General features: G+C 53.4%; 4 protein-coding genes across 21 annotated transcripts; 2 read left to right on the top strand and 2 right to left on the bottom strand.

Moving 5' to 3' along the window:
- The first annotated feature begins 2744 nt into the window (after positions 1-2744).
- On the top strand, positions 2745-29978 carry MYH6 (myosin heavy chain 6). Of its 3 annotated transcripts, XM_065548646.2 has the most exons (40): positions 2745-2870; positions 3117-3229; positions 4757-4827; positions 5167-5379; positions 6637-6780; positions 7028-7184; positions 7280-7307; positions 7573-7684; positions 7992-8084; positions 8580-8643; positions 8906-9004; positions 9550-9653; positions 9748-9886; positions 11404-11672; positions 11963-12133; positions 13338-13647; positions 14685-14755; positions 15041-15128; positions 15218-15335; positions 15482-15605; positions 15892-16028; positions 17663-17918; positions 18078-18320; positions 18468-18644; positions 18929-19074; positions 19334-19424; positions 21546-21935; positions 22267-22393; positions 22481-22599; positions 22935-23131; positions 23652-23835; positions 24072-24237; positions 24341-24465; positions 25370-25678; positions 25869-26072; positions 26957-27082; positions 27287-27562; positions 28670-28765; positions 29403-29537; positions 29902-29978. In XM_065548646.2, the coding sequence occupies exons 4-40, from the start codon at positions 5179-5181 to the stop codon at positions 29923-29925; spliced, it is 5820 nt and encodes a 1939-aa protein (XP_065404718.1). In that variant the 5' UTR covers positions 2745-2870; positions 3117-3229; positions 4757-4827; positions 5167-5178; the 3' UTR covers positions 29926-29978. The 3 variants fall into 3 exon arrangements, with proteins under 3 accessions (XP_065404718.1, XP_045252133.2, XP_005560927.3); XM_045396198.3 differs by lacking the exon at positions 3117-3229; XM_005560870.5 differs by lacking the exons at positions 2745-2870; positions 3117-3229 and adding an exon at positions 4131-4156.
- Positions 29979-32194: 2216 nt separating this feature from the next.
- CMTM5 (CKLF like MARVEL transmembrane domain containing 5) lies at positions 32195-34891 on the bottom strand. Of its 4 annotated transcripts, XM_045396202.2 has the most exons (5): positions 34558-34891; positions 33464-33616; positions 32843-32935; positions 32585-32669; positions 32195-32493 (listed from the first exon to the last, which is right to left on the bottom strand). In XM_045396202.2, exons 1-5 carry the CDS (start codon positions 34687-34689, stop codon positions 32480-32482), a joined length of 477 nt encoding a protein of 158 aa, XP_045252137.1. In that variant the 5' UTR covers positions 34690-34891; the 3' UTR covers positions 32195-32479. The 4 variants fall into 4 exon arrangements, with proteins under 4 accessions (XP_045252137.1, XP_045252138.1, XP_045252140.1 ...); XM_045396203.2 differs by lacking the exon at positions 32843-32935; XM_045396205.2 differs by lacking the exon at positions 33464-33616.
- A 638-nt stretch (positions 34892-35529) lies between these two features.
- On the bottom strand, positions 35530-40692 carry IL25 (interleukin 25). Of its 2 annotated transcripts, XM_005560862.5 has the most exons (3): positions 38949-40692; positions 38531-38748; positions 35530-36310 (listed from the first exon to the last, which is right to left on the bottom strand). In XM_005560862.5, exons 1-3 carry the CDS (start codon positions 38955-38957, stop codon positions 36055-36057), a joined length of 483 nt encoding a protein of 160 aa, XP_005560919.1. In that variant the 5' UTR covers positions 38958-40692; the 3' UTR covers positions 35530-36054. The 2 variants fall into 2 exon arrangements, with proteins under 2 accessions (XP_005560919.1, XP_005560918.1); XM_005560861.4 differs by lacking the exon at positions 38949-40692 and having other exon boundaries at positions 38531-38904.
- Positions 40693-45635: 4943 nt separating this feature from the next.
- Positions 45636-55217, top strand: EFS (embryonal Fyn-associated substrate). 12 transcript variants are annotated; one of them, XM_073996996.1, is made up of 8 exons: positions 45636-46914; positions 50772-51050; positions 51324-51464; positions 51566-51860; positions 52107-52288; positions 52651-52740; positions 53963-54220; positions 54686-55217. In XM_073996996.1, the coding sequence occupies exons 1-8, from the start codon at positions 46897-46899 to the stop codon at positions 54758-54760; spliced, it is 1338 nt and encodes a 445-aa protein (XP_073853097.1). In that variant the 5' UTR covers positions 45636-46896; the 3' UTR covers positions 54761-55217. The 12 variants fall into 12 exon arrangements, with proteins under 12 accessions (XP_073853097.1, XP_073853098.1, XP_073853100.1 ...); XM_073996997.1 differs by having other exon boundaries at positions 54634-55217; XM_073996999.1 differs by lacking the exon at positions 51324-51464.
- The last annotated feature ends 281 nt before the right edge of the window (positions 55218-55498 follow it).

The raw sequence follows: 55498 nt of genomic DNA, 5'->3' as shown, positions 1-55498 counted from the left end.
GGGGCTGGGCAAGGGGTGGCAGTTCGGGGTGTGGGTGCTGGCCAGTGCCCTTTCTGAGCCCGCAGAAGTGTGAACCACTGGGCCAGGTGAGGCAATGTTGCCTAAATGCCAGTCCCAGGTGAGTCTCTGAGAGTACACAAGGACTCACAGCTGTAGCCCACATCCCCTTACAAATAGAGCCACCACCCTCTGCAGCCACCTCCAGAGGCCAGCGCACCCCCTCCCCCACCACAGCTGGTAGAAACACACTCTCAGCCCACCTGCAGTCCTCCTCAGCTCCTCCCAGGGCCGAGTCCCCTTGGCCCAGGGTGCTCCCTTCTTCCCACTCATTTCTTCCCATTGTAATTCCCATTACCAAGCCCTTTGTCCTCTGGGCTTGTGGGAAGATGGGGTTCTCTCGGCCCATTTATGGCAAGTCTTCTTGAGAGGAGGCAGACAGATGAGGGACTGGGGAAGGTTATGTGTGAGCAGGACTCCAGGGAGACGGAGGGAAGGGATGGCTCCCCAGAAGGTCGGGAGGTGGAGGAAGGGATAAGTCTCCTCCAACTAAACAAGTTCAGCCCCTTTGGAGTTCCTGCCACAGCTGGGTTGCTTAGGTGGGCCTGGGACTGTGGTCCACAGAGGGCAGGGGCTTGGGAGGCACTGGGGCTGTCGGCCCCACTGGGAACCTGGGAAGCCATGGTTCAGCCCTGGACTGGATCTCCCCCAACCCACCAACTCAGAGCCCACTCCTGCTCTGTACCCGGCTCTGAACTCTGAGCTCTGACTGTGGCAGTCAGGGCAAGGGCCCTATGCTGGAGAAGGAGAAATCAGTACTGGACAATAGCAGGCGATAGCAGAGGAGAAAAAGGGGGTAGGGAGGGGACAAGAAAAGATCTGAGAGGGTGGCAGTGGACAAAGAGATTGAGCAACCAGGGGACAAGGTAGCCACAGGAAACAGAGACAAGGAAAAAAGATACAGGAAATGAGGAGGCTCCAGAAAGATCCACAGGCGCCACCACCTTTCTCCTCCTAGCCGCCTCCATTCTCCCTCCCTAGGCCAACCCAGACAGAGCACCCTCAAACCAGGATGCTTCCTTTTCATTTATCCCACTCAATTGAACCACACAGCCCCAGAGGCCAAAGTAATTCAGTTCTCTGTGACTTCCAGGATTCTTTTCCAGCTCTAACTTTTTTTTTTTTTTTTGAGACGGAGACTCACTCTGCCGCCCAGGCTGGAGTGTAGTGGCACGACCTCGGCTTGGACCGAGATACCTAGGGCCATTCCTCTGGCTAGGAACAGACTTCAACAGCAATGAAGAAACAACTAGAAACAAAGGAGAGGACCCTTGAAAAGGGAGCTATGCAGAGAGACCCAGGGCACCTAAGCAACCAGAGCAAGAGAGACTGCAAAAGATACAGATCCTTCGAGAATGGCCAGGGGCTGGACGCAGGCCGCAGGGTTGAGAGAGGACTGAGAGCCAAGCCAGGGAGAAGGAGGGGTGCTGAGGGGGATGGGGAGAGAGGAAAGGAGAGGGAGCCTTGGAGGGAGAAGCTTGAAGAGCTGAGGGCATTGATCCCGAGTAAAAGAAAGAATCCTGGGTCACTTGCAAATGCAAGGAGAGTCAGGAAGGTGCAAGGAGATTGGAGAGAGGAGGAGGAAGAGCCTGGAGCAAGATGTGGAGGCCCAGAGCGAGAGAAGAGGCCAGCCTGGAGAAGGCAGAGCCTCATGTTAGACCCTGAGCTGGGCAGAGATATGGGTCAGGGAGAATCGGAGGCAGGCCCCACTCTGAGATGGGGAAGCAGGCAGAGGGAATGAAGGTGAGACATAGAGACAGATGCAATGGGGAGCCAGGCAGAAGAGAGGCAACCTGTGCCAGGGAGGCCAGCCCTGCCTCCTTGGCACCCTCACCTGTGGCCAAAGCCTCCATCCCTGTCCTCATACGCCAGGACTCCCAGCAGAATGAGGAGCTCTTTCATGGCAGCTGAGGGAGGACAGAGAGCAGTATGTGAGAGCCAGGGAGAGAAGTAGCCTGGGGAAGGGAGAGGACAGTACAGCAGAGCAGACAGGGGCAGGGCCTGGGGCTGAGCGAACACCTTCCTTCCTCCTCCTTCCATAAAGCGGGGGACTAACCCCCCCCCATCTCCACTACCCGCTGCCCTGCCACCACCACCTATACCAAGTGAGGCCTGCTCAGAGCACAGGGTTCCCTGAGGACAAAGCCTGGTCTTTGTCACCTGGACCCGACCCAGACTGACCTGGTGTTCTCAGCTCCTTATCATGTCCCCAGAGCTATGGGAACCAAGCAGTGACGCACTGGGCCATGGGCTAACCCCCTGGCTCGAATTCTGGGGCCTCGAGTAACCTAGAGCTGGGGACAGGTGGCCTGCATCCCCTGGGGGTAATGATTTGGCATAAGCACCTGCAGGAGATGGGGATGTGGGGTCAACTCAGGTCCCTCCAAGGACACTGAGAAAAGGTCCAAATGCCCTGGGGAGAGAGGTGTGTTCCTGAGCCCAGGAATGGGGCAGCTGCGTCCTAGGGAGCTAGGGAGCTTGGGGAGAGGCCACATCTTAATGGAAAGTGCTCCTGCCCAGAGAAGCTGACCCCTGTCTCCCTACCCACCTCCACACCCTAGAGCTATATTGAGAGGTGACAGTAAACTGGTGGGAGGGGGGCTGGGAGAGTGTTCCTGGGTGTGAGGGTGGGGGGAAGCCAGAGCAGGGGAGTCTGGCTTTGTTTCCTGAACACAATGTCCACTCTTAGTCATAACAGGAACAGCCTGCTGAAGACCTGACACCTACAGCCTCTGAGAGGTGGCAGCATTGGAGGATGGGGAGCAAAGCCTTGAGGACCTGGGGTGCTTGAGGACACCCACAAAGAAGGGCATGTGAGTATTAGCCCTGGAGGGCTTGGAAGGGGGCACCAAAGTTCTGCCTGGGGAGGGGGCAGGCAACAGAGCCCCACCCCCATGGAATGCGGAGCCTGGGGACTAGCTGGTGTAAATCCCCAGGCCTGCCAGGCACCTGCACCCTCTGGCAGCCCGGAGAGGCAGAAGGGGGCAGCCCCCCACCCACCCCCCTCCTCCCTCAGGCCCTGGGATTAACACCATCTGCTTCTGCCCACCCCACCCCAGGAGCAGAGAGTGGCAGGGGAGGGCAAAAGCCTATGTGTGCAAATGTGGACGTGCAAATGCGTGCATCCGTGTACACAAAAGAAAGTAGAAAAGAAATCTGCAAGCTTGAGTGGGTAAGTGTGAAAAATCTGCATATGTGGCTGAAGGTGGGCACAGACGCGCTCAAGTCTACATGTGAGAGAGCCGAACTGGGGCTCTGTGTGAAAATCTGCCTGAGGCGGCAGGGGAGAATCCCTTCCATTGTTTGAGCAGGTTGGATGATGGCCACTTTATCAGGGGCATCAGGGAAGGGGTGGGGACTCCAGATGTGTCCCCAAACCAGGGTGGCCTCAAGACCTCGGGAGGACACTTGTCTGGAGACTTGGGGAATAGAAGGAGACCAGGCATGGCACTTGTGCAGACTGAGGCCAGGACAGAAGTTCCTGACAAAAGAAAACTGAGCCATGGAAGTGGACAGCAGATCCCTTCCCTGGGCACCATACTCCAGCTTTTAGTCCCTAGCACTGGGGACTCCAGTTCCAAGAGCAGGAAGATGCTCCCAGCCTGGGGCTGTGTGAGGGCAGGTCAGAGCGGGAAGGAGAGGCTGGGGAACAGGGGAGGAAAGCCCATGGTTGGGAGGGAGAGGACAGGCATTTGGCCTGCAGGAGAAGGTGACCCTCACCCATGTGTTCAATTCACCCTTCAGGTTAAAAATAACTGAGGTAAGGGCCATGGTGGGGTGGGAGAGGCGGTGCGAGAAGGTCCTGTCTTCCCACTATCTGCTCATCAGCCCTTTGGAGGGGAGGAATGTGCCCAAGGACTAAAAAAAGGCCATGGAGCCAGAGAGGCTGAGGCAGCAGACCTTTCATGGGCAAATCTGGGGGCCCTGCTGTCCTCCTGTCACCTCCAGAGCCAAAGGATCAAAGGAGGAGGAGCCAGGAGGGAAGAGTGGTGGGAGGGAGGGTCCCTCCGGAAGGACTCCAAATTTAGACAGGGGGTGGGGGAAATGAGATATAAAGGAACTGGAGCTTTGAGGACAGACAGAGACTCCTCCAGCCCAGGTAAGAGGAGGTTTGGGGTGGGATGCCCTGTAGCCCGTCCATAGATCCCCCACCGTGAGGGACCTCCTTCACCAGGAGTGGGGTGCAGATCAGTTGGAGGCCTAAGGGCTCTGTTAAAACTGCCTATCTCCAGGCCCAGGGAAGTTCCCCCTGACACAAGGGGGTTCCACAGGAAACCCAGAAACCTCTTTTCTTCTCTGACTCTCCATTTCTTTCTCTGCATCATTCTGTGTCTCCTACATGTTGTTCCCATCTTTCCATCTTCCTTCCTCCTTTGGATGGCTTCCTTCCCTTGATCCTGGTTTTATCTTGCCTCTTGGTCTTCATCGACACTTGCCACAATCGTGCTTCTTTGTCTCTCTCCCTTGCCCTTCCTTCTTGGCATGTGTTCTCACATCCCTGCCTCTCTGCTTCTAACCCTGTTTCCACACCCGGTCCCTCACACTAGTACTGACTCGGTGCCCTTTCTTTTCTGCCTCTGCGTCTTTCTCTTTCTGACTCCCTGGTCTGTCCTGCCTGTCTGTGCTCTGGGGCTGCCTCCATCCCCGGTTGGCCTGCCTCTGTTGTTCTTCAGTCTCCTCATCTGTTCTTTCTGCCCAGCTCTACCTCTGTGGTTCCTCGCTCCACCCACGGTTCAGATTCTTCAGGATTCTCTGTGAAGGGATAACCAGGTGAGAACTGCCCCCATTTTCTCTGCAGAGAGCAGGGCACGCTTCTCCTGAGAGCCAGATTGCTGCACCAGGGTTTTGCTGTCCCAAGCACTCAGCGTCACCCCTCAGCAAACTCCAGCCAGTGCCACCCCAGGCAAACCCCTTACAGAGATTGTCCTTCAGCGTCACCTCAGAGAGCAAGAGAAGCAGAGCCCTGAGTCGGGGAGGGTGCAACAGCAGGTGCCTCTCCCAGGGTGGAGGAGAGGAGCGGGTGCAGGGAGGGGGGCTGCAGAGCACAAAGTCACTCGCTGGAGCCTGGGCCCCCTCAGGAGTAACACAGCCCTCCTGTCTCTGACCCAGAGGAGCACCAAGATGACTGATGCCCAGATGGCTGACTTTGGGGCAGCGGCCCAGTACCTCCGCAAGTCAGAGAAGGAGCGTCTAGAGGCCCAGACCCGGCCCTTTGACATTCGCACTGAGTGCTTCGTGCCGGACGACAAGGAAGAGTTTGTCAAAGCCAAGATTGTGTCCCGGGAAGGGGGCAAGGTCACTGCTGAAACCGAGAATGGGAAGGTGAGTGGGGCATGGCGCCAGGGCGGAAGGGAAGGAGGTCTGGGGAAGAAGATGCAGAGGTGGAGCCACTTGCAGTGGGAGCTGAGAGAGCTGGAGAAAAACCAAGGCCAGTGGGGATGCCAGGACATGCTTCTTTGAGGAGCCCAGAATCTGATCTCTCTCAAATTGACCTAAGCAGGTGCAACAGGTGCCACCCAGGGCCATGTGCCCCTTGCCAGAGAGGATGCTGAGGGAGAAGGACCTCAGTATTCATCTCAAAGGTGTCTTGTACATAAAGAGGACACAAACACAGCATTAAATGATGCCCCCTTCTTGCACTTGTATCCCTCTTCCCTGTGCCTCAGTTTCCTCTGTGGGTCCACTTTCTCAAATTCTGTTCACCCAAATCAAGAGTAAATTCTTAGACCCAGATGAACACAAAGATCAGAAACTTTTGAGCTGAGCACTCCATCCTTGACTGGCACTCAGAAGCTGCTGGTCCCTGGTTTGTTCATGCCAGCCAAGAGAATCACCCCTGGTTACCAGCTGTGGCTCAGGGCTGTGTGTCTCATGAACTTGTTGACTGAATGTTACAACCCATTAAAGTGTAGAATAACAGGCCACAATCCCCTGGGGCTTTTGACTCTGATCCCAGCTCTGCCACCCGCTAGTCACTGTGCAGGCAAATCATTTAGTCATTTAGAGCCATGGATTTCTCCACTATAAAAAACGCTGGAATACCTATTGGCAGGATCTAGTGACATCAGAGCATGGCAAACTGCTGCCAATCAAACCACACCAACAGTGATGGATGGGGAGTGTGGAGTAGATGGGTGAACTGCTTTTCCAGCAGGGGTGAAGGTTTGCCCTGAGCAACAGATACTCTAGAGCACTGCCCGTGGGAGACAGCCTTGGGGTCAGCATAAGGTGTGCACACATCTGAGAGCTGCCAGTCTCCAGGTTTGCCCCAAGATCCTTGGAACATAGGGACTGAAGAGTGATGGTCATGGGCACAGGGTATCCCCAGAATGGTCTGGGCATCTGGCAAGAGAAAGGTATCCTAGGACAGTCTCTAGGATGGGCGATACAGTGGGAAGGGACATTATCTGGGGAAAGTGTCCCAGGGGACATAGAGGGTAGGGGCTGGGGCACTGGTCAGAGCAAGGGGAGCAAGGCTAAGTCATGGCCTGTGTCCTGGGAGGAGGTCAGTGGGCAATGCCAGCAAGGGTCCCGGAGGGAGTGTGATCACCCATCCTCCTGCCTATGTGCCCCCTCCAGACGGTGACTGTGAAGGAGGACCAGGTGTTGCAGCAGAACCCACCCAAGTTCGACAAGATCGAGGACATGGCCATGCTGACCTTCCTGCACGAGCCCGCGGTGCTTTTCAACCTCAAGGAGCGCTACGCAGCCTGGATGATCTATGTGAGTGGCTCCTGCACACTGCAGACACTTCCTGTCCTGCATGGAGGCCAAATAAGCCAGGGAGGCTCTCCCAAGGAAAGGGGGAGGACTCTCCCAAGGGACCCAAGTCCCCTTCCCCACTCCACCCCTAGTCAGTCACAGGAGGAGCAGAGCCAGCTGAAGTGAACAGGGACTTGCCTGGCTGCCACCACCACCTGTCCCAGGTTATCCCTACCAACCTCATGACCAGCCTTGTCTCCTGCTCCAGACCTACTCGGGCCTCTTCTGTGTCACCGTCAACCCCTACAAGTGGCTGCCGGTGTACAATGCTGAGGTGGTGGCCGCCTACCGGGGCAAGAAGAGGAGTGAGGCCCCGCCCCACATCTTCTCCATCTCCGACAACGCCTATCAGTACATGCTGACGGGTGAGCCTGGTGGCCCCTGGCCTCTGCCCCTCCTCCCGGACACCCACCCAGACCCTCAGCCTTCACCCCATTGCTTCTCCTCTTTTTTCTTCCAGATCGGGAGAACCAGTCCATCCTCATCACGTGAGCAAGTGCCATCCTCCCACAGAAGGGACTCAGCTGGGGGCATACAGGCTGATGCCTGCAGTGTAGCTGGGAGGAGAGGTTTAAGGCTGGGATTGCAGGGAGCATGGGGCACTGAGCTCTCATTAGAGGGGTGCCAGAGCAATGAACCATGACAGGCATATCCTGCTGAGTGCTGGGCTCTGATGGCCAGGCTGGGAAGGGAAGCATGCTGTATGGAGAACAGTAGGAATTCTGAGTTTTGATTGGTTCCTGTGGCCCCCAGGGGAGAATCCGGGGCGGGGAAGACTGTGAACACCAAGCGTGTCATCCAGTACTTTGCCAGCATTGCAGCCATAGGTGACCGTGGCAAGAAGGACAATGCCAATGCGAACAAGGTGCCATGGGGGCCACAGGCTCAGCAGAACAGGGGTTGGGGGGGGCAGGCTGACCCAAGTTACCTGTGACGTGGTGGGGACAGCCACACTGAACTGGGCTTCTGATGGTCAGCCCAGTGTGGAAGACCTTCCTGACAGGAGACACTCACCCTGAGGTCTGGGTAGGATCCTACGGAGTTGCAGACCCACCAGAGGTTCACCCAGCCCCCAACATCCATTCCTCAGGGCCAAGGCAGCCTCCCTGCCTTCTCACCACTGCCTGGAGGTGGATGGAGGATGAACCCTTGTAGTTCTGTTCCTTTCATAGGGCACCCTGGAGGACCAGATCATCCAGGCCAACCCCGCTCTGGAGGCCTTCGGCAACGCCAAGACTGTCCGGAACGACAACTCCTCCCGCTTCGTGAGTGCCTTTGACCACTCCCAATGGCCTCATCCATCCTTGACAAGAAAAAAGGGGTGCTGTTTTGCCACACCCAGTTGATTGTACTGTATCTGCCTTTGGGATATCAACATGCACATGTTGGTGGGAAGAGAGCTTAGGCTTTGAAGCCAAAGGCCTGACTTTCCACTTGCTCAGCAAGTCCTCACACCTCTCTGAGCCCTAGTTCCTTCACCTGTGAAACCTAATACTGGGAGGATTAGGTGAGATCATATGAGGGGTACGAGCAGGTGGCATTCCATGTGCATTCCCCTCTGGGCCGAGGTTCCACTAGGAGGTCCCTGCACATTGTGTGAGGGTGGCATCCTCTGCCCGGCTTCACTTATACTCAACTGAGACACCAAAGAGGTTGTTTACATTTCCAGAACCATCCAGGACTTCTGGGCTGAATAGAGGTCCAGGATTTCATTCTGTCCTTCCCACCAGTTCCCTTACTCTGTCCCATTCGTCCCCCAGGGGAAATTCATTAGGATCCACTTTGGGGCCACTGGAAAGCTGGCTTCTGCGGACATAGAGACCTGTGAGTACCAACAGGGAGGCTGCCACCCTCCAGGTCCCCCTCTGCCTTCTCTCCCTGCCTGGTGGCCAGTCTCATAATTCCTGCCATCTCCTGTCTTTGTCTGCATTTGCCTCTGGGCTTTAGAATCCTTTTTGTTTAAGCCACATCTTCTCGCCGGGCCCTCTTCATCATACTGTGGGTAACCCCTGCCCCCATGGCCACCTTCTTCTGGCTCTACTCTGTTTCTTTCCTCACCTGCCTTCTTCCCCTCCGCCCACCTCAGACCTGCTGGAGAAGTCCCGGGTGATCTTCCAGCTGAAAGCTGAGAGAAACTACCACATCTTCTACCAGATTCTGTCCAACAAGAAGCCGGAGTTGCTGGGTGAGCCTGCCTGCCACCCCCCACCCACTGCTGTCCCTGCTGCCCTCCCCAAAGCCAGCTGTGTGCAGGGCAGGGCCCTCCTGCTCCCCACTGTGCCCCCATCTTGCTGCTCACTTCCCTCCTCCCTCTGCTCACTCCGCCAGTTCTGTCTCCCTTCCCGCCCAAGATCACCTGCATCTCCTCTCGCCTCCCTGTGCAGTCACACACCTCACTCCTTCTCCACCCTTCTCTCCACTCCTCCCTCGGCTTGTCTTTGCCTTCTCTTTATTTGCCTCCCCATCTCCTATGTGTCACTCCCCTGCCACCCTCCCTCCTCCTTGTTATTGGAGCCCCTGCCAGGGCCCCTCTTCTACCCTTTCACTTCCTCTGGGTTCACTCTCGGTCCTTGCTGACTTCTCTTCTCTCACTGCTCCCTGTCCTCCCCTCCTCCATTCTCCCCATCCCTTACCCCTCCTTGCCCCCTCCCTCCCTTTCCCAACTCTCCCTGCCTCTTCCCTGCCCTCCGCCTGCCCCCTTGCCCCTGCCCCGCTCCTTGCCTGGTGCAGACATGCTGCTGGTCACCAACAACCCCTACGACTACGCCTTCGTGTCTCAGGGAGAGGTGTCCGTGGCCTCCATTGATGACTCCGAGGAGCTCATGGCCACCGATGTGAGTGAGGGGGCTGCTGCAGCCGTTCAAGGGGCTCTAGGAGCTCCTGGGGCCACCGCTCCAACCCCTCTCTTTGCTTTTCGCTCTGTCCCAGAGCGCCTTTGACGTGCTGGGCTTCACTTCAGAGGAGAAAGCTGGCGTCTACAAGCTGACGGGAGCCATCATGCACTACGGGAACATGAAGTTCAAGCAGAAGCAGCGGGAGGAGCAGGCGGAGCCAGATGGCACTGAAGGTGGGAGGGGCAGGCAGGCAGCACTGGGAAGGCCGGAGGTGCTGACCAGGCTCTCCGAGGGACTCAGATCCTAGAGAATCTGAGGCTTGTGGGGCAGCGGGGTGTGTTGAGGGATGGTGAGGGACAGGGACGTGGGAGAGGTGGGCAGACAGAAAGTCCACCACAATCCCACCAATTCCTCAACCTCCTGCACTCACCAGAACTGAGGTGGGGATTTTTCCTCCGTGCCCAAGACTCGCCCAGCCCCAGGAAGCACAGCCCCTGAGCTCTCCACATCACCATCACTAATGCAGGGCCTTTGCTCCTCAGCCCTTGGGTAAGCCCCTGGTGGGCTCATACCATGTTCTATTTGGGAAGCAGTGGGCCAGGGGTCAGGACACAGCCTAGGGCATTCGTGCATCAGTTTCCTCCTCAGTGAAATGGATCAACGATCTTTACTTACTCCTCTGGTGGCTACTGTGAGGTCCTTTGAGAAAATGTGAAGGTGCAAACAGTGTTAGACAGGTGCCCAAGAACATTCCTTCCTACCTTCAGGGACCCGTCTCCAAGTCTGCCCAGATCAAAATGTCAACCTGAGGTTCATGATAACATACCAACAGTTATTACAACATTCTTGAAATTACACCAAATAACTCCTCTAAATAGAGAAATCCCCATGTTAGGTGGCACATTTGGAAGGCTGGGAGTGGGAGTGTGGTGCAGTCTGATATACTCTTGGGGGTCTTGATCTCCCAGCCAGTCAGATTCGGTAACATGTGGATGGAGAGGACAGCATGGCCAGTCCAGGGCTAAACATTGGGGTAGAGAACGAACGAGACAGGGAGCAGAGGACATCTAGCCCTTCAGCCACATCCCTGCCCTGGAGAGGTGAGGGACACAGTGAAGGTGGGGATATGCCCACAGCAGTGCTTGCGAAAGACCTGGCCCAGAGATGCCAGAGATGTAGAGAGAGAGCTGAGAAGAGCCAGTTGTGGCAAGAGACCATGGGCTGGATAAGGGGGCCTGGGCTCCAGCCTGACTCAGGCACACATTGGTTGAGCAGCCACGGCAAGCTCTGTGCTCTTCCAGGCCTTGATTTCTTCCTCTTTAAGGAGAAGAAATTGGACCTGATGCTTCCTAAAGTCTTGGCCCCAGGACAGAGAAGGAGGCTCACTCATTGAAAATGCTCATTCAGGCCAGGTGCAGTGGCTCATGCCTGTAATCCCAGCACTTTTCGAGGCCAAGGTGGGCAGATCACTTGAGGTCAGGAGTTTGAGACCAGCCTGGGCAACATGGTGAAACTCTGTCTCTACTACCAATACAAAAATTAGCCTGGCGTGGTGGCTCACGTCTGTAGTCCCAGCTGCTCGGGAGGCTGAGGCAGGAGAATTGCTTGAACCCAGGAGGTGGAGGCTGTAGTGAGCCAAGATCGTGCCACTGCACTCCAGCCTGGGTGACAGAGCAAGACTCTATCCTAAAAAAGAAAAAAAAGAAAGAAAGAAAGAAAGTGCTCACTTACTCCTTTCCCTCTCATCAAGATGCTGACAAGTCGGCCTACCTCATGGGGCTGAACTCAGCTGACCTGCTCAAAGGGCTGTGCCACCCTCGGGTGAAAGTGGGCAACGAGTACGTCACCAAGGGGCAGAGCGTGCAGCAGGTGTACTACTCCATCGGGGCACTGGCCAAGGCAGTGTACGAGAAGATGTTCAACTGGATGGTGACACGCATCAACGCCACCCTGGAGACCAAGCAGCCACGCCAGTACTTCATAGGAGTCCTGGACATCGCTGGCTTCGAGATCTTTGATGTGAGTTGGGACCCCTGGGAGGGGGAGAACAATCACTTGCTCACTCCCACATTCAATAGTCATTTGCTGAGAGCCAGCTGTGGACCAGACATGAGAAGTCCCCAGACATGGGGACTGTGTGGTGACAGAGGCAGTCATTGTCCCTGTCTTCAGGGGAAGCCCTCCTCCACTGCCCTGACATGGAGGGGACCAGCCACGCCCTGCTGGGCTCAAGCACAGTGCACGAGCACAGCCCCAATGGCCACTCATACCCACTTCCTGACTGCTCCCACCCCTCACGCCCCCTGCAGTTCAACAGCTTTGAGCAGCTCTGCATCAACTTCACCAACGAGAAGCTGCAGCAGTTCTTCAACCACCACATGTTCGTGCTGGAGCAGGAGGAGTACAAGAAGGAGGGCATCGAGTGGACATTCATTGACTTTGGCATGGACCTGCAGGCCTGCATCGACCTCATCGAGAAGGTGCCTTCTTGGCCTCACCACCTATGTTCCCTCCTCTGCCATCCAAAGTGGCGGCCGAGTCACTTCTACACACAAGAAACTAGAGTCCCAAGAATCCCAGGCCTTTCTCCAGGCCCAGCTTCTCCCCACTGTGAAGTCATGGGCATGAACAGGATGATCCCCGCTCCGTTATTCCTTTTCCAGGAGCTTGCACTTTATGTCCCTGTGTGGTGGTCCCCTCAGTGTCTTAAGAGTGAGATGTGGTGAAGGAGAGGCCCCTGGCCCCTCTGACTGCCCATGACAAGCGTCATTCATGGAAAGACCCTAGGCTGAAATTAGAGATGTTTGCCTCCCACCACCTTCCTGTTGGTTGAGAAATAAGCTAGTCTCCAGCTCTCTTGCCTATGGGCATTCCTGAGAAGAGACAAGGCCACAGGCGGAAGGCCCTGTGGCCCAGGTCTGACTTGATCTCAGGAAACCTCTGCTCTTTGTCAGCACAGGCCAGAGCCAGAAGCGTCTGATCCACACCCAGCCCAGCCACAGCCTTCAGAAAATGGGAGCTTCCCCACATATTTTGAGTCATTATCCAGATTCTTAACCAGAGTTCTCATCTTTCAGAGCCCTCAGAATCCCATAAAACTGTGTGTGACAAAGGCATGTGTACATTCATACGTGTGTGCATGTGTGTGTGTATGTGTATTTGTGTGTACATGTGTTTTTCTGGAGAGACAGTTTTTAGTTTTAACAAATTCTTAAAAGGATTCCTGCCCCCAAGAAAAGTCAAGAACCACCACATTTTCGGAAGTGCAGAGTGTGGTGAAGAACCTGGATCCTTCTATCTAACCCTTGAAGAATTGCTACTGGTGTCATATAGACAGAGCCTGGCCCAGTGCCTTTGACACACATCTGTCCCTGCCCTCCTGCCTCTGGGGCAGTGAGCCATCAGAGAGAAGAGGCTGTGCTGTGAGGCACTGTGGGCCTTGCGGAGGGTGATTAGGAGTGCATGGCTCTTTGTTGTATCCACTGGGCAGAAAGAGGGAGGAAGGGGCTCTTTTAATTCCAGGAATATTGGATTCCTATTTTGGGGTAAGAGGTACCAGCACAGCCCCCCTTCAGCAGGCCAGTGCTACTGGCTCTAGAGTCCTTTTCCTGTCAGGGTGTGGGACTGTGGAAGCCTGGGAGCGTGCTCAGTGATTTTCTCTCTGCCTCTTCACCCTGCCCTCAGCCCATGGGCATCATGTCCATCCTGGAGGAGGAGTGCATGTTCCCCAAGGCCACCGACATGACCTTCAAGGCCAAGCTGTACGACAACCACTTAGGCAAGTCCAACAATTTCCAGAAGCCACGCAACATCAAGGGGAAGCAGGAAGCCCATTTCTCCCTGATCCATTATGCCGGCACTGTGGACTATAACATCCTGGGCTGGCTGGAAAAAAACAAGGATCCTCTCAACGAGACTGTTGTGGCCCTGTACCAGAAGTCCTCCCTCAAGCTCATGGCCACTCTCTTCTCCTCCTATGCATCTGCCGATATTGGTAAGTGGGCAGCCCTTGCGCTGAGCCAGGGGACTTATGAAGGCACAAAGGGCCAGGGTCCTGATGCTTCAAAGCACATGACTCCAGAGGCAGGCACAGGGGAGCCCATGAGTCAAGCCACCTCCTGGCTCACCTCACCACCGTCCATCTGGGCTTCTGTAGCACTTGCCGTTCTCTGCTTTGTGTTATGGGTGTTGATATAGCTGTCTCATGTTTCATCAAGATTGGGAGTAACTGGAAGTCAGTGAGGGTGGCGCATGCATCCCTGTACCGTGCCCAGCAGGGAGCGATGCATGTGGGAGTTCTCAACAAACATTGAGAGGACACTGAACAAAGGAGCCTCCAGTTCAGAAAAGGAAGAGAAAGGACGTGGCTTGAAATGAAGAAGATAAAGTGTAAGAAGAAAAGTAGAGGCTAGGCGCAGTGGCTCATGCCTGTAATCCTAGCACTTTGGGAGGCCGAGGCAGGTGGATCACAAGGTCAGGAGTTCGAGACCAGTCTGGTCAACATGGTGAAAACCCCTATCTCCTAAAAATACAAAAATTAGCCTGGTGTGGTGGTGCATGTCTGTAGTCCCAGTCACTCGGGAGGCTGAGGCAGGAGAGCTACTTGAACCCGGGCAGCAGAGGTTGCAGTGAGCCAAGATTGTGCCACTGTACTCCAGTGTGGGCAACAGAGTGAGACTCTGTCTCAAAAAAAAAAAAAAAAGAAGAAGAAGAAGAAGAAGAAGAAGAAAAGTAGAATGTGGAAAGATATAAGAAGGAAGGGCAAGTCTAGAAGAGGGAGGGCTAAGGGCACTGATGTATGTCAGTGCCTACTATGGGCAAGCACCAGTGAGCTGCCCCAGAGGCGTGGTCTTATCTAATCCTCTTTACAACTTTGGGAAGTTGTTACTGTTATCCTCATGGTAAACTGAATCTTGGAGAATTCCTTACCCAAAGTCTCAGAGCTACCAAGCTAGCAGCAGAGCTCTGCCTCTGCTCAAGGGCTCCTCTATTTTCCAGCTCCTGTTCATTATTCCTCCTCTTGTTATTTAGGGGAGAGTGGTAAAAGCAAAGGAGGCAAGAAAAAGGGCTCATCCTTCCAGACGGTGTCAGCTCTCCACCGGGTAAGAAGGGCCGAGGGGTGCCAGGACACTTGGTGGAATGGCCCAGCCCAGAGTCTTCTGGCTGCATCACCTATTCTGATGCTTGAGTTTAATGAGGAAAGAAGCTAGAGTTACGTAGTCATTTTTTGGTGTGTAGGTTCCACACAAGCCTAAACTCACGTCATAAATTATGTGCCAGCCCCTGTCCCTTTGATGATTCTGGTGAAGAGTGTCTGGGAACCAGGGTTTAAGGGCCTAAGAGATGGTCCTTGTGACTCCTAACTCCCCACCTTCATCTGCCTCCAGGAAAATCTGAACAAGCTGATGACTAACCTGAGGACCACCCATCCTCACTTTGTGCGTTGCATCATCCCCAATGAGCGGAAGGCTCCAGGTGAGCCAGGAGAAGGCCTTAGTCTGGGGAGGACAGCTGCCATCCACTTTACCCTAAGGCTGACCCTTTTCCCTTCCCTCCTGCCACAGGGGTGATGGACAATCCTTTGGTTATGCACCAGCTGCGCTGCAATGGCGTGCTGGAGGGCATTCGCATCTGCAGGAAGGGCTTCCCCAACCGCATCCTCTACGGGGATTTCCGGCAGAGGTGGGTATGAGGGCGCCCCAGAGCTCAGAGAACAGGGAAGCCAGGGCTACTCTGGTGGGAATGGGAGGCTGCAGGTGGCCCTGGAATTCTGTGGGCAGAGCAGATCACTGCAGAGCATGGGTGACTCTGGGCACTTCCTTCCTCAGGTATCGCATCCTGAACCCAGCGGCCATCCCTGAGGGACAGTTCATTGACAGCAGGAAGGGATCAGAGAAGCTGCTCAGCTCCCTGGACATTGACCACAACCAGTACAAGTTTGGCCACACCAAGGTGAGTCTAGAGCCCCACTGGGTGGTTGCAGGGCAGGTGGCCATGTTGAGTGGAGCAGAGAGGAGTTTAGGAGGCAGAACCCTAATTCTGGCTTCCCTATCAACCTTATCAAGGGCTGAAACCCAGGCTTCACTCCAGTCTTGTTTGTCTAATTTTTACTCTCACTTCTAGAAGGCATGGGGTGATGGGTCACCTGGGAGCTCATGCAGGGTCTTTCACCCTATTCTTTCACCCTGGATACTACCCTCTGAGGCTGTGGCCTGTTGCATCTACCCCTTGCCTGCAGGTGTTCTTCAAGGCAGGGCTGCTGGGGCTGCTGGAGGAGATGCGGGATGAGAGACTGAGCCGCATCATCACATGTATGCAGGCCCAAGCCCGGGGCCAGCTCATGCGCATTGAGTTCAAGAAGATAGTGGAACGCAGGTGAGACAGCAGGAAAAGGGAGGCATGCACTAGAGATATAGAGGCATATCTGCAATGTCAACTAGGTGTGGGTCAGGAGACCTGGGTTCAGACCTACCATCTGGCCTGGGAAAGTTACTTTACCACTTCGAATCTCATTGCAAATTCCTCTTCTTCTTTTTTTAAGAAAATTCTCTATAGTAAAATGCAAATTAAGACACCAATGAAATACCATTTTAAAACACTAGACTTTGCTTGCTCAGATGGTCTACAAATTTTAAAAAATGAAAGAAACAAGTAGATAATAATAAAATGAAAGAAAAAATAATTTTAAAAAGTTTTAAAAATCACTAGACTGACAAAAATTAAGAAGCCTGATCCACTGCTTACAGATGTATAAATCAGTGCAACTTCCTAGGAAAACTGTTTATCACTATCTTTTAAAGTTGAACAGCTGCATACTTCTCCATTCCACTCCTGAGTACATTCCTAAAGAGAAACTCTTATACATGTACACCATGACATGAAAAATAATCTTTTTAGCAGCATTGGTCATAATAGCAAAGATCTTAAAACAACTTGAATTTCCATCCACAGGGGAATGGGTAAATAGTATTACAGTCATTCAGCGGAACATTATAAAACAGTGAAAAGAAGTGAACTCCAACTACATGGTACAATATGTTTGAACATTAAAGCATATTGTTAGTAAACAAAGGCAAATCTTGGAAGGATACACACAGTATGATGTAATTTTTATAAAGCTCATAAATAATCAAAACCAGCCATTCACTGTTTAAAGATACATACATACGGCTCGACACAGTGGCTTATGCCTGTAACCCCAGCACTTTGGGAGGCTAAGGCAGGCGGATCACCTGAGGTCAAGAGTTAGAGACCAGCCTGGCCAACGTGGTGAAACCCCGTCTCTACTAAAATTACAAAAATTAGCTGGGCATGGTGGCAGACACCTGTAATTCCAGCTATTGAGGAGCTGAGGCAGGAGAATTGCTTGAACCTAGATGGCGGAGGTTGCAGTGAGCCAAGATTGTGCCATTGCACTCCAGCCTGGGCGACAAGAGTGAAACTCCATCCCAAAATAAATTAAATTAAATTAAAATAAAGATACATACATATGCGGTTAAAACCATTTTCGAAAAAGCAAGGAAAGGAAGAATAAGATTCAAAGCAGCGGCTGCTCCTGGTGGGGTAGCAGGGGTGTAGGAAGGAATGCACAGGTAGATTAATGGTTGGTAACATTTCACCTCTTGGTTGGGTGGTAGGTTCATGGATAGTCATTTTGCTTTCATGCTTCATAATTTACATACTTATTATAGACATTCTTATACGTAAACCCCTACATAATTTTTAACATATTTGAAGTTCTTATGAGAATCGAAAAACTGAACAGAGTAGACATTCTATAAGTGGTAGTTTCCATTACCACTAATATCCTAGCTGGGAGGATATAAACTGCCCTTTCATCAAATTGATTAATAAATATTTATCAGGCAACTCCATGTTCAGTGTAGTGATGTTGGAGGTGGGTGTGCACAGGAAGGAAGTCTACATGCCTACGAACTTGCTTAGTAGGGCCCATGATTGGGAAGCTCTCTTTCATAGTGCCCCACCCTGCCTCCACATTTCCTTGTCAGGGATGCCCTGCTGGTAATCCAGTGGAACATTCGGGCCTTCATGGGTGTCAAGAATTGGCCCTGGATGAAGCTCTACTTCAAGATCAAGCCGCTGCTGAAGAGCGCAGAGACAGAGAAAGAGATGGCCACCATGAAGGAAGAGTTCGGGCGCATCAAAGAGACGCTGGAGAAGTCCGAGGCTCGCCGCAAGGAGCTGGAGGAGAAGATGGTGTCCCTGCTGCAGGAGAAGAACGACCTGCAGCTCCAAGTGCAGGCGGTGAGGCCACATGATTATCTCTTCAGCCCTCGCCTCCCCCCCCCTAGATTATAGCCCATCTCACAACGAGGTACTGGGAGTCTAGGAGTGCCAGCTCTTTTTAAGACCCTAGGTCTCCTCTCTTTAACCATCAGCTTCCTCCCTGTTCTCTTCTCCCAGGAACAAGACAACCTCAATGATGCTGAGGAGCGCTGCGACCAGCTGATCAAAAACAAGATTCAGCTGGAGGCCAAAGTGAAGGAGATGAATGAGAGACTGGAGGACGAGGAGGAGATGAACGCGGAGCTTACTGCTAAGAAGCGCAAGCTGGAAGATGAGTGCTCGGAACTCAAGAAGGACATTGATGACCTGGAGCTGACACTGGCCAAGGTGGAGAAGGAGAAGCATGCAACAGAGAACAAGGTGAGGGCAGCTCCCTCTGGCTTCAGCCCCGGTCTCCTCAAGACTCCCAGACTAGAGTGTAGTCCTGGTCCTTGGCGTGGAAGTCCCCATAGATGTCTCCAGGCTGGTGATCTTTGACCCTAAAGGGGATGGGTTTTTGGTCGGCAGGTGAAGAACCTAACCGAGGAGATGGCTGGGCTAGATGAGATCATTGCTAAGCTGACCAAGGAGAAGAAAGCTCTACAAGAGGCCCATCAGCAGGCCCTGGATGACCTTCAGGTTGAGGAGGACAAGGTCAACAGCCTGTCCAAGTCTAAGGTCAAGCTGGAGCAGCAGGTGGATGACGTGAGTAGTAATAACCATGCTCCTGCTCTCAGAGCAAGATTTTGCAGGCAACACCAATGGCCCAGAAAGTCCTGATCCCTAGAATTGACTTCTATGGCCCTTGGAGCTTTTTTACTCTCTGTAGTTCCTCACTAGAGTAGGTCTCTGAATCCTTTGTGTTTGCAGGATTTCTCTACTGGTTTGACTTCCAATCCCACTGGACTTCAAGTTTAGAAGGAGGCAAAAGAACATACACTGTGGATGTCATGTTTTCCAAACTTTGCTTATTTTCTTCTCTTCATCAGTTGGAGGGATCCCTGGAGCAAGAGAAGAAGGTGCGCATGGACCTGGAGCGAGCGAAGCGGAAACTGGAGGGCGACCTGAAGCTGACACAGGAGAGCATCATGGACCTGGAAAATGATAAACTGCAGCTGGAAGAAAAGCTCAAGAAGTAGGACACTATGGTGGCCAGGAGGGGCTAATGGAGGTGTCTGACCTGGTAGATAGAATGCAGGGTGCTGCACCTCCATTGCCCACTGTTGCCTTGGGCACAATGGGAATGAGGTCAATCACAGCCCTCTTCCTCCACTCTCTGGGCTGGCCTGGGGAGGGGGAGGTGCTGATTTTGGTGTACTACGGCCAAGAAGACAATGAGTGCCAGAGGAAGAAAGGTTATTTGTCACTCTTCCACCCCCACCCTTCTCCTGCAGGAAGGAGTTCGACATTAATCAGCAGAACAGTAAGATTGAGGATGAGCAGGCACTGGCCCTTCAGCTACAGAAGAAACTGAAGGAAAATCAGGTGACTTTTTTTCCCCAATGCAGGAAAGTGGGAGCTCAATAGCCCTGAGGTGACTGAGGCTGCAGCAGCTGCTTAGGGTTCTACACAATATCTGGAACTCCAGGCAGCCTCATAGATCCAACCATCCCTGACTTACAGGCACTCAGGAACACTAGCCTTCCTCTGTAGAGCAAGAATACATTGTGTTAGCAAAACTGTTTGAGAAGGGAGACTCATACCTACTAAAGGGCTTCTCCTTTTGAGATCTGCTCTGCCTCAGGAACTTTCTACTCTAAGACAAATGATAGAGCTCTATTCTCCTCTAACCCTTCCTCTGGTAGTTCTGCCCTCTGAATGTGAGGTGAAAAAACAAAAACAAAAAAAGCTTCAAGGAGCACCTTCCTGTGAGCTGCTCTGTTCATATTCTTCCTGATACTAACCCAGTCACTAACCCAGGCTGAGTCCCCATAGGGCACTCATGATAAGAGCCAATTCCTACAACCTTGAGCAAGTCACTTACCCTCCCTGATCCTCAGATTCTCTTCTCACCTGTAAAATGACACTGATAATACCTACCACACAGGACCAGAGGGGATAATGTATTTGAAACCACTTTGTCAACTAGGAAATTCTATACAGGTATCATATTAATATAGCCCAATTTAGAGAAGCCAGCCAACCACTAGCCTAAGAAGGTATTGTTTTGTCTTCTCCATAGCCTTCTCATTCCTCTGCAGGTCAAGATTAAGTGAACAGCCATAGTCTCCCTTAGCTTTAATGAACCTCAAACCTCAATATGCTTTTAGTATCGGGTTTGTCAGAAGAGCCTTGAAGTCCACTGTCATCCCCATTTTAGAGCTACAGAAGCTACATGGCCAGGACTTGACATAGTGACCCCAAGGGCAACAGGAACTCAATTACTGGGGCAGGACCTTGTCCTCTCACTTTGGGGCAGACTGTGGCTGGTAGAAAGAGGTAGTCTCCCCTCTGCACTTGAGGCCCATGGCCCAGGCTGCAAGTAATGTATGAACACAATTCCACTCCTCTGGGGCTGCATAGGGATTGGCCCACCTTCATTAGTAATTTGCCCTCCCATCTTCTTGGATGCCCCTTCTGGGTTTTAGCTAGAATGTCGGGCCATCCTCAAGTTCTTCTACCCTAGGTCTGGGCAACTTCTTTGGCCTCTTGGACTCAGAATAACAGTCCTGTTAATCTCATCAGGTCTTGGCAATAGGCTACGGCTCCTCCTTCATCCCCAAGATCTTGCTCAGAAGTCTCACCTTCTCCATCCTGGGAGCAGAGGCACGGTGGTCCTCTCTGCTGCTCCTAGGACTCATCCATGGACAGTCCTTTAAAGCTGTCCATAACCCCAGGTGAAGGGATTCCCACTGAACCCCCATTTTGCTCCTGGCTAACCAGACAACAGATCAAAATGGTGGATAGGATATTCTCCCAATTTAGCCAGGACCAAGGCTAAGGTCAGAAAAGTGAGGTAAGGGCATTTAAAGAGGATGAGGAGATGAGGTGAAGAGGAGAGTACCCTGCTAGCACTTTCCTGGCCTGGAAGGGAGCAATCGTCTTGAAACCCAGCCCTGGGCATAAACACAGCAAGCCTGGGAGAGCAAGGAATATGGTTGATTGGACTTTGTGGTTAACTTGGAGAATTGCAAAGGTATTTGATTGTTTTGAGGCATAGTGTCACAAATATTTGTAAAATACAAGCACTCACTTTCCTGCCTTATGGATAGCGGAACAGAGCCTAGTGAATCTGGGGACTCTGAACTTCTTGATCTCACAGGATCCTAGGATTCCCCTTCAAACACAGATTCTCAGGATTCGGGGCTGCAGATGCTCAGACTGGGTCTAAGATGCCCTCGGGAGCTTCAACCAAATTGCTATTGATGGCCTATGCATTATAGGATGTTCAGCAGCATCCCTGGCCTCTCCCCTCTAGATGCCAGTAGCAAGCCCTACCAAGTCATGACAATCAGACATTACCAACCATTCCCTGGGGCACAAAATTGCCCCTGGTTGAGAACCACTGCTTGAGAGGGACGTGAGTTCCTGGTAGCCTTTTAGAGCCGGGGGGATTCCAGTGGAGGGGTCCAGGCAGTGGGTCTGAGCCCTTTGTGTCTGACCCAGGCGCGCATCGAGGAGCTGGAAGAGGAGCTGGAGGCGGAGCGCACCGCCAGGGCTAAGGTGGAGAAGCTGCGCTCAGACCTGTCCCGGGAGCTGGAGGAGATCAGCGAGCGACTGGAAGAGGCCGGCGGGGCCACGTCCGTGCAGATCGAGATGAACAAGAAGCGCGAAGCCGAGTTCCAGAAGATGCGGCGGGACCTGGAGGAGGCCACGCTGCAGCACGAGGCCACGGCCGCCGCCCTGCGCAAGAAGCACGCTGACAGCGTGGCAGAGCTGGGCGAGCAGATCGACAACCTGCAGCGGGTGAAGCAGAAGCTGGAGAAGGAGAAGAGCGAGTTCAAGCTGGAACTGGACGACGTCACCTCCAACATGGAGCAGATCATCAAGGCCAAGGCAGGCTCTGCTCAGCCTCCCCTCTCCCTCTCCCCTGCACAGGGGCACCTCCCCCACGCCTTCTCTCTGTCCAACATCTCCCTTGTCATTCTCATTCCCTTCATCACCCTTTAGTCTCTCTTCCTCTCTCTCCTGCCCCTCTCTGGCTCTCCTCTCCCTATCTCTTCATGTTCCTCCTTTCTTTAATTCTAGTACCTCTTCAGACTGCACCCTCCCACACCTTCTGTGTCTCCTTCCTGCCCTCTGGCATTCCCCATCTCTGACCCTCTCTTCCTTCCTCTGGTCAACTCAGCCCCTCCCACACTCACCTTTCCTGTCTTGCTTCCTGAAGGCAAACCTGGAGAAAGTTTCTCGGACGCTGGAGGACCAGGCCAATGAGTACCGCATGAAGCTAGAAGAGGCCCAACGCTCCCTGAACGACTTCACTACCCAGCGAGCCAAGCTGCAGACTGAGAATGGTGGGTGCCTCTAACCAGCCCTGCACCTGCCTACAGCAGGACATAACTTGTGGAATGGCCCACAAGCCCCTCTCATTTCACCTCCAGGAGAGTTGGCCCGGCAGCTAGAGGAAAAGGAGGCGCTAATCTCGCAGCTGACCCGGGGGAAGCTCTCCTATACCCAACAAATGGAGGACCTCAAAAGGCAGCTGGAGGAGGAGGGCAAGGTGAGGCCCAGTGGGGAGGGTGGGCAGGCTTGACGGCAGCCCTGGAGCAATTCACCTCAATGCCAGAAATGGAGCCTGGAGCTGGAGAGAGTCCTCTGCAAGGGAAAGACTCTCCAGTCTAGGTTCTGCCCTGCAGCTAAACGTCATTGAATGCATCTTTCCTTATTCTTAAGCGAATGGGGTGAGCAGACTGGAAAACTCCTCAGACAGTGAGGTTTAATATCAGCCCACATGGTGCATAAGGCTGGGCTTGGTTGAAGTACTAGACAAGAAGAGAATCTAGAGAATGGGGCACAGGGAGTCTCTCCCACCTCCTGGTGCCCACCCCTCCCCAGGCGAAGAACGCCCTGGCCCATGCACTGCAGTCGGCACGGCATGACTGCGACCTGCTGCGGGAGCAATACGAGGAGGAGACGGAGGCCAAGGCTGAGCTGCAGCGCGTCCTGTCCAAGGCCAACTCAGAGGTGGCCCAGTGGAGGACCAAGTATGAGACGGACGCCATTCAGCGGACCGAGGAGCTCGAGGAAGCCAAGTGAGCTCCAGATACCCCCTTAACCTGACTCTCAGAGAGGAAGGGGTGAGAGGACCTGGGGTGGGGACCGGCAGAGTGGTCATGGGAAGGAAGTGGAAGAGACAGGAGGATCTCAGAGGGCAACAGAAGTGCTTGGAAGAAAGCCTGAACTCTATACTCTGTGAACTCTGGCTGGCCCTGACCCGCTTCCTGTGACAGGCGAGCTTTTGGCCCGGGTTATACCTGATGCTCACGTATAAGACGAGCAAAAAGCTTGTTGGTCAGAGGAGCTACCGTCGATCAGCCTGTGTGGGGGGCGAGGGCAGGGGGCACTGACGCCCACATGCCACTGCAGGTAGGGAGGATGCCTGGGCAGCACAGGCTGGCGGACTCTGTTCTAGGCATGAGCAGGCTCAGCTCCTGCTAGGCTGGACTTACGGCGTCTCAAGGAGATACAGGGAGGGGGTGGGAGGAGGTCCACCCAAGGCTCCACTGTTGCCCAGTAGAGTCACACACACACCCTCCACCCTCACCTGGGCAGAAAGAAGCTGGCCCAGCGGCTGCAGGATGCCGAGGAGGCCGTGGAGGCTGTTAATGCCAAGTGCTCCTCGCTAGAGAAGACCAAGCACCGGCTACAGAATGAGATTGAGGACCTGATGGTGGACGTGGAGCGCTCCAATGCTGCTGCTGCAGCCCTGGACAAGAAGCAGAGGAACTTCGACAAGGTGGGCCCTGGGTGAGGGCTGCAGCCAGCATGCAGGGCAAGGGGGTGTGAGGGGTTCAGTGCGAGGCCAGAGCCGTCCTCCTTGGAGGCTGGGGAGGAGGGCAGGGCTGAGCCCAGGCTCGGGGCCAGGGACAGATCTTGGACATGGGGCTGAGGCTGGGGGCTGGGGCACTGGGAAGCAGGAGGGCTGGGGGGCTAAGGCTGGGGGGCTGAAGAGTGAGCCTTGTCTCCGGGCAGATTCTGGCTGAGTGGAAGCAGAAGTATGAGGAGTCGCAGTCGGAGCTGGAGTCCTCGCAGAAGGAGGCTCGCTCCCTCAGCACAGAGCTCTTTAAGCTCAAGAACGCCTATGAGGAGTCCCTGGAGCACCTGGAGACCTTCAAGAGGGAGAACAAGAACCTTCAGGGTGTGCTGGGGGTCCAAGAGGCCAGAGATGAGCTGGTGGGAGGGAGGGCATGAGGGGGCAGGGGGAACACAGGCTTTGAGCTTTCTGGCCCTCTGGTCCCCAGAGGAAATCTCGGACCTTACTGAGCAGCTAGGAGAAGGAGGAAAGAATGTGCATGAGCTGGAGAAGGTCCGCAAACAGCTGGAGGTCGAGAAGCTGGAGCTGCAGTCAGCCCTGGAGGAGGCGGAGGTGAGGGCCGAGAGCTCCCAGCACCCCAACCCTGGTCTGCCACTGTCTCCCACATCTCCCTCACCTGCAGGTGACCCTGAACCCAAGACAAAATCTATTCATTCCATATTCTTTGTTCAACGTTATCTACCCACCATTCACTAACCATTACTACCTCCAAAGCCAAGGTCTGCACAAAGGAAAATGTCAGTCTGATTAGACGCCAAAGGTTTTGTTTCTTACCAGGTTTTAAAAGTTGGAATCTGGCCATGATAATAACCACTTAAACAGTGGGTAGGAGTGTGGGCTCCAGAGTCAAACAGGCCTGAGTTGGAACACAGCTTGAGGACTTTCACTGTGTCATTGGGCAAAATCTTTAATCACTCTCTGCCTCAGTTTTCTCATCTGTAAAATGGAATTAATTGCACATACCTCATACAGTTTTACACATGATTATTATAAAGATTAAGTGAGGTAACACATTTAAGCACTTAATATATATTAGCTATTGTTACTCTTCATTTTTATGCACCTGGGAATAGCCCTGAGTTTTCTGGGCTTCTAACTTTTCTCAGGAAAGGGTGAGGGACCTGGAAAACAAAGATAAAATTTTGAATTTGTGGTTATAAAAATTCCTCTCTTTTCTATAATACTTTAGACAGGTCAGGAATTTACGCAGTGTTAGTGCCGGAGGGTCTGGCAATTGTGAAGTCCAGACCCTTTCCTTGACAGAGGAAGCCCAGGGAGTCCAGCACTTTCTCCCCAATAGCACCATGGGGGGCATGAATGCAGATCCCACCTCCCCATCTCTTCTCAGCTCTTCTTCTCTGGGCCATAGTCCTGGCTGACACCCTGTATCTTCTCATCCTCTCTCCCAACCCTGCCCTGTGCCCTGTCTGCCCACCCTCACCCCACCCCTTCCCAGGCCTCCCTGGAGCACGAGGAGGGCAAGATCCTCCGGGCCCAGCTAGAGTTCAACCAGATCAAGGCAGAGATCGAGCGGAAGCTGGCAGAGAAGGACGAGGAGATGGAACAGGCCAAGCGCAATCACCAGCGGGTGGTGGACTCGCTGCAGACTTCCCTGGACGCAGAGACACGCAGCCGCAACGAGGCCCTGAGGGTGAAGAAGAAGATGGAAGGAGACCTCAATGAGATGGAGATCCAGCTCAGCCATGCCAACCGCATGGCCGTCGAGGCCCAGAAGCAAGTCAAGAGCTTGCAGAGCTTGCTGAAGGTACACGGGGACAGGACATCCCCTCACCCAGAGGGGACTGGCCTCCACGTGGCCCGAAGAAGCAGTGGTGTCTCAACACAGGCACCAGATTCCTCCTGCCCCTAGGTTACTGCAGGGACCTCTGACAAGTGCCCTCGATGAAGGGCACCAAGGCTGGCTCCCCGCTCATGCCCACTCTCGTGATTCTCAGGACACCCAGATTCAGCTGGACGACGCTGTCCGCGCCAACGACGACCTGAAGGAGAACATCGCCATTGTGGAGCGGCGCAACAACCTGCTGCAGGCTGAGCTGGAGGAGCTGCGTGCCGTGGTGGAGCAGACAGAGCGGTCTCGGAAGCTGGCAGAGCAGGAGCTGATTGAGACCAGCGAGCGGGTGCAGCTGCTGCATTCCCAGGTGAGAGGGTCAGGAGCCACCTTGTGGAAACCTGCCGAGTGCAGAGCCCAGGACATCTAGAAAAGCCAGATGTTCTAAGTGAGCACATCTAGCCAGGGTCAGAAATCATTTCCTCTCTTAGGCCAACTCTCATCTGTGGTGGCTGCAGAACCATTGTATTGAGAAAGCCATCTCTGCTTAGAAGCTAAGAGTGTTGTGATTGATTGCTGATACCTGCCAAAGTCACAAATCTGGGAGTAGTGGAACATATCCTGTTATTTGATATTCTTGAACTAAAGGACAGCCTCCAGCTTGTTCTGTAAAGATGAGAGTTTGGGAGTTTAAAGAAGCATAACTGCATCTCTTGCAAACCAAGCTGGATAGAACACCATTTTTCTGCAGTCCCACCCACCCACACTGTTTTCAGTTATACTCTGCAATGAGACTTTGTGCCCACCTTTTACAGTGCCCTGTGGAGTCTTGTTCTTTAGTATATGTGAGAACGACATCATTCGCTTACCTCATCCCCTCTTCCTTACCCCACTACATTCTTGGTATAGCTGTAAACGTCTCTGGAATATTGTCCCGGTAGAAAGTTGTTTCCATTTTCCTTGGAATATTGGCATGCTCCTACAAAAACATGTTTCTAAAGAGCTCCAGGGTATTACTGCAGACCTTTTGCTATTTGAAGTCTTTTTTCAGAATTTAGTAATCTTAGATATAATGTCTAGAATGTATCCACTTTCATAGGAAAAGGGAAAGCAGGTACAAAACAAGGAATAGTCTAAAAGCAGGCTTGTTGTTATTTTAAAAAATGACCACCTTTAATTCTCCCTGGAGAAAGGGTATGAAATCGGTAACAAAGTGCAGTATATATTTGATCATTTTTCTCTCTCCATGTCTAGAACACCAGCCTCATCAACCAGAAGAAGAAGATGGAGTCGGACCTGACCCAACTCCAGTCGGAAGTGGAGGAGGCGGTACAGGAGTGCAGGAATGCCGAGGAGAAGGCCAAGAAGGCCATCACGGATGTAAGTGACCGCCCACCTTCTGCCTCCTCTAAAGACACAAACAAGGCCCTGGGTTCAGGCCAGGCCAGGCCAGGCCGCTGTGCTGTAACACCAAGCCAACTCTGCAGTTCTGAGGGTTTGAGGGCCTGATGGGAGAAAGATCCTTTGGGGGCAAAAGCCCCGGCCCTGGGCCCGTGTTCCTTGCCACCTCTCTCCTGCACACAGGCCGCCATGATGGCAGAGGAGCTGAAGAAGGAGCAGGACACCAGCGCCCACCTGGAGCGCATGAAGAAGAACATGGAGCAGACTATTAAGGACCTGCAGCACCGGCTGGACGAGGCGGAGCAGATCGCCCTCAAGGGCGGCAAGAAGCAGCTGCAGAAGCTGGAAGCGCGGGTGCGGGAGCTGGAGGGTGAGCTGGAGGCCGAGCAGAAGCGCAACTCAGAGTCGGTGAAGGGCATGAGGAAGAGCGAGCGGCGCATCAAGGAGCTCACCTACCAGGTGCGGCGGGGGGCCAGGGGCCAGGGGCCAGGAGTACATGTGGAAGTGGCTTCTCTGGCCCCGCTGCCCCACCCACACAGGGCTCCTGTTACCTCCTCCTTGAGATGCTGTTGGTAGATTTAACCTTCTTCTCAGGCTGTGCAGTCAGTTTGACTTGAGCCTATGAGTTTTTCCAGCAAATGAAGAATCTACTTCTACTTCCTGAAAACTCTTCTAACTAGCCTTTCCCCAGGTTTTTTTTTTTTAATAACTCAAAGTGCTACCATGAAGACTTCAGAACAGTCCAAAGAATCTTTCCACCTTCAACTGTGGGGTTAAGAGTCAGGCGAGGGGAAAAGACACGGAAATCTTCCATGGAACTTCTGGCACACAAAGAGAAGGCCACAGAGAAAGAGGACCCCAGAATGTTTTAAGACCTCCATTTGCATAGCTCAGAGTTGTGCCCTTGGCCCGTTATTTTCAGCGTACCTGGGAAGAAAAGGCCGAGGAGACGAGGGTGTCAGTCCATTTGATAGATGGATACCAGAGGCACAAGAAAGAGGTTACAGATACAGAACCACAGAGTGATTTGTGAACAGAAGTAGAAGTGGCATCCTGGCACATACAATGATGAAGAGTGATGTTGGAGCCAGTGATCCCGATGCCTGAATTCTGGTCTAGTACAATATATTAGAATGTAGAATAATCTGGATTATGATAATACCCCCTTCTTTCTGCATTCCTCATTATTCCTCTTCTGGTCAAGAACTGCTGGCCAAGAGAACCTATGTAGGTCCAGGTTGGAGCTTTAGCCACCAGATTGGAGCTGGAACAGATCTGGTGCTTTTATATTAGCACATTAGGAAATTCCATAGGTTCTGAGCCCCTCCCCCCACTTCTACTTTAAGACTTCAGCCTTCATTGCTTTGTGGATCCTTGACTGACAACCCTGCATTGCCCCTTTGACCTGCAATGGAGTCAGAGAATCTTCCCCACCACATCTTTGACCTGGACCATTGCAGGGAGGGGCAGCAAAGGCAAAGGGAGAAGAGTAAAATGATGGAGGAGGGAAAGGTGATTGCATTTGCTCCCCCTCCAAACTGGCTTCTCCCACCCTCCCACCCCCAGACAGAGGAAGACAAAAAGAACCTGCTGCGGCTGCAGGACCTGGTGGACAAGCTGCAACTGAAGGTCAAGGCCTACAAGCGCCAGGCCGAGGAGGCGGTGAGTTCAGAGTTTTCTTCCCTTTCTCATCAACACACCTACTATATGTGAGAACCAATGCATGTCTCCCCCAGAGGAGCCTGGTCAAAGAGTTTGCTATAAGCTGTAACTCTCAAACATTTATTGTACACATCTGGTATGCTCAGAGCCGTCAGGTGTTCTGAATTAACAAAGGCACCACCTACAAGCTGCTTACAATTCAGACACCATAACCCAACAGAAGGCTATTGCAGGACATGGGGCAGCCAAAGCTGAAGGCAGGAAGGTGGCAGTGGAATTGGGCCTGGAAGGGGACCCAGCTAGGCACAGGGCAGTGGGGAAGACATCTGGGTGTATGTGAGTTGCTGGTGAGCATGCCTGCGCAGGGACAGGTGCAGCAAAACAGGATTCTGAAGGGTCCCAGATCAGGCAGCATGGGATTTGTCTTGGGCAGTGGATGGCCGTGAAGGACTCTGAGTGCTGGACATGTTTGAGGAGAGCACAAGGCAGGTGCAGGATACCCTTGGAAAGGCTGTTGCAGGAATATGCATGAGGCATGGGTGCCTCAGGGACAGGGAGCTGGAACCTCAGGTTGAGAGGCTGAGAATCCCACAGCCCATCTCCAGCTCATTCACCCATCCCCATTGTCCCACCACAGGAGGAGCAAGCCAACACCAACCTGTCCAAGTTCCGCAAGGTGCAGCACGAGCTGGATGAGGCAGAGGAGCGGGCAGACATCGCTGAGTCCCAGGTCAACAAACTTCGAGCCAAGAGCCGAGACATTGGCGCCAAGGTGGGTCCCTTCCCTGGGCTTCACTAGTCACTTCCACATTAGCATGCCCCCTGATTTGGGTGCCCCTCGGAGTGGGCACTGCTTGCCCTATATGTAGGCAGTTCTGGGGGTCCCACAGCTCACGTAACCTGAGAATCCACTCTCCTGCTCAAAACAGCCCCCCACTGACTAGAACTTCTGCAGAGATCCCCAGTTCCATCCCCCTAAACCACAAGTGCCTCTAACTTGAGACCACAAGATCCCTGGAGCCCTGCCTCTCCCCCCAAGGACATCTCCCTTAGGCCTCTGAAAGCCCCAGGGATTTGTCCCCACACACTTCTCCCTCTTGCCAGCTCCCCACTCACACCTCTTATCCTTGTTGCAGCAAAAAATGCATGACGAGGAGTGACACTGCCTCGGGAACCTCACTCTTGCCAACCTATAATAAATATGAATGCCAAACTCTGCCTGAGCCCATCTGTCCTTCCTGCCAGCTGTCCATCCTGGATCAAGGCAGTAGGGGGCCTGAGAGGAGGGAGGCCCCCAGCCCCTGTATCAGAGCTGCCAGAGCCAAGGCATCTCGTATCCACAAGGAAAGAGACCGAGGTGCAGAGGAGTGAGGTGTTCTGCCTGAGGTGGACAACTGTGAGTCCCAGTTCTGCTCAGTCAACCACACAAGGGCGGAGAGGGAGAAATTTCAAAAGTGGAGAAAACGATGGCATCAAAGTGGTGAGCCAGTCCTAGATGGTAGGAGATAGAATTTTGGTGCTGAAGTTGAAGCCACTCTCCACCTACCCCACCCCTGAGGCTGCAACGATTAAAGGTGTCCTAGGACCCCCTTTCTTTCTGAAATGAATTTCTCACCAATGCCAGAAAAAGCTCAGAGCTGGCTGAGAATTAAGGTATGGGAAAGGAGATGGGAGAGATTCCATTCTAGTCAGTCCCTAAGAAGTAACTCCCAGGGAGCCCCCTCCCTGTCTTCCCCAGGGGTCTCCCCCTGTCCCCTGTGATTCAGCACCTCACTGTGAGGGCATCTTGAGACTCTGGGGCCAATCAACACTGAGCCCAAACCAATATGCCATGAGGACCAAGCCTGGGCATTGCTCATTTCATGTTAGTTCTCACACAGACACAGACAGCACAGGTGCCTGTACAGGGAAACACTGCCGTCATATTTCTGCTCTCTCTAAGCTCCTATTGGGGACAGTCTTGCCTGGGTCACACAGCTGCTTGTGGGAGAGGACCGGTCCTGACATCATTCTGCACAAAGCAAATCCCCACTCCCCACTGGGCTTTGCAACCAGGCTCTGCTAACCACCTCCTTAACCCTTCACCCGGCACCTTATCTCCCTGACTCCCCAAGTGGAGCCTCTTCTATCCCTCCTCTGAGACTACGAGAATGGACTGTGCATAAAGCCCTGAGAACTGTGAGCAGTGACCAGAGAAACACAAAATCCTGTTAGTTCTAGCCCAGGAGAGGCTGCCAGCCCTGATGGTGAGCCAGGACACAAGGATAGGAGAACAGGAAGCAGGAGGCAGGAAAAAGACCAAGAGAGAGGAGTGGTTGCCACCAAGGAAGCAGAGCACAGTGACCAGAGTTCAAGATCCAGGGCTCAGGCAGGACTTGGGAGCTGGGGCCTGCAGCTGGAAGGAGCGCTCCAGAAGAAAGATTGTATCTCAGGGCAGGAACACACATGCATCAGGGAGAGGAGATAGCACGTCAGCTGGGATGGAACTGCTGAGCCAGGTCATGCTGGGCTCCTTGGGCTGGGCAGGAACGTCTGGCTGCATGTCCGTCTGTCTCAGCCCAGCAGGGCTGACTCCCAGGCTGCAGCAGTGTCTGCTCCAAACTCAACCGAGCCTTCCCATAGCGTTCACCATGGGGATGCCTTGACCAGCTTGTCTCTTTCCCAGCCTTTGAGTACTCAAGGGCAGGCCCCTCTGTCACCTCTGAGGCTCTGGCACCCAGCACAGAGTCTGCGCATGGGAGATGCTCAGGAAATGTGTGCTGAGGAGCTGGCAAGCTGGGAAGGTGGACCCACAGTGGAGGGACGAGTTGGCCGTTCTTTTCTGAGCTACAAGGAGGCTCAGTACAGTATCTAGAACACTCGCTTAGGTGTCAGAAGAGCTGTGTTCTGGCCCTAGCTCTGTCACAAATGAGTTCACCTCCCCTAGCTGGGCCTGTTTTATCTTATGTGAAATGAGGGCATTGCACCAGCTGATATGCACAGGCTCTCCCAGCATTCACATTCTGGGAAATCTCTCCCTTCTCTGATGCCTCAGGCTGCCCTCTCCCTGCGTCCTGTGGGCCAAGTCTTCCCCACACCACAAGGGGGAGCTCTGCACACACCCCAGGCGAGTGCCTCGCCTCCAGCCCACTAACCTATGGGAACAGGTGTGGTGGTGGGTGCACGCTCCCTTGAGGAAGGCTGTGCCTTCTCAGACACAGAACTCCAGATGCCCAGCCACCAGGCACACCACAAAGTGGCCATGCACACAGAGGTGTAGCGTCGAAGTTTTGTGTTGGAAGATTTCAGCTTCTTCTAGCTAGCCCCCACATCCTCACTGCTCAGACACGGTCCCAGAAACAGACCACGACCTGCTCCCGCAACATTCCCATGAATACTCCTTGGCATTCCTGACCTGCCTAATTTCTGGGGAAGAAAGAGACTTGCCAGTAGAATTTGAATATTTTAATTTGGGAATGACTTAGGGGCCCAGATTCCTCCCCACCACCCTCCCTCCCCCCATAAGTTCCCCTCCTCTGGCCAGAGCTTCATCAGGAGCCAGATCCCGGAGCACCAGGCTCCACAGATAAGTCCCCAGTGACGTCTCAGGCTGGACATCTCCGTAAGGCTGGGGTGGGGTTTGGCGGGCTGGGGGTTAGTGAATCCCAAGGAGACGTGTCTGGGCTCCACTGTCCCCTCTGGCTGGCTAGGCCTAGAAGCCAGGTAGCCCCAGAGTCACTGCTGGTCCCCTGTGAGGATGGAACCAGGTAGAGAACCACGTCAGGATGAGTAGCTAGGGTTGGGGAGGGCATCTCCTCTCCAGAGAGCACGGGCACTCACCCTGGATGGCCCCGGGTGCCATCTCAGTCCGGTAGATCTTGAATGCATCATAGGCAAAGACGGAAACCAGGATGATGCCAAAAACCTGTGGGAGTGCAAGTGGGGATGGCAAAACAGGCTATCTGGCCATTGGGTTAAGGTATAAGGCGAGGTGCAAGCCAGAACCCCAAGCCCTGGCTGTGGCTTCTGACACAGAAAGTGTGCAAGCACCAGCCTGAGCTCTTGAAGGGCTGAGGAGTCCTGCAGGGCTGAACTCACAAAAGCAGCAATGGCAGCTCCATCCCGGGAGGTCACAGCTGCAAAGGAGACCACCAGGAAGATGATGATGGCACTGACACAGCGCAGGAAGTCCTGGGGACCAGGGGTGCAGGGTTAACAGGACCTCAGAAGGCAGGGGGCGTTGCTCTGAGGTTTTCCAGGCTAGCCAGCAGCCCGACCCTGAGGGATTCTGAACCCCTCCATGGGATACCCCTCACACAATATGAAGCACATTCAAGAGACAGAGCGCTCACACTGCTACCCAGGGAGTGGAAGCAGATGAACCAGAGCAACCAGGACCAGAAGCCAGGTGCTAGGGCTGGAGCCCAGGTGACAGCAGCTGGAGTCCACCAGCCAGGGGGGTCAGGCCAGGCCAGGGCTAGGGCTGGACCTTTGCTGAGTGGGAGAGCAGATCTAGCGGATGTGGTCCTCCTGATTGCCCATGGCCCTGCAGCTGTGAAATCAGTGTGAGTCAAAGCACACCTTTGAGCGCAGGGCATAGCACGGGGCAAAACCCAGCTGAAATGTGGAAATGGAAAGAAGCTCGGGGAGGAAAGTTAAACACACCATTTAGAGGAGAAGGAAGGGCCCCAAACCGGGCTGGGGGTCAAGGTTCCTCACCAGACAGGGCCAGTTAAGCCGGTTGAAGTGCTGGTAGTACTGGGTGGCATAGAGGAAGAGGAAGGCAAGTGTGATGAAGAACTCCAGCAGCGCCGCGGCCATGTAGGCAGAGATGGAGGCCGTGAAGCAGATGAAGATGATGAGGGTCAGGGCCTGCAGTACCGAGCATGTGGAACATGCCAGGAAGGGGACACAGGCAGGGGCCAGGGCTTTGCCTTCCCCTCCTTGGCAGCTCCCCTAGGCTGGCACCTACCACCTGTCCTTGGAGGGAAGGAAGGACTCTGGCACATCTCCCTATTCCCTGGTGTTAGGAACCACCGTTGCAGGGCATTTGCCCATCAAGGGCAGTCTCCGGCCTCCCATTCTGTTCACCCAGCAACCCCAGCAGTCTGGCCAAGTCATACGGCTCCCAGGAGCACTATTCCACAGTAATTCACGGGTACAGTGTGAATGCCAGCCCCTGGAGTTGTGCCCACAGAGACCCCACTCCACAGGGACCAAGAGGTGCCCCCTGCTCCATAATGCTTTCCCCACCCCTAGATGCCTTTGATTCCATGCCAAGAGAGAAGGCAGACGCTGCACAGTAGACTCTGGGGACCCCTTTAGCTCTGATGACCTAGGGTGGCATACATGCAGAGGCCTTAAGTCTACACTGTGGTCTTGCTAAGAAGGGGGAAGATCCTTTCCTGAGAAGAGATGTTTCTGGGCAGCAGACCACAGATAAAGTGCAGCTGCAGGAAGTCTGCCCTTTTTGATAGTTAGACTTCTTGGACATGCTGAGAAGTGGCCATGTTAGAGGCTGTCATTGCCCCTGTCCCATCCCTATGTCTCACGCTCCCTCAATGTCCCAAAAAGTCATCCTGTCTGACTGCAGTCCTTCCTGCTGCAACTGAAACCTGCTGTAAATGCCTCCAGGTGCAGAGGCAGCAAGAAGGCAGAGTAGGAGATGAAGAAGGGGCAGCTGGGGGCAGGAGAGGTGTCCAGAGGGCCTGGGGAGGGAGGCTACTGAAGGGCAAGCTGGGGACTGGCATAAGGCTGGCCAGGAACCAGGGGTCAGGGAAATGGAGGCACCAGGTTGGGGAGGCAGCTGTTACCAGCTCGGTTTCCAGCAGGATGCCTTTGTGGGAGGTGAAGAAGGCCTTGTCCACCGCGAAGCCCTGGAGCTCTGCAACTACCCCCTCCTCAGGGGGCCGGTCCCGGCGATCCCGAACACTGAGCATCTTCATGGGGCCCACCAACACAGCCCCTACTGCCAAAAGCCCAGCAAGAGAAACAGAAATCTGGCAGGATGGGGAAACAGACAGGAGCAAGAAGGCACTTCGAGAAACCTGAAAGTGAAGCAGGAGCCTTGCCCACAGGGCCCCGCGAGAGAAGGCAGCCGCTGGGGGCCTTGCCCAGATGGGCCTTCACCCAGCTGCCCAGAGTGCCTCTGTTGCTGCCCGCACCAGCCCCCTAGAGACCCATGGGGAGGGGCAGAGAGGGAGGAGGCTCTAATCCCTCCCCTTGCTTAGAGCCCAACCCAGCCTGGAATAGAGAAGGGAGGGAAGAGGAGGAGGTCCGAAAAGAAACTGGGAGGAGCTGGGATGTGAGTAGAGGAACAGGGGCAGGACTGGGAGCCCCCAGGGACCTAAGCCTGAAGACATTTGTGTCCCCCTTCCCTAACTTTAACCCTCTTCTCTGGCTGGTCCTTTCTCCCATTTCCTTTTAGGGAGGGTGTGAGCTGGAGCCCAGCCCAGGCAGCACCCCCAGGACCAAGCTGCAGCAGCCAGGACTGGAGGACAAAGGCGGATTGTTGGGGGACAAGGGGGCGCTGTGTGCCTGCTGCAATGCCTCAATGGACCTCTGTCTCTCCAGCATGCTGGGAGCGCAGCCTGGCCCCCACCCTGGTGTTCGGGATGGGCCAGGGAGACAGAGATGGGAGAGGACGGGAGGGTGCAGCAGAAACTCTGGAGGGCAGAGAGAGCTGGCAGGGTGGACAGAGGTGAGGGCCGATGGTGGAAAGAAGGGACAGGCTGGGAGACCGCGAGGTGTTCAGGCACCACAGATGCCAAAAACAGATTAGGCCATTTTAAAATAAAGATATTTATTTGGATAAATCTCTATACATTCAATAACAGCTTCCTCCTCAGAATCATCCATGTCAAAAGACCAGTAACTACACCAGAATGCACCCAAAGTAGATGTTTCCTGAGTGATGAGTAAACAAGCAAGCCAATAAAATGAGGGGCTCTTTCTTCTCCAGCAAGGGGAAAATATTTAGAAAGTGCCTGTGCTGGGCCAGGGTAGCAGGGGATGGGAAGAGAGGAAGAGACAGGAGTGGTGGCCTCCAGAAATGGGCAGAACTTTGAAAACCTTTCCTGAGAGAAAATGACAGGACACCAGCTTCCAGTGGCCCTAAGCAGCAGTTGCTCTTTTCAAAATGTGCAGAAGTGCAGGTTTCCCCCGAAGCCCCCCATCCTGTCCTGGGATCTTGCTGCTGCAGACGGCACTTCACAGGGGCCAAGCATCTGGGCATCCTGGCCCTTCGTGGCAAGTGGTTGTACACCTGGCTCCAGGTTTCCCAAAAAGGGACCAGCCTCCAGCAGGTCTGGCTAGCCCATCACACGGGGCCGCACACACACACAAGCCAAGGAAACACGGTACAGCCTGCGCTCCAGGCAGTAGCCCTTGTGGTTGCCCTTCTTGCCATGGCACGGCCGCCGGTAGAAGACAGTCTGGTTGTGGTAGAGCAGCTCCGAGTTGCCCCGGGGGTCCATGTGGGAGCCTGTCTGTAGGCTGACACAGTGTGGGCACAGGCAACGGGCGTGGTACAGGTCCTGGGGGAGCCGGTTCAAGTCTCTGTCCAACCTGTGGGGGCGGCACTTGTAAGGCCCTGGAAAGATGGGCCAGAAACAGAGAGGGTAGGGTGGCATGGGAGTGCCAGAGGAAGGAAATGGTCCCTCTGGGGCCTTGGCCTCTTGTCTCAGTTCTGCACCCACTTGCTGTGTAACTTTGAACAAGTCACCTCCCTCCTCTATTAATTTTTCCCCACTGTAAATGACAGTAGCAGGTGACAGAGTACTTTCCAACTGGTCCTGGGACCCTGAGGGAGGCAGCGGAGGGTGAGCAGGCTCCTGCCTTAGCCTCCATTGACTAGCACTGCTTCTATCTGGCTCAGCATGAGGTTTCTTACTGTAATGATTACACTTTAGATTTTTGTTTGTTTGTTTGTTGTTGTTGTTGTTTGTTTGTTTGTTTTTGACAGAGTAACCAGGCTGGAGTGCAGGGGCACGATCTTGGCTCAACTGCAAACTCCACATCCTGGGTTCAAGCGATTCTCCTGCTGCGTGCCACCATACTTAGCTAATTTTCATATTTTTAGTAGAGATGGGGTTTCACGATGTTGGCCATGGTTGGCCAGGCTGGTCTTGAACTCCTGACCTTAGGTAATCCACCCACCTGGACCTCCCAAAGTGCTGTGATTACAGGCATGAGCCACCAGGCCGGACTTTAGGCGGTGTTTCTATTATTATTATTACAGCATTATTGCAAAAGTAAAAACCACTCTGACATCCAAGTATAAAAGAGTATAAAGAGTGAAAGCTAACAGTTTCTGCCTACCAGTCCCACTCCCGAGAAGCTATCCTCAACTATTTCCTGCACATTCTTCCAGACGCTGTACAAGCTTATATTATAAGCATACTTGAGAGTGCATGGAAAGACTTCTTTACTTATTCTGAAAGGATTTCATGGCAAAGAAATAAAAAAAGAAAGATGAAAAACACTGAAAAGTAGATGTCCCATAGGTCTGCGACTCCGTTAGTCTGGCAGGTGACAGTCCCCAGCTTGTAGGACTATTCCCCACACAGACAAGCCCTGGCAAATGGGTTTAGCTAGCACACCACTTCCCAAAGTGGGTTCCCTAATAAATCACCTACACCTGTTAGGTGCTTAAATGAATTTGGGAAACACTCGTTTAATGGTTTACTTTCTATAGACTTCTTGCAGACTTTAATGTACAGATGACAGTATGAATCTCCAAGGGGTAGGAGATAGAGCAGTCTTTCCTAAGTTTACCTGGCATAACTTTTTTCTGAGAAGCAGCTCACGGGATGAGCGTTGCACAGAACACACTTTGGGGAAAGCCACCTGAGTGGTTCACAGACTCCCAGCAAGGGGTCTGGAAGACAGCTGAGTTAACCTCTGGCACCCAGCCTCCCCTAAGAGGCTCCCGTGCCATCTGATTTGGCCCAGGACCCAGCCGGCTTCTGAGACCGCTCCAAAGCATCATGACCTGTAGTATCCACACTAGATCCAATCTCAGTTAAATCTGACCCCCTCCCCACCACTGAACTTCTCCATCCACCCCAAAGCCAATGCTAAGACAGAACTAGAAGGAAGAAGTGAAATCATACATCTGGAATCCCTAAGACCCTAGTTTTTAATATTTTGCTTCATTTTTCTTATTTCAGTGCTTCCTAATAGTTTTCATATCATGGCACAAATAGAGAATTATAATATTTATGTGGCACACTGAGTGAAAGAATACAGTTACCATGATAATGATCAAAGATATCCAGTCCACAGCTCCAGCCAGCCAGCTGCCCGTACAAGCTGAGGGTTTCACTCCCTTAGTATGCTTATAATTAACCCATTCATGGCCTGGGCAGTATCATTTGATATTGGGATGCTTCATGCCTGTATCATGCTATTATTCCCTAATATTTTACCCAGAAAAACATGGGCCATTATAGATATTTTTTTAAAAGAAAAGGAGAGAACCAACATAAATACAGACTTTTACATAGATTATATTTCATTTGATTTGCACATTAGCCTATGGGGCATTATATCATTTTACAGGTGAAAAAAAATCCTGAGTTTTGAAAACTTGAATTGACTCAGGATCATCCAATGAGAGTCAGAACTAGGACTCGAATACAGATCTTGTCCAATTCCCAAACCTTTACAGCCCCTCCAAGATCAAAATGGGAAAGTAAGCTGGAACTGCCCTGGTCCCTCACACGTACCCTGACCAGCACACACAGGGGAGCACGTGCAGGCATTCGGGGGGGGCAGCAGACTCACTCATATCTCCAGGGGGAGATGGCCCTGCTGTTGAGGGGCCCATCTTCACTGGCCCTACAGGATACTGAGTGGAAGTCGAGGCTAGCCGGCTTTAGGGGAGGCACAGGCACAGTGCTCCACCTCAGCAACTCCTCAGACGGGTATCCTTTGCTGGGGCAGCAGCTGGGCCAGTGGCTGTAGGTGTGGGTTCCCATGACCATTGCCAAGAATGCAATCACCTGTAGGAAAAGGCTAATGAGAGAACTGTTCTCACCTAATCTGGGTTGCCCCCTCATCTGCACCCTCCCCCTGGGATCCCAGTTTCTCACTCCACCTGGCCCCCTTCCCCAAACCTGGCAGCTTGGCCTCCCTCCACCCTCAGCAGCATCTCTGCTCCTCTCCCTCTCAGCATAGCCCTCAAGCAGCCCTCTGCACTGACCTGGTACATGCTGGGCACTGCGCACTCAGTCAGGTGGAGCACTGGCTGACAGACCTCGTGGAAGCAGGCTGACTGGAGCAGGTTAGGAGTCCTGATTTTATTTTCAGCAAGCCTGTTTTGTTTATTCAAATTTATTTCCACTATCTTTTAGGGAGTGACTTGAGATTAAAAAACAAAACAAAACAAAAAACTCTGAAAGTATTTCCAAAGGCTGCCTAAAATGCGATACTCATGGAAGTTGTGATGACCATCATTATATGCCTGGTAGCTGATAGGGTAAACTTTGCTCTTTGAACTTTTCTAGACGTGGGGTCAAAGCAATAGCGGTCTGCTGTTCTGTGTTCTTGTGAACTGGCATTTGCAGAATTTCCCTGGTTGGTTTGGTAGCCAAAATTAGGAAATGTCTTGTGGCCTCCCTTCAAGAGGCCTCATTTCCATGATCCATTCTGTTCCCATCCAGGGTCTGGTTTCACCATTCCCCTCTTCTCAGGTGTCCTCCTGATCATCCACCTTCGTGATTATTTCCTTTCCCTTAGATAACCTTTGACTCCTATCCCCTTTGTTCTATGACCTCTTCCACATTTTCGATGACCCCAAAATTCTATGACCCCCATCATCTGTGACTTCTCCCCCATTGTCCATGACCTGCTCCCTAACTCCCCCGTGCCCTCGCCAGTCACTGCCCCCCACCCGGGTATACAAGCCTACCCTCACAGGGCTGCCGGAAGGCCCTGACTTCCTGAGTTTGTTGACTGGATGGGCAAGGTCTGATGGAAGAAGCTGTGGGTGAGTGTTCCCATTGCACAAATGAGAAAGTGAAGCAAGGAAGAGGGAAACTGAAACAGCCTCACGTAAGACCCAGTAGGAAGGAGGTCTCAGTTCCAGGGACCAACCTGCTCTCATTCACAGAGCCGTGGGGACCAAGCCTATGACAGGGCCAGCTACTGCTTTCAGGCCAGGAAGTGAGCCCACTCAGCCTCAGCAGGCCCAGAAACATGGGCCACTGTCAGCCAGGAGGGAGTATGTGTGCCCCAGAAAGGCTTAGAGTTGAATTTGACCCCAAAGACACAGGTCAGCCGGCTCCAGGCTGCTTGAGAGACACTGTGCTGAGAGTGGGCCAGCCGGTCCTTCCCCCCAGGTCCTTCTCTTAATGCTTGCATATTGGCTTGCCTCATCCCCCACACCCACCCAACATACCCATACGCAGACATTGCCCCTAGAATGATGCGGCTTGATTTGCATGTGCTTTCCCTTAGAAAATACTCCTCTAGTAACCAAGGACTCAGGAAATAAACAAAAGGAACCAGGAATAACTTAAACTGCAAAGTGAGGAGGAATCTTTCCAATGCATTAGGGCAAAGCAGCCCTAAAAGAGAGAAGTGATGAGGTCAGAGGGCGATCTGGAAAATTGGGAGAACCTGCTCTGCTCTGGTGAGTCTTGGGGCACCTGGAACTGTGGGATGGGGGGCACTTAGAAGAAGCAGGTGGTGGCTGGGAGAGCTGGGGCACTCAGGAAGAGTCATGAGGCCAGTATCATGGCCCTACTCTCACTGCCTCACCCTCTGCCCCCAGTACTTGCAGACGTCCTCTCCCTTCCATATCCTGCTGGCCTCAGCTCCTGTGCACTTACATGTGCCAGGCATGGTGCTAAGCCCTGGGCATGCCTCATCTCATTTTATCCTTACAATGAAACATGACATGGAAACTATTATCCCCATATTACAAATGAGGAAACTGAGGCCCAAGGAAATTTAGAAACTTACCCAAGATCACAAAGAAAGAGGCTGAGGTGGTTTCCCATTTCCAGCTCTGACCAATTATTCCACATCTAACCTGGCATGGAAGTGCCACACCGTGCCTACCCCCAGTTGGCTGTGAATGGAAGGGGAGCACCACAGTGAATGCTTTCCTACTCACCTGGGCTTGGGTTGGGACAAGTTTCAACAACACCTGCTGAGGGCCACAGGGTGTGTCTGCCTGCTTAGGCATCCAGCCCTGCTATTGGGATTCACTGCACTAGCTCCCTTTCCTAGCCTTTGGTCTGGCAGACATGGCCTCAAGGTGGCTTCTGGTGCTCCTGGGAAAACTTCAATCCCAAAACAGACTCTTACGAGGCAGTGCTGTTTCAGGAGAGCTGGATTCCTATGGATCTCACTCTCACCAATCAGAACCTCAGGGCTAAGAAGGTAGTAGAACTGGAGTTGGCTCAGATCTCCTATCTTGACCCCTTCCCAGGAGGGGATGTTCAAAGGAGCCAGAAGTGATCCCAGCTACCTGTTTCACTTGCTGACACTGCAGGGAAGACCCAGCCTAGGTCACCAGGCACGTCGCCCTTCAGAAGAGTCCTTTGGGGTGTCCCTTTAGGACACAGGGATAACCCCTCCAAGAAGGGTTGGCTTTTCCCACCCCCATGATGACCAGGACTTACCTGAGAAACTGTGCTCTGAGCCACATGCCCCCACCCCACCCCACTTGCTCACCCTCTGTCCTTATCTCAGTAGCAGCTTTGTGGGACTCCTTAGGGTGACTCCCTGTCATGAGAAACATTTTCCAGTGGGGTTTCCTCCTGCGGTGACTAGTTTTGGAATCCCTGAGTCACTTCAGGTTCCAGGGAACCCTTGGGGGTGTGAGGATAGGTGGGTGACAATAGGGAGAAGGCTGGAGGCAGGGAACAAAGGAAGGTCTGCATGTCAAATGACATCAAGGTCCCCTCCCAGCACGTCTTCACCTGCCTAGGCCTGACCTGGCAGCTGAAGAGACCTTCCTGGGATTCCTGTCCCTGTGGCCCTGAGGAAAGAGAGAAGCACCTGTCAGGAAAGGGCAGGGAAGATGTGGTGGAATACACTTCCCAATCTTGGCTTGGAAAGGCTCTTGGGGCTTGCAGAACGTGAGAATATGTCTTCCTTGCCCCTTCTCAGGAAGATATGCAAGTTTCCACCTGCTGCCTTGAAGTCTTGGCCCTGCCAATGACCAGCTCCGGACCTTGGGCCCTCTCTCTGCTCCTCCCTCTTCAATTGTAGAAGTGGATGGGTTTGGGTGGGTGGGGATTGGGGGGAATATTAACCTGGATGGCCACAAAGGTGCCAACCAGCTTAGCTGCTCCAGATCTCAGCTCCTGAAATAGTGCTGAATCCATAGGACTCATCAGGGCCTATCGAAGCTCATCGGCACTCCCTGTACGTGAAGCTAGGGCACTGAACGTCAAAATGTTGAAATACTTCTGCACCTGCTGGTAAGTAGAAGCTTCCCTCAACCTTGGGACATCACCTTACCATACCTCTCTATGATCCAGCAACTAAAGGTTGAACACCTGGCACAGATGGAGGCCCCCAGAACAGTGCTCCCACTTTCTGATTGGTAATGGTTTAGCTACAAAAATGCCTAGGCTCAGGAGCAGCCTTCAAGGAGAACTCAGTCTAGACCCTGGGAGACACATGGAGAATCAGAGTTAGCAGAACAAGGAACCCAACAAATCCATGTCTTTAGCCCAGGGCTGGAGCCTTCCCCAGGAGGCCCCTCAGCTTACTCAGTTTTGTCCTATGGTCATGGCTGCCTTCGTTCACTCATCCACTCACCTAATATTTATTGTGCACCTACTGTGTTCCAAGCACTATTCTAACTACTAGAAATGCAGAGGCGGACAGGCCAGACAAGGTCCCTGCCTCATGAAGCTTACGTTTTAGGAGAAGAGAGATGATAAACAAGGAAAAAAGATCATTTCTGATAACAATAAGTGCTATGAAGAAAATGAAACAGCATTATGAGATAGGGAGTTACTGGGGGTGGGAGAGAGGAAGGCGGGGCAACTTTAAGTTGGAAAGCCAGGAAAGGCCTTTCTGAGGATGCAGGATTTGACCTGATGACGGAAAGGGTCTGGGAGAAGTGGTTTAGGCAGAGAGGGCAGGACATGCAGAGTCCTAGAGGTGGAAAACAGCATGGCATATTTGAGAAACGGAAAGGACAGTGTAGATGATGAACAAGAGATAAGGATGAGAGATGAGATGAGGTGAAAGAGGTAGGCAGGGAGCAGATCACATAGGGTCCTCCAGGCTACCACAGAGCATTTGGATTTTATTCCAGGGTCAGCAGGAAGGTATTGACTGGATTCAAGCATGAGCTACATGATATATTTCTTGAGGACAGGCACCATGTCCTTGACATGCCAGTGCCACCACAGGGCCATCACCAAATAACAATAATAGTAGTTGCCTTTGTCCAGAATTTGCACCTCATGGGCCAGATACTGTTCTTGGGATTCTCTTAATCCTCATAACAAGTAAATGCTAAAAGTTTGATTAACACTCCCACTTTACAGACAAGGAACCAGAGGCTCCAGGAAGTCACAGAACTTGCCAAGGTAACGAGCCAGTGTTGGAACCAGAATTAGAACCCAGGCAATCTGGGTGCTATGGGTCCAAAGAGAGGAGGACTGAAGAACTGGTGAGCACCCAAGAAGTTTTGGGTAGCAGGGGAAACAAGGAGAGGTCCAGGAAGTCTTGGGGTCAGTTGAGGAAAAAACCAGCTCATTGGACCTGCAGGGAAGGGGAAAGAATGGGAGAAAAGACTAGGACCCAGGAAGCCAGATGGAGGGGTTCCTTCCTTTCTTCTCCCTGAATATGGCAAGGGCAAACCTTGAAGACCTGCTGCTTGAGGCTGCCACCCACGCAGGGTCTCAGCTACCTGCCAAGTCTGGGTTTTCTCCCACCTCACCTGCCCTCAACAACGAACACGTTCAGCTTTCAGGAAAGCGCAAGTCAGAGGGAAAGCCAAGGTAAAGAGGAAAAGCCACGGAAGAAAAGCACTGTGCCTGGCAATCTACATAAGCATACTCCTCACCAAAGTCACTGCCACAGAGGAGGAACTGAGACTCGGATGCCCTATAACTGGACCAAGGTCACACAGCTAGTTAAGTAGGATTAACTAGCTGTGTGACTCTGACTGGCTACATTCCACACCTGGGTATTCCAGAAGCAGTCTTATTCCCACTGGTCTGCCCTCTGCTGTCCCTCTTCTACCCTTCCCCGGGCAGGGAAGCTGCCTGCCCATCTCCCAAGCCACCACCTTGCCTGGTCCTAGCAGCTTCCTTCCTGCTTAGCCTTTTCTGGCCTCCATCTATTTCCCCTCATGCCAGTCAAGGCATTCATCTTTGAAGACAGGGTTTCCTGACCACCTCCACCTTGGACCCCAATTTGCCTTGGCAATCCCCTGGGCAGAGATCACACCAAGTCACTCCCCAGCAGCTGGATATCTATGTGCCTGACAGCCAGGTGCCCCAGGGCCGGGGTCTGGAAGAGGTTGGAAAATCTTCCCTAGTGGCCACCTCCAACCTAACTGGAGCTGGGAAGCAGGAGATCTCCCTGGAAATTTAAAAGTTCCTCTGCTATCCTAGTGGAGTTGGAAACTATTCAGGAGTCTTCCATCACAGCCAGCCAGCCTACAGCCAACACAGTTCATCCCCATCCCCATGTTTATCCCAGAATCTCTCCCTATTCCACCCCATAGGCTCCACCACACCCCTCACGCAGAGGTTTCTTCACAGGTGCCCAGGCAATAAGAGTGGGGAAGGAGCTGGGGCACGTGTCCTGACCACACTGTCCTAGGAAATGCCTAGATGTGTGGGTCTGTGGAATATTGAGGCGGGGTTATCTGTTCAGGTCCTCAAGTTCACCAAAGGCCTTATATTACATTTCTGATCTTATCTCCAAATAAGGTTATGCACATACACACAATAAGGTTACATATGTGTTTGAAGGGTTAATTTGTTCAATGTAAACATCCAAAATATACCACAGCTTTCAATCCTGTTTATCATCTTGCTTTTTAAATACCAGGAACCTCAAAAATGCAAGAAGGTAGGTGTCACTCAAGCTTGACAGGCCCTGATGTGTGTGTCCCAAAGGAAAGGTCCAGGGAAGCAGCACACACTAAGGAGTTATCCCAGGGCAGAGGAGCTTTGGGGGTCAGGAGCACCGTCCTTTCAGTGGAAACTCCTGGCGGGGCTAGATCCCAGCTTCTCTGAAAGAGTTCTAGCAACTTTTGTGCTAGCGGTCCCCAGTCCTCTCCTCATAGCAGCAAGAGCGAGCCAGGCTGAAGAGGCCGACAGGCCCAGACTGGCAGAGGAGTGTAAGAGGCCGCACAACCTGCCCGCCTGCAGCTCTGGGGCCAGACGCCCTGCTTCATGTTCTGTCACCAGGGTCAGAATCCATGTCCAGCGCCAGACTCCCGCCCTGTGCCCCGCAAGAACGACCCAGCGAACCCCGCTGCCCTGCAGGGGAGGCGCCGAGGATTGGAGAGGCTCTGCTAAGGGCCCCGCTGGGCTGGAGGCGCGCGCTCCCTCCATGGGGAAAGACAGATGTGGGGCTAATGAAAGGGAAGCCGGGAGGCGCGGGGCCAGCGGGGGAGACGGGGGCGTGGCGGGGAGAGGAAAGCTCCCGGAGAAAGCCGACCGGACTGCCGCGAGCGAGGCCTGCAGCGGAGTCCAGAGGAGGAAGGCGCCGGGGACTGGGGCAGGACCAGGGCGGGAACGGGTGGGGGAGGGGTACCACAGGCAGTTGGACCCGAGGGTCCTGAGCTGAAACTCAACACCCGCCTTTGGAAGGATCGTCCCCCTTTCTCCTCCGCCCCTTCCCTTCCCCTCCCCTTTCCCCTCCCTCCTTTCTCTTAATCCCCAGGACTGAGCCCCGCGCCGGAGAGGAGAGGGCCTGAGGGGAGGAGAAAGGAACAGCACTGAGAGGGGCCAGGAGCCCAGGAAGGGGAGAGAAGGGCAGCCGCGGCCCAGGGGTGAGCCTGGGGGCCACGCGCGACCCCCGGAGCCTTCGCAGCCCTCTCAGTGTCCCCACCCCCAGCCCAGGCGAGTCCGCAGGACCCGGGACCCTGCTCCTCCTTTGCCTTCTCTTTGCTCCTTCTTTTGCTTTGTGGCCTTTCTTTCCCTTCCCAGAGACACCTGGGAGCTGCCCCCAAGCTGTGGGGCGCGCCGCGGGGTCCTGCCAAGGGTGCCTGTGAGAGGGGGCGGCGGGGCCGGCGCCGGGTGCCAGGGGCCGAGGGTGGGAGCAGGAGCTTGTGGCCTTGCGCCCTGGAGCCGAGGACTGGAAGGGGGCTGGGCCCCTCTGCCGCCTGGGCGCGGGCAGCGCGTCGGAAAGGCTGTCCCGCCTGTTCCAGTGGTGCCTGTGTGCTGGTTGCTGCTGCTCGGGGTGAGGCGCTGTGGCGGCGACCTCAGACCCCCGGGCGCGCTGAGTGAGTGCGCGCGTGAAAACCGCCGCGCTGCCGGGGGTGCGAGTGTTTGGGCAGAAGCGGCCACTCCAGCGACCCAGCCCCACAGCCACGCTCTCGGGGGTCTTTGGCTCCGGGCAACTTGGGACAAACGTCTAAGTTCTCGCTCTCCCTCCCTCCCAGCGGGGTCGCCGCAGACCCAAGCCCTGGGAGCACCGCTCTGCAGCACAGCCGGCGGGTGGAGAGGGTTGGCCCCAAAACTCGCTCGTCCAGCCCAACCGCCCCAGCGGCTTCTCCCAGCCCTCGAGGCTCTCGTGAGCGGCCTGGAGAGGCGTCGAGCGCAGCCCAGCGCCCGCCTGCTCACCTGCCCCGGCCCCCGAAGGGAACTTTCGGCTCCTGCGAGCCCGGGGCGCCCCCGCGGTCTAGGGCGGGCAGCTCCCGGGGACTGGACGAGGTGGTGGTGCCCGGGAGACCGCGGGGACAGCACGCAGCGCGCGCCCTTGGATGCGGTCCCGCAGCGACGCCCCGGCCCGCCCCGCTCCTCCTCCTGCCTGGCTAGCCTGCCTCTCATTTGGGAAGTTTTGTGGGTTTTCTTTCTCCTCCTCCGACCTTGGCGGAGGCCACGACTCAGGCGCCACAGCTGGGGGCTAGAGGCCCCGAATCATGGTGCGGGGCAGCCACCGCTGAAGTCAGCGAAACCGAGCCTGGCCTGAGGCAGGCTGCGCGGGAGGCCAAAGCCATGGCCATTGCCACGTCGGTGAGTCCACCAGGGAGAGGAGGCTGCCGGGGAGAGACCTCCACGGCCTGCCCTGCGCTCCTGTCACTTTATTTCTGCCCTCTCTTTGTCTCTCTCCTTGGTCCCTTTCTTCTCCAGAAGGCTGTGTCCCCCTCCTCTCACTTTTGTTTCCCTTCTCCCTCTCACTCCTCATCCCCTGCTCCTCCTGGCTCCGGGCTCTCCCCTCTTCCCCGCCCCCTCCTGTTCTCCTTTTTCTTACTAGAGGCTGCGCCTGAATGGAGGGGAGGGGGCAAGCGTAGCCTGAGTCCTATCTGCTTCTTTTGGGCGGGAACAGATGGCTACTGGTGGTTGGCAGGGGCTTGTGATTGGGAGGCAAGTAAAAGGTTTGGAGGGGGCTGAAAAGACCTAGTGGCTCACGGAAAACGAAAAACGAGAGGCTGAAGGACCCAAGGAGGCCCATCTCAAGGGAGATAGACCAAAGGAGGGAGATCAGGAAGGAGAAAGAGAAGACAGAGGGAGGAGGGGAGGTGATGTCAGCCAGCCTCAGGCCACTTTCCAGGGATCAGGACAAAGGGAGGAGACAGCTGGCATGATGGGACAGTGGGAGGAGGCCTCCCAGAGAGCACAGAGGCCCTCTGCCACCCACATTAGGCTGGCCATTCCCTCACCAGTCAGCTGGACCGCTGGGGGATAGAGCAGGAGTGGCCACACCCATCATCAATCAGCCCATCAACAACTCTGTCCTGCAGTGGCAGGGCCCAGAGGCTTGGCCCCACTGGACAGAACTCAAACTTAACACCAAGGAGGAGCGCTCTACAGCCCCACCTCGGTTTTCTGTTCTACAGTCTATGCAGTCTGAATCCAGGCAGCTCTGTTCCCCTTCCACCCTCTTCTAGGTCCTGCCTAAGCTTCCCAGGGAAGCGAGGCCGTCACTTGCTTTCTGGTCCCTTCTCAGTGGGGACTCTTGGAGAGATAATTGTGAGACTGGAAAGAGAAGCACCGAGCCACCCAATGTCCTCCCATACCCTTTGAGGACAGGTTCAAGTTTGGTTCTTTCTCAGACCAAACTCCTTTTTTTTTTTTTTTTTTCCTGAGACAAGGTCTCACGCTGTCACCAGGCTGGAGTGCAGTGGCACAATCATGGCTCACTGCAGCCTCCACCTCCTGGGCTCAGGTGATCCACCTACCTCAGCCTTCTGAGTTGCTGGGACTACAAGCACGCACCACCACATCGGCTAAATTTTTGTATTTTTTGTAGAGGCGGGGTTTTGCCATGTTGCCCAGGCTGGTCTCAAACTCCTGGGCTCAAGCAGTCCATCTGCCTCAGCCTCCCAAAGTGCTGAGATTACAGGCATGAGCCACCGCACCTGGCCCCAAACTCCTTTTAATTCCTCAATCTGTAACAATGGCCAGGAAACCCTAGCTCAGAGTGGGGACGGAGGCCCTCTGGAGATAGAGTACCTCTGGGAGTACTCTGGCATAGAGATGCTGGTTCAGGAGCCAGCTAGTCAGCTTTGTAGTCCCAAGAAGGTAGATTTTTCTTTTTATGGTCAGGGGCATTTATGCTAATCAAACTCACAGGATTCTAATAACAGCTATTACTTATTGAGCATTTACTGCACCTGGCCCTGTGCTACGCTTTGTCATAGTTTCTTTATGCATTATCTCATGCAACTCTCACAACCACCTTGTGCAGGTAGTACCGTTATTATCTGAAAATGGATACGTGCATACGGAATTCTACAAAGCAGAAAACTGAGACTCAGAAAGATTAAACAATCTGCCCAAAGGCACCTGGCTAGAAAGGGACAGACCGCCAAACAGTGGGTGGCAACGGTAATCCCAGCTGTTTAGGATGCTGAACCCAGGCATTCGAGGTTACAGTGAGTTATGATTGTGCCACTTTACTCCAACCTGGACCACAGAGCAAGAGCTGGTCTCTAAATAATTAAATATTTTAAATAAAATGTTTAAAAGAAAAAGACACAGCCAAGACTCAACCCCAGGTCTGCCTCTAGAACTGTGCTTTTAATCCCCTGGCTAGATCCAAAAGACTGATTTATAATTTACAACTAAAAAGAAAAGTGCAGCACTAACTGGGAATTTGTGTCATCTGGTTAGCTTGTTTCTTTGTGTGGGACAATATCCTTTAGAAACCAAAATATAATCAGAAAATGGTTTGACGGGTTGGGAATCAGGCAAGAAGAGGAGTCAATTTGTTGTTAAAATCACCCAGCCATGAGGGGCTGGACAACCTCACCACCAGAGGGAAACATCAACCAAGAGGAATATGCACTCCTGCTGGCTCTAGCAGGGCACCCTTCTCCCCAGGGTCTGGTGGCAGCCTGCCTGAGATATTTAACTTGAGATTTTTTTACTGCATTAGTCGGTCCATTTGGCTACCTGGCTAGTAATGCCTAACTAGCTGCTGTCCAACACTACATGTAAGTCACCACTGCCTGGGACCCTACCAGCAAGCATCATCATTTAGCAATCAAAACTGAAGCTGAATGTCATTGTACGTTTTGAGTGGTTTAAGCTTGATTCTACCAAAAGACATCATGGAGCAAGAGCACTGCGAAGGGTTATAGCAAAGGGAAATTGGATATAAGAAGGCCTTCCTGTGTGCTTGACTTGCTTTTGAGTTAGGGACTTTCTCAGCCACTGTTACTACTATTTCTTTTAAGTAGATTTCTACATTTGTGATTGTGGAGAAGCAGTAGCACAAGTAATTGAGAGCACAGGCTCTGGAATCAAGCAGTTTAGGGTTCAGATTATGCTCCACCAGCTGTGCCAGCGATATGGCATCAGACAAAGTACTAACCTCCCTCTTCCAGTTTTCTTTCCAAAATGGGGTAAGGACAGTTCCTCCCTCGTAAGGTTGTTGTGGGAATTAAATGAGATGAATTGATTAATGCAGAGATTTGCACAGTGTCTGGAAACATTGTTTGCACTTGGTACCTGTGACTTATTACTTGAGCCTGTGGCCCTTGATGGAAAAAGCTTATAAGCCCCCACCAGACAGGACTGGAAACAGGATGATACATGTTTCCTTTTGGTTGGCCTGCCAACCCCCTTCACACACACACAAAGACACACTCTGTCCTTCAGTGGAAGGGCCCATTGCTAAATGATGATGCCTGCTGGTAGATTCCAGGCAGTGGTGACACACACACAAGAATACACACTTTTCTCCATGGTAACCTCAGCCTCTTCTGGTCGAACCTTATTTGTTCAGACTGAGAGCAAACAATTGCTTTGTTTCTGTTTTCTTTCTTATTATGCCTAGGCACACTGTCTGGACTAGGCTTCTCCCAGTCTCTCAGAATGAGGGGTCTCTGCAGCTGCTTAAGCTAACCTTTTGCTAGTGAGGGATAATGACTTGGGAACAGAGAGAAGGTAAAGGAGATTCTATGAGAGACTGTAGCAGGGCTTCATATGTTTTGGAAGAAATTCATTCAACATGTGTATTGACCAATTCCAGGTCAGGCCTTATTGCAAGGACTACAAACATAGCAGTTCCCATGTCCATAGGGTTTACAATATAAGGGAAGAAATCGATATAAAAAAAGCAAATAGACAAATAGTATGAAGTATAAGGACAGAAACAGGTGGAGACAAACAGAGAATGGGGTGGGGAGAAAAGTAAAAAATCGGCCTCTCTGAGGAGAACTGGTCTAGTTGAAGGAACTGAAAGGAAGAGGGAGAATGCAGGTGATGAAGCTGGAGAGAAGCTAGGGCCCAGGCAGAAAGCTGCATCCAGAGTGCAGGTTTTTAGCTTGAGGGAAATGCAGAGCTCCGAAGGGTTTTGAGCAGGGGATGACATGACCTGAAAGGGGTCTGAAGACCCTTCTCCCCACTCCCACCTCCCCCACCAGGCCCAGCTGGCCCGGGCACTGTATGACAACACCGCTGAGTCCCCCCAGGAGCTGTCCTTCCGCCGAGGGGACGTCCTACGGGTCCTGCAGAGAGAGGGCGCTGGTGGACTGGACGGCTGGTGCCTCTGCTCCCTACACGGCCAGCAGGGCATTGTGCCCGCCAACAGGGTGAAGCTCCTGCCTGCTGGCCCAGCACCCAAGCCTGGCCTCTCTCCTGCACCCCCAGCCCAGCTTGGCTCACCATATCCAGCCCCAGATCACAGCAATGAGGACCAGGAGGTGAGAGTGGGAGCCTCCCCAACCCCAAGCCAGAAGAGCCCCATTCCTCCCTGACTAGCCCCACCCAGGGCCTGCAGCAGGTGGGCAGGAAGAGCCCTGAGGCCACAGCTCTTCACTGCTCTGCGCTGGCCAAAACCTGTCTACCAACCTTTCTGAGCTTTGGCCCTCTAGGTACAGGGGGAGTTGGAAGGTCTGTAAGCTCCTCGCACTCAGACATTATTTGATCACTGCCCACTGCGTTCCTCCTGACCCCCCGTCTATTTGATCCCTCAGGTGTATGTGGTGCCGCCCCCAGCTCGGCCCTGTCCAACCTCAGGACCTCCAGCTGGACCTTGCCCACCCTCTCCTGACCCCATCTACAAGATCCCCAGAGCCAGTGGTACCCAGCTGGCTGCTCCCAGAGATGTCTTAGAGGTGAGGGCTAGAGGTCCCTGTGTAAGTTGGGTGGGAGACAAATCGCCCCAAGGGAGGGTTCATTGCTGAGCTGACAGATGACTGACCACTCCTCTCCACAGGTCTACGATGTGCCCCCTACCGCCCTTCGGGTGCTCTCCAGTAGCCCCTATGACTGCCCTGCCTCCTTTTCCCACCCTCTGACCCGGGTTGCCCTGCAGCCCCCTGAAGAGGATGATGCTCCCTATGATGTGCCTCTGACCCCAAAGCCACCTGCAGAGCTGGAACCAGATCTGGAGTGGGAAGGAGGCCGGGAACCAGGGCCCCCCATCTACGCTGCCCCCTCCAACCTGAAACGAGCGTCAGCCTTACTCAATCTGTATGAAGCACCCGAGGAACTGCTGGCAGATGGGGAAGGTGGGGGCACTGATGAGGGGATCTACGATGTGCCTCTGCTGGGGCCAGAGGCTCCCCCTTCTCCAGAGCCCCCTGGAGCGCTGGCCTCCCATGACCAGGACACCCTGGCCCAGCTTCTGGCCAGAAGCCCCCCACCTCCACACAGGCCCCGGCTCCCCTCAGCTGAGAGCCTGTCCCGCCGCCCTCTGCCTGCCCTGCCTGTCCCTGAGGCCCCCAGCCCCTCCCCAGTGCCCTCTCCTGCCCCAGGACGGAAGGGCAGCATCCAGGACCGGCCTCTGCCCCCACCCCCACCCCGCCTGCCTGGCTATGGGGGCCCCAAGGTTGAGGGGGATCCAGAGGGCAGGGAGATGGAGGATGACCCAGCAGGACACCACAATGAATACGAGGGCATTCCAATGGCCGAGGAGTATGACTATGTCCACCTGAAGGTGAGCGTCCCCGGGCAGCCCCACCAGGAGGGACCCCAGGTGCACCAGGGGAGGAGTGTGGAGACCTAGGGCACAGAAGCAGAGCCTCCCTGCCTCCCTTCTGTCCCCCTTCCTTCTCCCCTGGCCCTCTACCCTGCAGCCTGGGACCCCAGTACTTGGCCACAACACTTGTACTAGTGCCACACTGTTCCTCCTAGACCCAGCCTGGGGCCACCAGAGCTCTCTGGAGTCAAGGGACTACAACCTCTGATAACAGGAGTGTCCTTGGGAAGGAAGGGAGGCTGGGAAGGGGCAGAAGGGCCACAGAAGCCACCCCGTCCTGCTCCCCCACCCCAGCACTGAGACCTCATGCCCCCCTGCAGGGCATGGACAAAGCTCAGGGATCTAGGCCCCCGGATCAGGCCTGCACAAGGGATCCTGAACTGCTGGAGAGGGGAATGCCGGCGCTGCAGGTGACCCTGGCGGGAATGGTGCTAGAGAAGGGGGCTGGGGAGGGAGGAACAGGGACTTGGGAGAAGAACTGAGCCATCATCCATGGAAGGAAATAGGTTAGGATGGAGTGAGAGTTCACAGGAACCAGGGACAGAGTGGAGGGCATGTTAGAAATCTACAGGAAGGAACTGGAACCTGGAGGAGGATGTTAGGAATTCAGAAAGAGGGGAAAGAATGTGTTGGAGAGGAGTCAGAAAATCAAGCAGCCAGGAGAGCAGAAAGTTTCTGAGTTGTGGGGTCAGAGCTAGGCCTGGGGACTTCTGAGCCTCCTTCCAACTGTGAATTCCTGGGCTCCTAAGAGACCTGGCTTCTAATCCCAGCTCCACTACTGAGAAGCCAGGGGCTTTGAAGCCGTCAGTTAATCTCTCCAGGCCTCAGAAAGTGAGGTGGTTTCCTCAAACCTGTGTAGAATGGTTGCAACACAATAGCTACTATTTATCAGGTATTTACCAAGTGCTAGACCCTGTGCTAGGCATGCTGCATGTGTTAGTATTAATCATAGTCACAGTTAATACGCATCTGGTGCTCACAGTGTGCAATGCACTGTGATAAGCCTTTCTCTATATTATCTCAATTGATCTTTTCTGCAGCGTCATGAGGTACATACTAGAACTGCACAATCTAGTACAGTAGCCGCTAGCTATATATGGCTATTGAGCACTCGAGATATGGCTAGTTCAAGTTGAAATATGCTGCAAATATAAAACGCACCCTGGATTTTGCAGACTCAGTATGGGAAAAATCTCAATAATTTTCATATTGATTACATGTTGAAATTATAACATTTTTATATTTGGAGTCAGATAAAATATATCAGGGTTTTTTTTTTTTTTTTTTTTTTTACCACTTTTAATGTGGCTACTAACTCATCTAAAATTTCACATGTGGTTCACATTATGTTTATATTGGACAGTGCAGTACTAGACTCCCTGTTTTAGAGTTAAGGAAACCAAGTTCAAAGCCTTGTCTGAAATCAAGTTTGAGGTTGTTTGAATCCAGATCTATCTGATATCAAGTGTGGGCACTTCACTGCTGCTCTCTCTAGAATCTAAACTTTCCGATGGGCAGAGGTAAGAGCTAAAAGGATCGCCCTTGGGAAGAAAGGGAGGAAGGAGAAAATAAGTGAGGGAGGAAATGGCACTGATGAGAATGTTCTCTCTGACCACTCCTCTTGCCCCTCAGGAGGCCCTGTCCCCAGGGGAGCCACTGGTTCTGTCCACCGGAGATCTACAGCTCCTGCACTTCTACGCTGGGCAATGCCAGAGCCACTACTCGGCTCTGCAAGTGGCCGTGGCAGCCCTGATGTCCAGTACCCAGGCTAATCAGCCCCCGCGACTCTTCGTGCCCCACAGCAAGAGGGTGGTGGTGGCTGCTCATCGCCTGGTGTTTGTTGGGGACACCCTAGGCCGGCTGGCAGCCTCTGCCCCTCTGAGAGCACAGGTTAGGACTGGAGGTACAGCACTAGGCCAGGCATTGCGGGCCACTGTGCTGGCTGTCAAGGGAGCTGCCCTGGGCTACCCATCCAGCCCTGCCGTCCAAGAGATGATGCAGTGTGTAACAGAACTGGCAGGGCAGGCCCTGCGATTCACCACCCTGCTCACTAGCCTGGCTCCCTGAAGGTCCTTTGGCACAGCCCTGTCCCTCCCCTGTCTGCCAAAGCCCCCCTCTAGGCCTTGGGTGGCTGGAGGGCTTTGTTAAGGGACTAGGAGAAGTGGGGGTATCTTTCCCCTTTCCTGCCCTTTCTGCTCATCTCAACCTCTCACAGAGGTGTCTTCTCCCCCTAACCCACAGCTTTTTGTATGAGCCATTTTGTATAAATTATTTATATTTAATATTATTCCCTGCTTTGTCAGGAGCAGGTACTAGGCTCTGGGGCAGTGAGGAACTGGACTCTTCTCTCCTCAGCCTAGGGTGGAGGTCACTGCACTGCCACCCACCTCTGGAAGACTGGCCATGAAAAGTCGGGTGGCAGAAACCTGAGGCCACATAGAGCCTCTCTCTTTTCCTGTATCTTGGCTCTAGAAGATCAGCACTGCACTGTTAGCTGAGAGTGAGGGCAAGACATAAACTGTCCAGAGTTTGAAGGTCTCAGGAAGACCAGAGAGCTTCTCCCCACAGAAGGTGGAGAGAGCTGGGACTCAGACATGGTTGTGCACCTCAATAAACCCTGCAGTCTGCCTCCCTGACTCTGCTTCTTGGGAGCATGGTGAGCAGCCCTGGTGCTCAGCAGCCATACCTATGGGACACACACTATGAACAGGATGCCTTTAGGGATTTGGGGGAGATTTTGCTCCTTTCCTCAACAACTATTCACTGGACAAGTTCTCTGCTCCCATGATGCGCCAGGCACAGTTCTGCAAGTATATTGTGAATGTATCATTCTAGTGGGATACACAAATAAGTCAGTTAAAATACATAAATAAAAACATAAACCTGCCATAGATTTCACATTTGCTGGTGATGGAAGTCGGCAGGATGGTGTGAAGAAACTAAGTAGATGAGGGGAGAGGCCAGTGAAGGAGACTTTAGACAGGATGGTTGGGAGGTGAGATCCGAACTGCTACCCAGAAGAGGAGAGTCTGAGGACTAGTATTCCCAAAAGGCAGATGCCAATGACTGACCTGAGGGCCTTCCTCCAAGACTTCATTGTCATATGATGTCATTAGAGAGGTGTCAATGTGGAGAGAAGCTGACCACACAAGAGCCTTGAAATGTGCC

The sequence above is a fragment of the Macaca fascicularis genome, chromosome 7, assembly GCF_037993035.2.
Source record: "Macaca fascicularis isolate 582-1 chromosome 7, T2T-MFA8v1.1".
NCBI classification, from domain to species: domain Eukaryota; kingdom Metazoa; phylum Chordata; class Mammalia; order Primates; family Cercopithecidae; genus Macaca; species Macaca fascicularis.
Note: the sequence above shows the minus strand (reverse complement) of the source record. Positions and strands in the feature narration are given on the sequence as shown.

Coding starts and splice junctions, on each gene's coding strand:
- MYH6 (XM_045396198.3), top strand. CDS start 5,179: ATGACTGATGCCCAGATGGCTGACTTTGGGGCAGCGGCCCAGTACCTC. Junction 9,005..9,549: donor CAAGAAGCCGGAGTTGCTGG/GTGAGCCTGCCT, acceptor TGCCTGGTGCAG/ACATGCTGCTGGTCACCAAC. Junction 27,083..27,286: donor CCAAGAAGGCCATCACGGAT/GTAAGTGACCGC, acceptor TCCTGCACACAG/GCCGCCATGATGGCAGAGGA.
- CMTM5 (XM_045396202.2), bottom strand. CDS start 34,689: ATGAAGATGCTCAGTGTTCGGGATCGCCGGGACCGGCCCCCTGAGGAG. Junction 33,617..34,557: donor TCCTGCTGGAAACCGAGCTG/GTAACAGCTGCC, acceptor TCGGTACTGCAG/GCCCTGACCCTCATCATCTT. Junction 32,670..32,842: donor GAGCTGCCATTGCTGCTTTT/GTGAGTTCAGCC, acceptor GCACTCCCACAG/GTTTTTGGCATCATCCTGGT.
- IL25 (XM_005560861.4), bottom strand. CDS start 38,805: ATGAGGGGGCAACCCAGATTAGGTGAGAACAGTTCTCTCATTAGCCTT. Junction 36,311..38,530: donor ATCTCCCCCTGGAGATATGA/GTGAGTCTGCTG, acceptor CCGCCCCCACAG/GTTGGACAGAGACTTGAACC.
- EFS (XM_005560864.5), top strand. Junction 51,051..51,323: donor ACAGCAATGAGGACCAGGAG/GTGAGAGTGGGA, acceptor TTGATCCCTCAG/GTGTATGTGGTGCCGCCCCC. Junction 52,289..52,650: donor ATGACTATGTCCACCTGAAG/GTGAGCGTCCCC, acceptor GCCCCCCTGCAG/GGCATGGACAAAGCTCAGGG.